General features: G+C 36.3%; 1 protein-coding gene across 1 annotated transcript; it reads right to left on the bottom strand.

The window, feature by feature from the left end:
* Window positions 1–50,427: 50,427 nt before the first annotated feature.
* LOC115921496 lies at window positions 50,428–53,524 on the bottom strand. The gene is made up of 4 exons (XM_030978991.1): window positions 53,425–53,524; window positions 52,473–52,763; window positions 51,407–51,667; window positions 50,428–50,817 (listed from the first exon to the last, which is right to left on the bottom strand). Exons 1-4 carry the CDS (start codon window positions 53,510–53,512, stop codon window positions 50,498–50,500), a joined length of 960 nt encoding a protein of 319 aa, XP_030834851.1. The 5' UTR covers window positions 53,513–53,524; the 3' UTR covers window positions 50,428–50,497.
* Between the last annotated feature and the right edge of the window lie 18,565 nt (window positions 53,525–72,089).

The raw sequence follows: 72,089 nt of genomic DNA, 5'->3' as shown, positions 1-72,089 counted from the left end.
AGAGACCGTGCTTAGAGACTGGAAGACCATGGTTCATCCGCCATCGTACAACCAAAGAACATGTCTGGCAGATGCCGTCTTTCCCGTCCTTGGGGCAAAAGTGGCTGATGATATCCTCTCAGGTATAGCCATACCCTCAACTTATTTGCATGAATATTCACAGTTTGATGATTGTTTTACCAGACCGCTAAAAAAACATGGGTATGTTTCTTACTACGAAAATAGGTGACCGACGGCTGTAATCCCTCTCCAGGAAACTTATTATTGAGGAATAATAATTTGATTTAAAACCTAGAACCACGAGATCACTACTCTACCACTAAACTTTCGAGCCTTCTCTAGTTCATGAGATAGACTATGATGTAGAGGGGGAGGGGGTATTTATTTTGTTACGTCTTGTCTTATAATCATCGTAAATATTACATTATAAGCATCTCCGTCAGTATGTATCATCTGCAGGTTAAAAAGACCAATACAGCATGCGTCCAACGTTATTAATAAAAAGTGAGTTACAGAAGCTTGTTTAATCATTAACATTCATTTTTGATCAAATTCCCCGTGTTTCCAGGGCAATACCGTAAAGATGGTAGTGGGAGCTCAGCGGTCATTCATACAATAATTACTGCTATCGAGTCTTTCGAGCTATCTCTGGTCAAGATTATCCTCGGTAGGAAAGACCCAAAGAAGTTGCAAGATGAGCAGGATATCACTCAATCTCAGGGAGCATGTCCTCAAGATGCTGAAGATGAGAGACAACCTGCATATATGACCGACGAGCTACTCGCTGATGGTTCAAACGATTCCACATCTGCAAGTTTCAAACGTGATCATGGTATAAATGTTCGTTGTTTACATGTACATGGTACCGAACGTGTTAGAAAATGAAGAGGAACAGGTCCGAGATAAAGAAATAACATCCTTTACAAATAAAAAAACATGTGCATTATTTTTCGATCCCCTCAGAACTACTCACAATGTGGAAACATTATGTGAAGTTTCTTATTTTTCAAATCTAAAGTGCAAACAAACGTTAAACCAACATATGAATAGTACGGCTAAGATCAATAAAACCAATGGGAATCTTATGAGTTTTTTTCAGTAATTCAGTTAGAATAATCACCCGGAAAGCCTGATCAAATGGCCTATACCGACATGTATGTTCTTAGAATAAACACACGACTTAGCGACTGTATTGATCTTTCAAGATATTTGAAGTTTTTTCTTTAGATTTGGTAGCCAGTTAAACCTATTTTCTAAGGGAGTCGTGCGCAAATGAAATACTCATTGTAATCATCATAATATTACTTAAATCGAAGAGAATCTAGGAACAATTTTCAATCCTTTGAAGTTAGATCTTTCTCTTGAATAGGAACTATTTGTTGACATTTGAAAAAAAAATCTAATGGCAAAGGCTTTAACTAATTATGTTCGATAAGAACTCGGCCATTGCGTGACTCACGTGTACATGTATGTATCTACATGAGATACAAATACACAACGGTAAAGGCCCGGTCACACAGGGAGGACGCATGGGGAACGCACGGCCAGCGCATGGGAAATTTGCAATTTTGGCCAGTGCGTTGTCGTGCGCCCAACTTTTGACACCAAATGCATAGCGTGTTGCTAGCGCGCTAAGCGCATACAGGGCGCATACAGTACGCATACAGAGCGTATCCAGAGCGCACATGATAACAACTTCCACGAATGCACAGCGTGTTGCTAGCGCGCTGGACGAATGGTCCACGCATGCACCGCGTTCTACGACGCACGGCCAGCGCATTGGAAATCGGAAAAGGTCGTGTGCCTAACTTTTGTCATGATTTTGGAAAAGCTAGCGAGCCGACACAAAATGCACAGCGTGTAGCTAGCGCGCTGTGCGTATACAGGGCGTGTGCCCCGCGTATGTCTGGCGCTGGTGTAGCGCGCTCAACGCACGTCTGGCGTGCCTTTGGCGTGTACATTCATGCGTCGAGCTCCGCGCACACTTTTGAGCATGCTCAAAAATTCCCGACGCACACAGCGAATCACGACGAATGCATAGCGCTGGTCCAGCGTTGGTCCAGCGCGCTCGACGAACGAGTAACGAGTGATGACGCACGCCTAGCGAACGACAACGCACTGGCCAAAATTGGAAATTTTTCATGCGCCGGCCGTGCGTCCCGCATGTGTCCCCTCTGTGTGACCGGGCCTTAATAGTGACGGATTTCCAACCTTTTTGAAATTCGTATTAAGTTTCATTGGGAAATATGATTTTGTATGGCAGGATTTGTTATTTACTTGTAGGTGAGAGCGGAAAGACTGAAGCGGATATTGTTAGAGCGTATAAATCGGCGATTCCCCCTATGATAACACAGATTCTTGGAGTTACGGTAGCTAAGAGTTGCTCTGCACAAGAGAGCTACATTAAAACAGTCCTTGAAACCTGGGAAGAAAAGATCAGGAAGAAACCGTTAAGCAAGGATGAGAGGAGAGAGCTGAGTGATTACCTCCTTAGGGCTGGCTTCAACCAATTTGCGTTTGAAATAATGACAGGTAAGAATTTTTTTTTATTGACAAAATGAGGATTCGGAAAAAACAAACGTTTTTGTTCTTCAAATAAGCCTCTTTTTTTCCTCTCCATTTTATAACAGGGCAGCTTTTCCGAAAAACATAATTAATTACAAGTTCGCCAAAAAGTCTTCACTTTAAATACAATGTTAGTGAAACTAAAATGTTGTCGATTTTATGAAACAGTGCATCGGTCTCTTTTTTGTTTGTCATTGAATGTCTGTTGGTCTTTTTTCTCGGTTTTATTTTTAATTTTTGCATGAAAATGTGTGGGAACATAAAGAGTTTACAAAAAAGGAATAAAACAGGACCATGATTAAACCGGCCCCTGTGGAAATCGTAGAATTACCGATGCCAGTTCACCCTCAAATGAAACTATCCCATAGTGTAGAAAAAGGTGTCAACATTTAAGTTAAATGCACTCGACACATGACCACGTTGATGAAGTTATTTACAGAACACAGAATACGGAACATAGCTATTTGAAGACCATTTCAAAGTTTTCTATGGAACGCCAGCATATTTTGAAAGAGCACAGGATAATCTTGTGCTCACTTCTTTTAAGGTCATACCCGTCACTTATCTTGTGTTATCCGAATTCTAAGTGGCCAACATAGCATTACAACATTTATCTGTGTTTGTATGTTAACTGATAGGGTTTAACAATATCTACAAAAGTGTTTAAAATATGAAAGATGAAACACATTCCTCTTGTCTTTTTCAAACCTAATGATAGAATATATTATATATTAGGTCTCAGAATAGATAGATCAGTGCCTTCGAATTTATATATGAGTTTAAAGCGTATTTTCATCAAGGCTGCGCATTTCTTTCAAACTACATGTAATGTAAAAAAAAAATAAAAAAAAACATTTATATTGCATGGGAATCTGATTGCTGTTATTACAGGAAAATTCCCTATTTCAAATACCTATATCTAATACCTCAGTATTTTATTTCCTACATACAATTCCCCATTTACTCTCAATTGAAAGGTTTTATACCAAGCCCGCGAAACAAGTCAAAGAAGGAGAAGACGCATGCCAAGAATGACAAGCCTGCCAACCAAGACAATCAGGACAGAAAGGACGATCCTGAGAAACATGAAAGACGAGATAAGCCAAAGAAGGAGAAGAAGCATGACAAGAAAGACAATAACAATGGTAAACTAGAAATTTAATTCGTCACGAAGACGAATAAGGTAGTCTGTCTAAGTCTGTAAAAACACGACAACGGTTGAATATCTAAAACACGACAATGAAGTTCCAGTCGAAGAGGAAAAATTAAATAAAGCTCTTGGCGACAAAGGGCGAGCTAGTAAAAATAACGAGGACAGAGGGACCGAAGAAGAAACCGACCAACTCATCGAAAAATAATCCAAGCAAGACGCGTAAGTTTGTAACGGTAATTAAAGTTAATCACAAAGATTTGGCTCAGGAGAGTCAACCTCTACAGAAATTTATATTTATACAAACGTTTTGAAAATATGAAAGGCGTAAACTGCTAGTCAATCATTTAAAAACCCAAGAACATAAACCAAAATATGGTTACAATTTTTTTTAAATAACATTAGGAATATTAACCTTAAACTAAAAAGTTAAACAACTGTATTTTGTTTCGCAATATTCTCTACTTACATTACGGTTTATCTCTCTTTCTCTCCTTTTCACTCCATCCTTTACTAAAATATGTTTATTTTCGAAAATAATGTAGCTCTAACAGTTGTATTTTTCTTCCATTTATATGATTATACATGGTGCTGTTGTAGAAACACTATTACATAATTGTTTGATATCGTATTTTAGAATTACATGATGAAGCAAAACGTCATTTTTTCAACAATAAGATAATAAGGCTTGACTTTATATATTTTTTTTGTTTGTATATATTTTTTAGAGTTTTACGTTCGATATGCGCTTGTTTTCGTTATACAGATTAACTAGACGATTATAACGAATTCACTTCCATTGTTAACACCAGTTGTTTTGACAAGTTTCGGAACTTCGAACAAAATGTTATTGCGAACGTTTCGGATTAAAGCTGTATTTTTGTTGGTCACATCAATATAGTAGTATTGGAGAACATTAACGGGCGTGACATGTATATATCGTAAACAGGTACCATGCACATACTAGAATGAGATTCAGTTCTGCATTGTTTTGACGTGTCACGCAAATAAGTAGGCCGTCATGTACACACCAGCTCGATATAATGATTGTCTTCTCTATCTTTCTTTCTGTCTTTCTCTCTCATTCTCTATCTCAGTCGGGCGCTTTAGTAACGAGACGGTACGCACAGGAGACGGTAACGCGAGCGAAAAAAAACAAACTGCGCATGCGCGATTCTGAATTCTCTCCGTCCCGTCGATTTTCGGAACGGTACTCGGCCACATAGCGTTCTTTCCCTAAACACGACGTAAGAGAGAGAGCTGACAAACAATTTGTATCTAGATCTAACAATGCAGGGCCCTACTGAAGATAAAAACAGGAAATCTACTAGTGTTTCCAATGTCTGTTCTGTATATATACCTCAATCTACAATAAATTGATGGTTTGGCCGTTTAGGCCTACTTTGGGGGCCCTTTTTCATCGTTATGCATGACGTGCCTGCACGCTATGCACTACAGCCCACCGCTGGGTCTATTGCCCCGGCGCTCCGGCCAAGCCTCGAGGCCCAAGAGCACTCGCACCAAAAGGTAGCAGGTGTGCAGTTCAGCCCGGCTTTGCGTCCCCGTCGCCTTTAGCAGACAGCGAAAGCGCTTAAATATCACGACGGTAACAAGAGTGCGAGACCCGTCACAGTTGGTTAAACACTCCGTCTCCTGTGCGTACCGTCTCGTTACTAAAGCGCCCTATTATCTACGTCAGGAAGCCGCATAAGAAACGAACGAATAATTTGGTCTGATTTTTGATCTTCCATATTCACAATTATCAGTTTCACAATATTGTCTGTTTCATCTAATGCCATCTAGAATACGACATTGTAATTTCACTTTCCCAAATTGTATCGCTAAAGAGATATTCAATCTGAAAGGATACGGCTCGACACAAACTTATGGGTGGTTACTAACCAGTTCACTGACATGTAATTGCTGATACGACATCCATTATTTCCCTTTTCTTCGATCATCAGTCGTAAACGAAGAAAATAGTAGATATAAAACATATAAAGAACAGCAAGTACCACTAAACACAATATTTGTTGTTCATCATGGTAATCAATTTGTCAAAATGCATGTTTTAAAGTTTTAATAATACATTGCATGTAATCTATTTCGATTTATTGTTTGAAAAAGATATGTCAGTTTAACCACGATTTGGGTAATGTATTAGATGCATACGGAATTTGTTTTATAGCGACAACAGCAGCAGCTGCAGTCCTAAAACAATTTCTAGTTGTCTGCCATAAGGCCTGTGATTAATACATGTACACTGTTTGTAATAAAGGTGGCCATGCCTTGAACCAGAATGCATGGCCGTGCAGAGGAATGTTTTCCGTAGGGGACCGGTGGAAAATGCAATGAATTATTGATAATTGATTGCATTTTTTTTGCTATGTGAGGGGCTGCCCCCTACCCTATCCCCCGCTGCGTGCAGCCATGGTTCAGTGGCAAAGCAATGGCCTCTTAACTGCGAGGCCCCATGATCTAAACTGTGTCGATCAGCCATATTAATGCCCTTTTGTGTGGCATTAATCGTCATTACTGTCAGCTATGTCTTAAATACGTAGGTCCTTAGTTTGTAAACATAGTATCATACACATGCTTTAGCGGTCACGCAAAACAAACACTCGCCAATTATTATTCAATAAAATCTGAGAATGTTTACCTTTATCTAGGTCTATTAGAAATAAATCATTGTCAAAATCATTCCATAAATTAGAATTGATTTTTTTTCTCCACCTTTATGACCAACAGTGAATGTGTCTTGCACGGTGGATACGGTCCTTTCTGCCTGATTCTATACGAGTAAACTTATGTCATAATTCTTCATAAGGGTGGCATTATCGCAGAGCCGCTGCATCCAATCGTTTTGAGAAGTTTTGGTTATATCAAAATGTTTGTATGGTACATTCTAGCAATTTGGTGGAAATTTTTTCTTAAGGCGTACATATGTATTCTGCGTGGGAAGCCCTATAATGATATTGCAGTTGGAAAAATGTCGGGAATAATATTGAGCACTGAGTTGTGTATGGACATGTTCGTGTGTAGATATATGTATGCCCATACTTGTTTGTGCTTTTTAAAAATGGTTTCGAAGCACACATTGAAAAAGTATTGATAATTACTTAACTTAATTTCATCAAAAATCTCTTTACATAAAAAAATTAAGTGCAATTGAGGTTTGCTTTGATATTTTGTATTATAGCAATTGAGATGCAATATATTTTGTAATCAATCGAATTGATGTGGCAATATGTGTACAAGAATGTGTGAGCGTGTGTGTATGTATGTTGTGTGTGAGCTGTGCTCGCGTGTAAATAGTTACATACTGTGTTGTTGTTATATATAACCATGATAAATACAATGTTACCGTCAGATCATACAGATTTCCATAGAATATTCGTTTAATAAAAAATATCCATACAGCGTCTCCGTCAATGAACAGTATGACAGTTTGGGCATTTTAATTTATGGTGGAGTAATGGTATTAATTGTATTGGCCTTTAGTGTAGTTACACAAATAGGAAGAGTAGTAGTTGTAGTAGTAGTAGTAGTACTAGTATTAGCAGTAATAGTAGTAAAAGTAATAATAGTAGTAGTAGTAGTTGTTGTTATTGTTTTAGTCATACATGTAGTAGTGCTGTTTTAGTCATACATGTAATAGTAGTATTGGTTATTGTTGTTGTTAGTGTTTTACTAAAGTATCCATGATAATTTTCAGGAGACCAACATTACCAATATTCATGAAATAGTATTGCAGGCGGAACATATCTGAAGAGTAGGAGTATACAGAAGTTATATAAATAACAATGGCAGTGTATGTTAAGAAAAGTTGCATTTTACGAATTGAAGCTTAGGAGAATGTATGAAAGCTAAGTATTTCAATTACAGTGATTACCCAACTGGGGTTAGTCTCTGTGACCAATTTTCAATACGAGATGAAAACTGAGATACAAATGTATTACTTGCATATCATGTCACAGAGCGTGCGCGGAACAGTTATTTTTGTTGTTCTGAGCTTATAGTAATTAAGGGGCAAATTCATCATTTGTTTTGTATAAATAAAAATAGGATGGTATAATTATATGGAGAAGACCTACCCTTATCCCAACGTTTCCCTTGCTTTGGAAATGATTTATCAGAAATATCGTCGTTTGCACACATTTCATATTGGAAGAGGCATCACATTTTGTGAGAGCCCCTCTATCTCGAAATGCTTTCACATTACCCGCGCTTAAGATAGCCATCAAACTACATTCGCATTTTATGAAAAAATACTTTGTAGAGTTCGTCGAGTTGGTAGAGATGCGTTATTGTGAATGTCGTTGCTGTTGTTATTGTGTGAATGTCTTCATAGCATTTTAATTTTTCGTTTTACTCAATCTTATTTTTGGGGGGTAAGAGTATATCTGTCATAATATCAATGCTATTGAAATATGAATGTGATTGCCATTATAGATGCGTATCAGTGTGAATTTGTGCAAGCTAAATAGAAATACAATTTGACCAACTATATGTGTAATTTGTGATCATGATTAATCATTGGTAAATTGTGTTGATATTAAATAACGTTGAAAAACCAGAGCCAGTACACAGATAATTACAAGGTCTTGCCCTCCAACTATAAATATACCTGATTAATATCAAATATTGAAGTATTTCTGTCAGTCAGCATGGTCAGTTCAATACAACAATAATAATAATACTAGATACATGTACATACCGCATAAATTCATCCTAGGGGATGCTCAAGGCCCCAATACAATTTAGTAGTATTGCCCTGAATTTAACCCTAAGGTTAAAAGCATTTATGAAATAAATTCCTACTAGGTACCCATTATTAAAGTAAATAAGGTGTGGAATGGCTATTGTCGATTAATGTCTTACAAAAAGCAATTAGTGCTGCGGCGAGACTCGAAACGCGAACCCTATGATCTACAGCCCGATGATGAATCCATTGGACCACGACACCTCTATCATCGTGTATTATATGAATACCTTAATTCGAGGAAAGTCTACTATAACCCCCAAATGTTATATCAGTATAATTTGTATTCACATTTCTTACTGGAAGCGAGTCTACAATGTATTAAGTATACGTGACAAGGATAATTCAACAGTGGAGGAGTTAATTTAATGTATTTCTTACGCCCTGACGAACCCCTAATAATAGGATAGTGCTTAACATGGCAAATGATTTCGTACCTTGCACGTAGCCTCAAATGATGTAAGAGGCCCCGAAACAAACATTGACAATGTTATTATAAGACGTCTTCAAAGTTCACATCTCGATAAATCTAAACGGGTTTTTTCTCTTAAAATTATTTCCTAAAGTTCACTTTATCTTTGAAATATTGTCAGGTGATTAGTTAATAATTGACATTTATGAACCACTATCGCGTGGGTTTAAGTTCTGTGTGCAATTCTGTTTGATATTCATACATGACAAAGAAAATACTGTGATTTACACTATGATACATATATCATTCAGTCTTCCCGGTCACACAGGGAGGGCGCATGGGGAACGCACGGCCAGCGCATGGAAAATTTGCAATTTTGGCCAGTGCGTTGTCGTTCGTTAGGCGTGCGTCATCACTCGTTACTCGTTCGTCGAGCGCGCTGGACCCACGCTATGCATTCGTCGTCATACGCTGTGTGCGTCGGGATTTTTTGAGCATGCTCAAAAACGTGCGCCGAGCTCGACGCATGAATGTACACGCCAAAGGCACGCCAGACATGCGTGGAGCGCGCTAGACAAGCGCCAGACATGCGCGGAGCACACGCCCTGTATACGCACAGCGCGCTAGCTACACGCTGTGCATTTTGTGTCAGCTCAGTAGCTTTTCCAAAATTATGACAAAAGTTAGGCACACGGCCTTTTCCAATTTCCAATGCGCTGGCCGTGCGTCGTAGAACGCCGTTCATGCGTGGACCATTCGTCCAGCGCGCTAGCAACACGCTGTGCATTCGTGGAAGTTGTTATCATGTGCGCTCTGTGTGCGCCCTGTGTGCGCCCTGTGTGCGCCCTGTGTGCGCCCTGTATGCGTCCAGCGCGCTAGCAACACGCTATGCATTTGGTGTCGGCTAGCTGTATCTTCGACAAAAGTTGGGCGCACGACAACGCACTGGCCAAAATAGGAATTTTCCAATGCGCTGGCCGTGCGTTCCCCATGCGTCCCCTCTGTGTGACCGGGCCTTTACAAAGATTATAATACAAAGGTTGTAAATTGTCTATTTATACAGGAGGCATATAGCTCTTCCGAAATCAATTCTTCAGTAAAACATTTACACTATTTTTGATATCCTTTGTCAACACATGCAATTATATTTATCATCTGATAAAATTTAATGATTTAAATCTATGAGCTGCGAACACGCGGTTCAAAAGCGTTCGTTCTACATACAGCTGAAATATATTAGTAACTATGATTTTAAAAACCAAATCAATAAAGAAAGCACTTGGTCGTATTTTATAACGAAAAAAAGAGGTAGGGAGATAAAGACAGCAAATATATTGAGGTATGCTGTGGTGTTCCATTTTCAATTCACCCTTTTTGAAGAGCTAAGCATAACTATACATTTGCTCTAGGGACATATTTTATCATTACAACTCTTTTCATGAAATGTTTGAATTTGTGAATTGTATGGTCGTGGCAAACAGGCAACCAACTACAGACTGTATGTTTTAAAGGTACAATGTCCCATTAGCAGCCAACATTACATTCTGTAGAACTTAAAGGAATTATGGACATGTCACGTATGTCCTATCGGTGAAATGTAAACGTTACCAGCGTCCTAATATTCTAAGTATGCAAGGAAATCCGTTTACTTTCTAGACGCTATTGAGTGAATGGATGACTCCTTTTTTCTTCTTTGGTAATAACATACAGAAAATGAGCTGAAAAGGACACATGATCATTTGTCTACATCGATAACCCACTTCTGGCCAAAAATCAACAGATGGAATCTTTGCGCAGCACAAAACCTACGACCAATCGGTACAAGGATCTGAAAATCAGACTATTACTTAGTGGATTGCATTTACTGAATTCGATTCGACAAATAATGGTCGTTATAATTCCACTATTAAAAAGACATTTTCAAGCCCTTTCGTTTTTGAAAAACAGTTCTAAATTAGTATTATCTTTCAAATGCCGTTGGAATTTTAACTTTTACTTTTTTGGGACCTGCAAATTGGACATAGTACCTTAAAGGCTACACATATATAATACAAGTATGAGATGACACCATCAACACAAATTACGTGACCCCCTAAGCCCCTCCTCCACCCCCTGTTCACATACGTGTGAGCGCACGCACAAACTGCACTTAACGTAAATACATGTAACAAAGAGAAGCAATCGATTGAAGTGACGTGGTAAACAACGTCGCGCCAAAAAAAGGCAAGATCATCATTGCATTGATGGTGACAGTAGAGATATAGATTTATAAAGCGCAGCTACTATTTAAATATACTCTACTTCGCTAAGGTGAAGAAAAAAATCCTTAGAATGATGTATTACTGACACACAACCATATTCTACTTGATATAGGCATAACCCCGATTATCTTTGATTTATATCTCTCAGTTCCAAGTTCATATTATGAAGTAAAGGCTTATCGGATTCAATACCCGCTGATTATTAATCATTCATTTACTGAAACTTATACCCGTGTGTCCCAAGTTCAATTATTGTTGATTATAGTGGACCTTTCTATTTTACATGCTGTATGATCAACATACATAGATAATCGTTTAATACTGACGTCTGAAATATCTTATCAATCTTCTAAGATACTCAATCTTTGCCGTCAATACAAATAAGACGACGCCCCCTAAGCCCTCAACCAGCAAAACAAAGAAAAACACATATATATAAATATATATATACTTAACCATTTTAGAGAGGTAGGAAACTGGCGGCCCCTCGTTCGAAAAAAGACATGCCGAATTATCTATGCCTTAATGACACTAATTGCATAATGTATGCGAGTGTGTAAAGTGTGCGTAAGTGAATGTGTGTGAGGGGATATGTTTTGTTATACACTGTCGCTCATAAAGTTGGAATATTTTGTTTTACCCCAATTTACGGAATTATTTTAAAAATAATTTAAAAAATAATAGATCTAGATAATAGTATACATTCTCAGATTTAATTGAATAATAATATGCCAATGTGTGTTTTGTGTGACTGCTGAACCATGTGTATGCTACTATGCTTATCAACTAGGGGACCTACTCCCTTAAGTCATAAATGACAGTAATAAGGATTAATGCCCCACAAAAGGGCACTAATATAGCACATCAACACGGTTTTGATCCTGGGGCCTCTCAGTTACGAGGCCATTGCTTTGTCACTGAACCATGATTGTACGCAGCGGGGGCTAAGGTAGGGGGCAGTTTCCATAAATTTCAAAAAACGCAGAAAATGCAATAAATTTTCATTAATTTATTGCATTTTACCCTGGTCCCCAATATAAAAAAATCCTCCGGACGGCCATGCATTATAGCCCAAGGCATGGGCACACAGAGGATTTTTTATGTTGGGAACCGGGGTAAAATGCAATAAATTATTGAATATTTATTGCATTTTCTGGGGTTTGTTTTTATTTATAAAAACTGCCCCCTATACTAGCCCCCGCTGCGTACAGTCATGGTTCAGTGACAAAGCAATGGCCTCGTAACTGAGAGGCCCCATGATCAAAACCGTGTCGATGTGCTATATTAGTGCCCTTTTGTGGGGCATTAATCCTTATTACTGTCATTAATGACTTAAGGGAGTAGGTCCCCTAGTTAATAAAGATAGTAGCATACACATGCTTTATCAGTCACGGAAAACACACATTGGCATATCATTATTCAATTAAATCTGAGAATGTATACTATTATCTAGATCTATTATTTTGAAATTATTTTTAAAATAATTCCGTAAATTGGGGTGAAACAAAAATATTCCAACTTTATGAGCGACAGTGTAGTATTAAGGACTGCTTTGAGAGAAATAGTTGTTTTTATACGCTCAAGGGAAGGTTAGAATTGTGCTATTCCCCGAGGCGTGCCGAGGGGAATAGTTCAATTGTAACCTTCCCGAGAGCGTATAAAAACAACTATTTCTCGAATATTAAAGCAGTCATTAATACTTTTATATGCCGAAAAAAAATAGACTAAAAAAAAAAAAAAAAAAGATACTTTTTTTTTGGTCGAAGATGAGATTCGAACTCTTTCGTACATTAAGTGATGCATCTAAAACCAACGCCTTATACCACTCGACCATCGCGCGCTGTTACCGTGCTTGGCAGTTTTGTACAATAAATACATTAAAATGGATTGAAACCGGCTTCGCGTGATGAATGCTTCGCAAAAGCTCCATTAAACGGACCCTTCTTTTACTTTTGCAATGCATATTGGCACGAACTTAGATCAAGATCTATCAGCAGATGTTGTTTTTTGTTTTTGGAAGTTTATTTTCGTCTTTATGTCAACAATGCAAGATAAAATTGTCGGTAAGATCGATCGAGATTCAATTGTATTGAAATTACCGACCAATTCTTCGCACACATACGGTATCCTTGATCGCTCAAACCATTTTTTAACATGTAAACCTATGAGGTAACCATGGAGACTGAATTTTTTTCCCAATAATCATGGTTATTGGAAAAATAGGTCTGTTTTTACAGGAACAGTTAAAGTTTATGAATGCAATTTCGACCAATTAGATTGCTGGGTTACTTAAGTGAGGTATATAATATATGTTATAACTGATTTCATTTTTTTTTTAATCGATCACAATTTATTAATTTTACATGAGTGAAAATAAATGAATTATGTTATTAAGATGATAAAGAATTATTTTTTTTAAGAATCGTTGCCATCATTTTGATAATGAATGAAATCAATATTTAGAAAAAGATACGGAAAATAACAAGTTAGGGTGTATGTCAGCAGTAGTTGTAGTAGAAGTAATAAACGAAGTATTATGAGCAGTAGAACAAATATAGAGGGTGCTGCTATTGTAGCAGAATTGTACCTTGATTCTTTAGTTTATAACAGTAGCGACATAAATAGACGTAGTAGTAGTAATAGTACTATTATTTTTTACTATTATTATTAGTAGTAGTAGTAGTAGTATAAATATGATTAGTTGAATATTGTTAATATGTCTACTCCACATTAGATAATGTCATCACTTCGATAGCTAGATCATAGGTCGACAACTTCCAATTTTCAAAGCTTTAGATTTCGAGTTTTCAGGGAATTATTACTTATAACATAGAAGTTATATTATTGCAATTTATGGGTATAAGCTTTCCGTTGATAAATGATTTATCTATGTCATTCTTCACTACAGATATGGCCTTTATTTGATGGTGGTAGAGTATCGATCTTTCCTTCTATATTGTATATTCGTTTAATATAAAAGTTTGAACAATAGTGAGTGTAAACTTCATTTGTCTGATGCTGAGTGTATTGATATAGCAATATATAGCAATATATAGCAATTGAGTGTATAGCAAATAGCTCTGCCCTAATCACTTCTTTGGCAAATATATACACTTTGAAATTATATTTCATATCTGATTAAGTTAATAATTTATGAACGGCAACCGCGTGGGTCCCATGTTCATGTTCTCGACAGGGAACAAGTATAACCGTTTGAAAATGTTTCATTTGCTTAACGATAGTATATCAGTAATTTTTTCCGAAGCAAACATAAAATACATATAACGCTCACAGATATCTGCAACCGAAGATGGCGGCTCGTAGAAAAGGGCTGCTCCTTTCAGGAGTGGTATTTTCTGCTCTGGTTTCATGTTTCTTAAGAGGTGGGTTTTATTTCATAACAGTGTCCGGCATTGTTAATATTTTGACTTTTGACTTTTTTCATATTGGTTATTAACCAAGACTTATTATTAAATAACAGTTTATTGAATTCTTAGAGGAATGGGAACTTACATACAGTTGTTTATCAATTATATACGTGTAATAGTCGAGTAGTTTAAACATTTGACTGGGAATAAACGAATTTATGTTTGATAACCAGCGCGGCGCTAGTTTTCTTTGCTAAGCATGTGTACCATCCCTACCCGTGTGTTTAATGAATACTGGTAAGAAGGAATTCCTCAAATGGTGACTGTACACAATCGAAACTATTTTCTAAAAACTAATTCATTCGATACCCTATGGTAAATCCCATACAAATTATGTCCATATTACGTTATATATCATTGTCATGTTCGTACATTTTTGGATGATATTGTAAGCCTAGCTTGAGCTAGGGAAATATCTTAAACACCTTGCATGGTTGATATGAGGCCTAATAACATATCCAATGCAGGCGGGTGTCTTGGCAAATGATCGAAGATGAATCTGTTTTCCTAAACATTAATTAATTTAGGTGTTACTGGCGAAGTACCAGAAGATGTAGTATACACCGATTTACACAAAACTGTAAGCATTGGAGACAGCGTTATCCTGACATGTCAGTTTCGTGGGAGACCTTTAGCTGTCTACTGGAAGAAAGGATATGACCCACGAAGAGCACAAACCCTTGTTTCGTGGATTCCAACTGATGATGTCACAGGATTATGTGAAGGTGAACGGCCATGTCAGATCATGGAGATGAATGAAAATCGTTCTTTGGTCATCAAAGAAGTCAGCGTTGCAGAACAAGGTCGATACATCTGCCGAGTTACTAGCTACAAGGGGATACTGATACACAACTTTACAGACATCAGGTTATTTTGTGAGTATATTTCCCAAACCCGACACAGTCCATGACCTTTATGGAGCACATTTATTTTTGGTGGTCCTCGAAAATTTGAAAAAATGGCAACCGCCTCCCCCCCCCCCCCTTGAGCGCCAGGGGGGGGGGGGGGCTGTTACACCCACAAATTTAATAACACCCACAAATGTAATGACACTTTAACCACAAATGTAATAATTTCTCCCACAAATGTAATAACCACTTTACCCACAAATGTAATAATTTTGAATCACCCACAAATGTATTAATGACTTAACCCACAAATGTAATAAATTTGAAGGGATATTTTGTCGAATTTGTTCATAACTAAAACCCTGTAATGAAGCATGGGTTTAGAGCGTAGTTTTTCATCCAGACCCGGTTATTTCAAAACTTTTTACAAATCTTCAAAACTAAGACCCCATCATCTTATTCCTGTGGAAGAACATGAGTATTGAGCGTAGTCCTTCCTCCAGACCAGGTAATTGAAAAGTTAAAAAAAAAAAAAAACCTCTTAACCTAAGACCCCTCCATCTTCCAAATTAAGACCCGGTAATAAAGCATGGGATTAGAGCCTAGTCTTTACTTCAGACTCGGTAATTTAAAAAAACAAACAAACTTCAAACTAAGACCTCACCATCTCATTCCTGTGGAATAACATGGGTATAAAGCGTAGTCTTTCCTCCAGACCCAGTTATTTCAAAAGAAATAGAAATTTAAACAATTCTTCGAAACTAAGACCCACCATCTTATTCCTCTTTTTTCATTTAAAAATAAATTACATTATTACATATGTGGATACAACACGTCACAAATATACCTTTTTATAATAGTTATTTTGGTTCTGTTACCGTCTGTATATTAATGAAATAACCTCTTCATTCGTTTGGAATACAATACTTTCTTTCTTACAAAATCTATGTATCCATCATTGTATCATTATAAAACCATAACCTCTGCAAATTACTTACTTTGATTGAGAGAGTATATAGATATGTTATCAGTCAAAGGGTTCTGCAATCGTTCATTCAAAACATGCAAATATGTTTCGCGTGATCTCGTTATACAGCTATTTATGATTTGTTATATGAAAGTATGCGTTGTTTTTTGCTTGTTCAGACTTGTTCTTGTTTATATAGCTGCTTGAGTGTTTCAGAAGTATAGGGAAAACTGTACTATAAATGTGTTTTGTTTGTATTTGCCTTTGAATAAATTTCGTTCTCATGAATTCACGGCTCGATGTAAAAATGTCAGTGGAAAAAAATGTCAGAGGTAAAAATGTCAGAGGTAAAAATGTCAGAGGTAAAAATGTCAGAGGTAAAAATGTCAGAGGTAAAAATGTCAGAGGAAAAAATGTCAGAGGAAAAAATGTCAGAGGTAAAAATGTCAGAGGTAAAAATGTCAGAGGTAAAAATGTCAGAGGTAAAAATGTCAGAGGTAAAAATGTCAGAGGAAAAAATGTCAGAGGTAAAAATGTCAGAGGTAAAAATGTCAGAGGTAAAAATGTCAGAGGTAAAATGTCAGAGGTAAAAATGTCAGAGGTAAAAATGTCAGAGGAAAAAATGTCAGAGGTAAAAATGTCAGAGGTAAAAATGTCAGAGGTAAAAATGTCAGAGTTTAAAATGTCAGAGGTAAAAATGTCAGAGGAAAAAATGTCAGAGGTAAAAATGTCAGAGTTTAAAATAAAAACAAAAGCATGTGACAAGATTGTTATGTTTACACCCGGGCTATATATCAGGCTTATCGAAAAAGAACAGCGAGGGATATTCTGCAGTCGTTATTTCACCGCTGTCTTATTGTATTGTATTAGTTAAGTCTTATTTTGAGCGTATACCAAGGTTGTAACTTGTAGAGGAATCATGTACTTTGAAGAATGCTATCAGTTGTCTGATGACCGCTTGCAAGGCGTGAAACTCGGAGTACACCATCCATGTCCCATTAGTCTGCCTTATTAAATATTTATATACCGGTATATTATGTTTTTGTATAAGCAAATGGTACTGGTACACTAAGCAAACTTCTAGGGAAAAAGATTTCTAAAATCGATAAGTTTGGCCATGTTTTATAGGCTGAGTTGTCGCTCCATGGTGTAATCATTAAAAAAAAAAAAAAAACAAGGTTATTTAATAAAAGGATCATGCGACAAATAATCATTGTGATTCAAATTGATGCAAGGATTTTTTTGAATAAGCAATGCTTTTCACCAGAATCTTCTTTGTAAAAACGACTTTTACAAATCTCAGCCATGCAAATCTGCCACTGTGTTGTAAGATCACTTTCAGATTAGGAGAAGTGTATTCTGTAATGAGTATTTTACATTGAATGGAACGTCTCAACTCAGTAAGCATGGCTGAGAATTGTAAAAGTTGTTTTTACAAAGAAGATTCGGGTGAATAGCAGTGCTTATTCAACCAAATATTCGCATCAATTTGAATCACAATCATTATTTGTCGCTTAATCCCTTTTAATGACCTTGTTTTCTTTCTCGTTTGCAAGGGGAGAAGAAGATATGTCACGTTAAAGACATCATAAAGATCAGTGTTGTATGCGTATATATTATATACACAGGCCAGTAACAGCTATGTAGCTTGTAAATTTGTAAGAGGGAAAATGCTGATTGAAATGATAATGATGAAATAGCAAATAATTGAGGAGTATCATAGGTACCAATTCAATGGATATTTGTATAACAGAGAGCCCCCGTCAGTACTAAAAGAGCCCCCGTGAGAAGGCTCACGGGGGCTCTTTTTTGGGGGGAAGAGCCCCCGTGGACAAAAAATTAATTTGAGCCCCAAAAAATTAATTTGAGCCCTGGTTGTAGAGGAATCATGTACTTTGAAGAATGCTATCAGTTGTCTGATGACCGCTTGCAAGGCTTGAAACTCGGAGTACACCATCCACGTCCCATTAGTCTGCCTTATTCAATATTTATATACCAGTATATTATGTTTTTGTATAAGCAAATGGTACTGGTACACTGAGCAAACTTCTGGGGAAAAAGATTTCTAAAATCGAGAAGTTTGGCCATGTTTTATAGGCTGAGTTGTCGCTCCATGGTGTAATCATTAAATAAAAAGAAAAGTCAGTACAGCCCCCAAAATAGGATCAGATATCTATGAACCTTCCCCCTCCTACTTCTCCTTCGTATTTGAAGATTGTTGGACATTTTAACTGCGTGGCAATGTCTACTATTATATGTAATTTCCAATAAATGCATATTTCCGACAATTCCACTTTCTTGAGGGCTTGGTATTTTGATACTCTGAAACAAGCAGAAAGCCATGTTATCAATGCTAACCGCACCATCACATTCCCGAAGTGCGCGCGTTGCAATAAAATATTGTCGATTACTATTGCGGTATAAAATAGTCTGGGAGAAAATCAATAAGCAGCTTTGTTACTCCGATACAAAGCAGAAAGCCGCCCATGTTACATCAATTAAAGAGAAGGTTGAGTTCTGGGGAAAGGTAAAAAAAAAATTATTTGTGAGCGTTCAATGCAAGTGTAATAGAACATCAAAGAAAAAAGTTATTCCCTGAAAATCTATTTCAAATGACTTCATATCCCAGATATAACAAGTAACATCTTTGTATGCCTGCCCGATTTGTATGCCATATGTTTGTGTAGTCCCATATCAATATCTTTCTGTTTACAGTGCTTGTTACTTTACCAAGACTGGGCCAAATTTTTTATCATTTTGATGACTCCAAAACCTTGCACTACACACCAATACTTACATGTTTATGCTAGATGATTAACCTTCTCTGATTGCTTCCCCCCCAAAAAAAAAAATTCAAAATCTATTTTCCACATTATATTATCTTCAGGACATGTACGATATACAACACATCCATTTAGAAAGGAATATAATAGACTAGCCCATGCAGTAGCCGTACGTCTTGACATTCTGAGTGATAAAGTGCTGAGATATTATGACGGCACTCATTTGTTTTGCTTGTACCTCTGCCATTTTTACCTCTGACATTTTTTCCTCTGACATTTTTACCTCTGACATTTTTACCTCTGACATTTTTACCTCTGACATTTTTTCCTCTGACATTTTTTCCTCTGACATTTTTACCTCTGACATTTTTTCCTCTGACATTTTCACCTCTGACATTTTTACCTCTGACATTTTTACCTCTGACATTTTTACCTCTGACATTTTTACCTCTGACATTTTTTCCTCTGACATTTTTTCCTCTGACATTTTTACCTGGCACCGAATTCACACCGTGTACCGCGTACTAATTGGTAGTCTTCAGTATAAGTAATTGATACGTTCATCACAAGAAGAAAGGTAATGCAAATTTCATGCAATTTTTATGTAAATAGCAATTTGGAGAGAAGCTTGCGTTATACGTCACAGTGTTATAAATTCCTCGGGGTTGATTGTCATTTGGGGTTATTGTCCTCGGAGGGGGGGGGGGGGTTGACCTCGAAGGGGAGGGGTAGTTGTCCTCGGGGGGGGGGGGTCATTGTCCTCGGGGTAGTTTTCCTGGGGGATAGTTGACCTCGAGGGTAATAATAATAATAATGTTTTATTTACCCAGAGTAGCCACTTCAGTCATGAAACTGCTCTTCCAGCGGGCCCTGCATAACATAATATGTTATAATTACCCTTCTCCAATCTAATATGCCGAGCGCCTAGCTAGAAGGCAGAAGGTCCCATTGTTATAAGTCTTTGGTATGACTCGGCCGGGGTTCGAACTCACGACCTCCTGTTCATGAGGCGGGCGCTGTAACCACTGAGCCACCATGCCCAGTAGTGTCCATGGGGAGTAATTGTCCTCGGGGGTAGTTGTCCTCCGGGGGTAATTGTCCTCGGGGGGTAATTGTCCTCGGGGGGAGTTGTCCTCGGGGGGTTATTGTCCGCGGGGGTAGTTGTCCTCGGGGGGGGGGGGGTAATTTTCCGGGGGGTAATTGTCCTTGGGGGGGGGGGGGTAATTGTCCTCGGGGTAATTTTCCAGGGGGTAATCGTCCTACGGGGGTAGTTTTCCCGGGGTTATTTCCGGGGGGGGGGGGGGGTGATTGCCAAGGGGGTAATTGTCCTGATACGGGTTCGTTGACCGTCGACGATTTTTTAATCATGTAAATATTCTAACGCCCACAAATATCCTCGAATTCAATGTTCGTAGAAAAAAGTCATCGAATAAGTGACCTTAAATGTATTTAAATATTGACGCTGATTGTTTTATGCATGTGATTATGAAATATGTTCACGATATGTAACATATATATATGTATGTACGCTATTTATAGTGACATTGAAACGTTGGATTGCGATGTTATATTTTCATGAGTGCGTGAATGAATTACCTTTCTTCATGTGATGAACGTATCAATTACGTATACTGAAGACTACCAATTGGTACGCGGTACACGGTGTGAATTCATGAGAACGAAATTTATTCAAAGGCAAATACAAACAAAACACATTTATAGTACAGTTTTCCCTACTTCTGAAATACTCAAGCAGCTATATAAACAAGAACAAGTCTGAACAAGCAAAAAACAACGCATACTTTCATATAACAAATCATAAATAGCTGTATAACGAGATCACGCGAAACATATTTGCATGTTTTGAATGAACGATTGCAAAACCCTTTGACTGATAACATATCTATATACTGTCTCAATCAATGTGAGTAAATTGCAGAGGTTATGGTTTTATAGTGATGCAATGATGGATACATATATATTGTAAGATAGAAAGTATTGTATTCCAAACGAATGAAGAGGTTCTTTCATTAATATACAGACGGTAACAGAACCAAAATATTTATTACGTATAAAAGGGTATATTTGTGACGTGTTGTATCCACATATGTAATAATGTAATTTATTTTTAAATGAAAAAAAGAGGAATAAGATGGTGGGTCTTAGTTTCGAAGATTTGTTTAAATTTCTATTTCTTTTGAAATAACTGGGTCTGGAGGAAAGACTACCCTCTATACCCATGTTTTCGCATAACTACCCCCATGTCGTAAATATTCACTTCTGAATGAAAAACGCCTATAAAATAAAACAACAACAACAACAACAAAGTTATTCCACAGGAATGAGATGGTGAGGTCTTAGTTTGAAGTTTTTTTTTTAAATAACCGAGTCTGAAGTAAAGACTAGGCTATAATCCCATGCTTTATTACGGGGTCTTAATTTGTAGGATGGAGGGGTCTTAGTTCAAAGTTTTTTTTTTTTTAAATATTTTTGAATAACCTGGTCTGGAGGAAAGACTACGCTCAATACTCATGTTCTTCCACAGGAATAAGATGATGGGGTCTTAGTTTTGAAGATTTTTAAAAAGTTTTGAAATAACCGGGTCTGGAAGAAAAACTACACTCTAAACCCATGCTTTATTACCGGGTCTTAGTTTGGAAGATGGTGGGGTCTTAGTTTTAAAAAAAAAATTATTCATTTTTTTAACTTTTGAATTACCGAGTCTGGAGGAAAGACTACGCTCGATTCTCATGTTATTTCACAGGAAAAGGATTATGGGGTCTTAGTTTTTAATATTTTAAAGATTTTTTAAATTTTTGAAATAACCGGGTCTGGAGTAAAGACTGCGCGCTATACCCATGCTTTATTACAGGGTTTTAGTTTTGAACAAATTCGACAAAATATCCCTTCAAATTTATTACATTTGTGGGTGATTCAAAATTATTACATTTGTGGGTAAAGTGGTTATTACATTTGTGGGTGAAATTATTACATTTGTGGGTAAAGTGTTATTACATTTGTGGGTGTTATTACATTTGTGGGTAAAGTGTTATAACATTTGTGGGTGTAACAGGGGCATCTCCAAAAAAGGTAAAATTATCGTGTTTTTACACGTCCCCCCTCCCCTGGATCCGCCGCTGTTTTAGGCTCAATATCAATCCTAAGAGCAATATCCCTTTTAGGAACTGACTCCCTATGCCATTTGGGATTAATACTAGCATTGCAATCTTTATTAAGGCTAAACGTGATCCGGATCGCTACTAAAGCATTGTTTTTTTAATATTACCATTCAGGTTATGTTGATAATTTTTTTTTTTTTTTTAAATAGTTTTACAATGACTTGAATTATATAAAACAATTATCATTACATTTATTTGTAATAATATAAATACTATTATTACAATAACTATTTATCGTTAACATTGTTAATATTAGTAGTAGTAGTATTATTATTATCATTATTATTATGAAGACATTATCATCATTATTACTATCATCATTTTTTTTCAAAAACATGACATATTCTCAATTGTGAGCCAGTTAAAACTATCTTTGAATTTCTCCTATAGTTGATTACTTAGAAAGGACAAAATCCCTCGAAAGTGTGTACTTTCCTTGCCTGTCATTCTCTTGTGGGAGGTGCCATTTAGATAAAACTGTGACCATATCCATTGACTGGCATAACATCTTACCTATTCTAGGTTACTCTTCGATCGGACGGCCGGCCGGTGTGAACGCGCCGTTTGTCCTACTAGTACCGTTTGACGGTCAGACATAACATGCGGATTTTCTGCAGGTTTGCTTTCAGCACAGTCTGTCCTCGTATTGTTGTACGCGTATATTTGATAAAAGGAAGCAACTCGGCAAATCAATGTATTTAGATTGATTGTAAATCATGTGCTTGCAATGTTTTCTAGAGATGAAATATTATAGTATTAATGACTGCTTTGAGAGAAGTAGTTATTTTGATACGGTCAAGAGAGCGTATAAAAACAATTATTTCTCTCAAAGCAGTCATTAATACTATACTATCTACAATTTTTTATAACAAATAGACCAGTACTTTTGAAATGAGAAGTACATATTTTAAACCAACTCGATTTCTAATTTCCGGCAATGTAATTTTATGAGCAAAATTTCGCGCGCCAATCCCCATTATCCTCCTTCACAAACTATTTATTGCCGTCAAATTATTTTTAGGCATGGGGCTTGCATTCGTCTGATTAGTTGATTGATTGCGCACTTAAATATTCATACATCGGAACTGAAAATTGATCTCAGCCTAATAGCATTCTAGTTAAGCAGTGAGTTGGGATTAATATTTATCCGGGGCTATTATCAATCACCGATATTGGTCTAAGGAGGAATATTGATCCCAGTTAATGAATCACCCCTGGTATGATTTTTTTCCCCTCGAATGCTTTCAGTCACTAACGGCAACTTGGTTACAGCCATTTCATGGGATGGTTTTATATGCGCAGTATAAAAGTAGTTATCATTAGTTACTTCTATTAGTTATGGCCCGCACAAAAGATCCTTTTGTCAAATAGAGAAAAATTGAAGTAGTGAAAATAGCGTATAATGTATGTCTTAACTGTACTGGTTTAACTGTATATGCGCCATAAAAATTTGTACGAAATGGATATCGCGCTTTACGAATAATCATTACTATTATGGGTAGTAGCAGAAATCGTAATAATAATAGTAGTAGTAGTAGCTGTAGTAGTATAGTAGTCGTAGTAGTAGTATAGTAGTCGTAGTAGTAGTAGCAGTATTAAGTAGTATTAATATTAGTGTAAGCAGTATCCGTAGTAGTATACGTAAAACAAACGTAATAAAACTAAATCAATTTCCACAGTAAAACAACATTTGCAAACGCCAATGACATATCATTATTTTGAATATAAAAAGTGACGGAATCATAAATTAGAAATGACCACTTAACAAAACAGAAAAATAAAGTATCGATAAATTATCAATACACAGTCGTTTAAATTGTTTTGCTGTGTTATTATTCTTAAAGTTACATGTGGTGGTTATCCTGATAATCGGTACATACGTGCCATTTGAAGGTAGGTGGTTATTGCGGGAAATAGAGTATTAGTTGGGTGATCACACTGCCTGTGCAAACAGTCTGCCCCGCGAACACACACACACAACAGCAGTCAGTTGGTAGAAATAGCAATTTTTGTAAATGTATTTAAAAAAAAACTAAACAATATTTTTTAATTTTTATTTCACATATATTTTAAGCATACCTTTAACTACAATTCAATGTAGTTTCATTGTTATAGGCATGTGGGAAATATGTTAATTATTGAATTAGAATATTGTCTTTTCAGCCATGTGTGACATGGCCCGCTGATCGCCCATTGACTCGCGCTGCTATTCTGCGTGGTGAAAAAAATGCACCTCAATGTATAAAACTCCCCTACAAAAATGTAATATCCTCATGTCTTTCACTCATTAAATTAATTTGTTATTTACACTCAAGGTAGCCACAACTGTACTGGGGTCACTAAAGTTTCTTTTACTCTGAAATTTTATCCCTGAGGAATGTTATGGCCAAGAGGGTTTATCCATCATGCCCAAAGATTGAATGGTATCTCGGAAAATCGTCATAAATCCTCAAATCTGACATCTTTGAAAAAAAATATACTGTAGTGTAGCTTAAAGTCTACAAATTCTTATCATATGATCGATTTTTCTCAATTATTTTTGAAACATATGAGGAAATAGCTGTGACGGTGATCCAAGTAATTTCCATCGCCATATTGTATTGGCATTGCAAAAATATTAGGAATTTAAGGTCAATTTTTGGTGTAAATATGATCTATGAATATATGATTTTAAAAATGCCCCCAAAATGAACAGTTTGACTTTCCTCATTTGCATAATGAGTGCGCGAATATATAATTAGCTGAAATGACCTAATTTGCATATTTGATGAATATTCATGATTTTATTTTATTATAAATGAAATATATTTCCATACCTGTCTGATATACATAGGTTGCACTGATGTATCATGTTCGGTTTTGATTTGATTACATATGCGCATATTAATTAGGCGGACTTAGTTATTTTCACAACTTGTTTATATCTGCAGATTCGCAAAAATGGCAAAAATGACTTATTTTTTTGGCTTCTGTTTTGAAAACGGTAATAGATATATGAATTTTCGTTTTTTGTATTTGTTACCACAAAGATGATATTTTAGTGTCTGATAATTTAATTTATTATTTGTGTCCAAGAAAGTGATGCGTTAAGTTGTCAATTTTGTCGAATTATGCCATTTTTGACAATTAGACCATTTCTGGCAGGTTTTTCTGTAATTTTGCGATATAAAAAAAAAAGGTTCTAGGACAATTACCCCCTGGGCATTCACCCCCCGGAGAATTACCCCCCGGAAAACTACCCCCAAAGGACAAATATCTCCTGGAATATTAACCCCGGAGAATCACCCCCCGAGGACAACTACCCCTCCCCCCCCCCAAGGACAATTACCCCCCGGAAAATTACCCCCCGGAGAATTACCCCCGAGGAAAATTACCCCCGAGGAAAATTACCCCCCGAGGACAACTACCCCCCGAGGACAATTACCCCCTGAGGATGTAAGTTTTACGTAATTGTCCAGCGCTTTTCAAAATGCAAAGAAATACATTTCTTTGGAGTAGCGTTTTTTAAACTTTTTTTTAGTCACGATACCCTCTTAAGAAATGAAAAATTACTCCCAAATCCCAAAGTCTTTGCAGACTACTAATTTTGCATGGCTCTGGCTTTCGTCAAGTGCTATGCACACACGTATGGGCACATTTAAGAATAAAAAGGAGAAGACATTTTCAAACTGGTAACAAATTAGTATATAATCCACACATTAGAAACTATTTAAAATACTGTATGCGGGCACCTTGCCGCCGAATGTACATAAATAAAAAGTGATATATTCGGTCATGACCTTGATACACGAATATGAGGATATTCGGGCCTCTCGTTGCCCTTATTTGCCTTGCTGTCAAAATATGGTCAGCGAGCGAGAAAGGAAGACACTTAAGCATCTTTAAATTTTAATTTTCTCATGTAATTACATATTTTAACCGTTTCTGGTATTTGATTTTTTTACAAAATCAACGTTTTCCAAACATTCTCTTGCGACACCCCGGTTGAAAAACGCTGTGCTGGAGTTAAACAATCAAATGAGATGAATTACCAGAGAGCGGATATTTATTTTCTTTTGACATGGCACCTTACATATAACTTGAAGACAATTTCTATTTCAAAATAATTTAACGTACAGGAAAACATATCATACTTCAGCATGACAACATAAATAAATAGATAACGTGAAGAAAACCTTAATTATGGATCATGACATGGATGAGGGCCCATTATACATACAAAGACAAATACACGGTCAGCTGATTAAAAAAGTTACAGAGGATGCATAAATGAAATCTTACATCCTAATTTCTTTGTTGTGCCATTGATGGTGAGAGAGACTGTAACGCGTACTCATCTGCGCGCAATGTATTGTTCAATTTCTAAGAAATGTAATTTCAGTTTTTTACTCGGTAGCACAACTACAGGGGAATTGGGCAACATCCACCCCCTCCCCATATCGAATTAAATAATATGGAAAGACTAAAATGAACTTCATAAATAACAAAGAAAATAAAGGTTTATGCAATTTTCTGTACATACTAATTTGGAGAGAAGCTTGCGTTATTATGTCACAGTGTTATACATTCCTCGGGGGTAGTTGTCCTCCGAGGGTAATTCTCCTCGGAGGGGGGGGGGGGGGAGTTGTCCTCGAAGGGGGAGGGGGTAATTGTCCTCGGGGGTAGTTGTCCTCGGGGGTAATTGTCCTCGGGGGTAGTTGTCCTCGGGGGGTAATTGTCCCCGGGGGTAGTTGTCCGCGGGGGGTAATTCTCTGGGGGGTAATTTACCGGGGGGTAACTGTCCTTGGGGGGTAATTGTCCTCGGGGGGTAATTCTCCGGGGGGTAATTTTCCGGGGGGTAATCGTCCTACGGGGGTAGTTTTTGGGGGGGTGATTGCCCAGGGGGTAATTGTCCTGATACGAAAATAAAATGGTATAAAATCACAACGCACTGACCGATTTCAATTCTGTTTTTTGTTTTTTGAAGCTTTCATAAAGCTTGATCATTTGCAACCATCAAATAACATGTTTTTGTTGTAATTATTTTTGGTGTGCTATACCTAGTATTAGTGTTGTAATCATTAATAAAGCAATTTAAAGTGAAATAAATTAGCTTCAGTTTGGACAAATGTCACAATTAAGCCGATACGTGATATGTTAAACGACATTGTCTTTTTGTTGTAGCTACCCCAGCAGAACCTTACCCAATCATCAAGCAATGTGCCAACGATTCTACACAGGTGTGCAGTATTTCAACAAATGATTCAATCAAAATCACCTGCTCGGCTACAAGTTTCTATCCGGACCTAGACTTGTTTTTTCTACATGGCTCTCAAAAGAAGACGAACATTGAAAGTACAGAATTGACAAATCGTGATGGAACGAAAAACAAATCAATATCCATCAAAGTTACAGCTAGTACAATGCCATACATCTGTGTTGCGTCACATATTCCTGGATTAAAAGACCAGAGAGCTGCGACGATATTCGTAAACTCACCCTTGATTTCCACGACTGCGGTAACCCGGAAAATAACTAATAGTAACATAACTTCCAAAATCGGTAATGCTAAAACAAACATTTTCACTTATAATAAAATGCATCTTCTATTACATTTGGATACTGTATGGGGGTCATTACAAAATAAAAGTATGTACTATTAGATGTTAAATGTTTGTGAATATTCGTACGCAAAAAATGAAACATTTATGTCGAGTACATTCTAAAGTTCGTTCATTATATATCATAGAAATAACAAAATCATTTCAGTTACAACTGCATACTTATATACATTAAAGAAATTGGGTAAATTTGTCTCAGATTTTGATACAAAATCCTGGATTCAGCTCAATGCTGCAATCTATGCTGCAATGATAATTATAAACCTTTAGGTCAGTCAAGAACCCCATGACTTTTTCAAGTCGATGGCCTGTCTGATTATCAAGATAAATATGGTTGGATATCGAAATCAAATTTTGCACTATAGTCTATTGGGGAAAATGAGTATGGTAAAAACCGATCACTCAAAGGTTTTTACTCTTTTGACGCATTTCAGGATTATTTTGAAGCGCAATTCTTTTAGGTCTTCATTATTACATCATATAAAATACACTGATAACACGTGGGGCAATGCATCTCAGATTTAATATTGTTAAACGATGTCTTTAACAGTTGTGTGTGATTAACAATAAGTTATACATGGATAATAATTTTCCTTCTTATTTTTTCCGATTTCTAAGATCTTCGAAATACTACGAGTAAACCATTGAATAAAAACTCATTGTGTTCTTCTAACAGCAATTCCATTGAGGTTTCAAAAATAAATTGCATTTTATGTACCATATTGATTCATACTTTGAACACAACTTCTGTTTACATGTTCTGTCACAAGAAAATGGAAAACGTTATGAAATCGAATTCACACTAACTGTATTTTTTACCGTGTATTATTCTCAGTTGTGCCGATAATCCTCGTCCTTGTAATTGGAGCTGTGGGTTTATTTGCTTTCTTCTGTTGGAAACATCCCCATCCTTTTCGCAGGATCAACACTGGTAACGAGAAAATAGGTAATAACACTTGAAGTGAAAATAAAACTGTGAAAGTGAGTTATCGTGTTTGTGAAAACGGACAAATTATCTGGAGAATGTTTAATCCTCCAGTAATTTTGAACTTGAATAACACCGTAAATAGCAAATATAGACTACATATATTAAATACACGTTTAGCTCGCATTGCCCAATTATAGATGTATCATTGAAATCAGACAAGGTGCAGTGTTGGAATAGATGGCTCCCAACAAATCAGTTTACATTTATCGACGATTGTGTTCCTGAGTGGTTGCTATTGAGCTTGCAAAAAGTGATATACCATGTCAAATGATACTAAGGAACTATTTACGTCATATATTTTGTTGGACTTATAGTTTGACACAATAATTAATTTTGTCTTTTTATGGGAAGGCAGTTGAAAAATGTATTATGATAAAGTGAATGAGTTAAAGATACTCACCTAAAGATCAAGTTGAATGCTCTCGTAGCCACCTACATAAGTATTAATTTGTAATATTTGTTCTTTCAATAGATAAACTTCTCCAGATTAAAGTCCATTTTAGGGCGGTTTCATTAACGACCAATACTCTCAGATTGAATTTTAGAAGAACTTGAAAGTCCTTGTCACAACTAAGGAGAGGGAGGGATGGCGTGTTGGTCCAGTGACAACTGATTCAATACAGAACTCAGACAAAATAACAAGCGACGCATTATTTTAAGGGAATTAAGTTTAATTCCAGTACAGAAATATCAATGTTAGCGTTCACTACGGAACATAAAATTCAATAGCGGACCAAGCATACAAATCATATACAAGTTATACTTTGCTTGCATAACAATCCATTAAAGCAAACTACCGAGCTTCCTACCCTGGTACATCCCAATAGAATCTTTCATACATGCATTTAAATTAACAGTTCACTGCTTTAGTTCAAGTTTAAGTCCAAAAATTCTTTCAGTTCAATTCCTGAACTCTGCTTAAACATGGAACCTGGTCTGAAGAACTTGAAGTGGTGATAAACACTGAAGTCAACTCGTTGACTGTCTAATGTGGTCGAGGTCTTCGACGTTCGGCGGACTACTGTTCACTCGAGTGACTCGACACCTCGGGTATTGGAGTGCTCAAATGAATGACGTGGACGTTACGTCGTAGTTTACTCCATATATTAGGGACTTTTAGATTTGCACGTCGACAGCTTTGACTGCAAAGTGTGACGTCATTTTAAGGCACTGTGCATGCGTTACGTCGTCTCAGTCGGCGATCGAGAATGCGTTAACCTTGATTTTCCTAAATCTAGATCTAGTACATACATACATATCTCTCTAAAAATAAATCGAGTGATCACGGACGTCACTCTGGAGTGTGAAAATGTAGTGAAAATATAGTGAACATTCACTCTTTTCTTCTTAATAGAGAGCACTCGAAAATCAATCGATATTCACTCCTAAACAAGTGATCACGGACGCCACTCCCAAGAAAGTGAAAATAGAGTGAAAATTAACTTTTATTTTTTAGAGAGAGTTACATATTGATATTTATATAGCGCCTTTGCATGCTCAAGGTACTAGTATAACGCGTGCGCATAAAATATACAGTTCCTCAGGTAGACAAAGGAACATCCCTTCCCTGCTATTATGTAAAAATGTGTAGAACAGGTGTCACATGCATATTCACCTGTTCTACACCTTTTTTTCATAATAGCATTGAAGGGATGTTCTTTTGTTGAGGGTAGAATGAGGAACTGTATATTTTGTCCTCTTTCTTTGTCCGTGATGTTCATAGTGTTACTTCCTGCATGCATGTATATCGTCGAGTGCAATCTAAACGATTTATAATTGTAGTCAATAAGGGCAGTTAAGTACGTTGACACGCATGATCAGTCGGCGTTCGTCGTGTTCTCGTCCACTCAATCTAAGAGTCCCTATTACGCCGTGGTTTACATCCTGGTTAACATTGAAGTTTATGCCAGGGTTAAAGCCAAAATTAACGCCATCTACGTCTCCTTGACAATATACAATCTTCATCTTTAGGCTGTTATAATAACCCTAATTATTCCAAGAATAATCACAATGAAAATTTGAACTTTATATTCTAGTTTCATAAAATACTTTCATGTTTCTGGTATTATATAACACACAACAATTAGATAATACTGAACAGCATCGATATTGAAATAAGAACATCCCTCTTCTCTGTCAAGGACAGTATTATATATGCAAGACTATAATCATAACATGATTTATAAGTGAAGACTTCAGGTCAAAAGAGCATTCAAATGATTTTCTTCCAGCTTTATCTTATCTCCATTAATTACTGTCTCTGACAACATGCTAAATAAATTAAGGCAAAAGAGAAATAACTAGATTTCACTTACAGTTTGACTGGTGACAGGAAAGCTTGGAAGACAGGAGCAGCCCTTGTCCAGTACAGACCATTATGGGGCTAGCTAAAAATACAAGAAACTGCCACGCCTAGTTTCAAAAGGTGCAGCCCAAACATGCTGCCGTCGCCCGACTCTGTTGGCCTAGCTGAATCCACCAAACCCCTAGCAGGCTAGCTGCTGCGGCTGCTCTAAGACATTAGCACTAAGAGGTCTTGCCTCTCCAGATCCTTAGCTTCAAGGGCCCAATATTAATTCTAGCTAGAGTTCCTCCCGTATAAGGAATTTCAATCAACGTCCAAGCTACTAAAATATTGCCTTCACTTGTTTAACAACGAACCTTTGCAAGAAAGCTATCTGAATCACCCTAATATTAATAGCGATTAGAATTCTAAACTTGCAGGAAGCCCTAGACTGTGCTGGACAAAAGGAAGGAAGCACATGTATAGGAATATGCTAATAAGATAACTGCACCAGGCGCCCCGGAAGCAGTTTGGGATTGGGGGGGGGGGGGGGGGGGGGGGGGGGTGTTACACCCACGAATGTAATAACGCCCACAAATGTAATAACGCCCACAAATGTAATAACGCCCACAAATGTAATAACGCCCACAAATGTAATAACGCCCACAAATGTAATAACACCCACAAATGTAATAACACTTTACCCACAAATGTAATAATTTCACCCACAAATGTAAAATTTTTGAATCGCCCACAAATGTAATAATGACTTTACCCACAAATGTAATAAATTTGAAGAGATATTTTGTCGAATTTGTTCAAAACTAAAACCCTGTAATAAAGCATGGGTATAGCACAGTCTTTACTCCAGACCCGGTTATTTAAAAAAATCTAAAAATCTTTATAACTAAGACCCCATAATCCTTTTCCTGTGGAATAACATGATAATCGAGTCTAGTCTTTCCTCCAGACACGGTTATTCAAAAGTAAAAAAAAAAAAAAAAACTTTTAAACTAAGACCCCACCATCTTCCAAACTAAAGACCCGGTAATAAACATGCGTTTAGAGCGTAGTTTTTCTTCCAGACCCGGTTATTTCAAAACTTTTTAAAAATCTTCAAAACTAAGACCCCATCATCTTATTCCAGTGGAAAAACTTGTTGTTGTTGTTTTAGTTTTAAGGGCGTGTGTCATTCAATTATGAATATTTACGCCGAATTCAAGTGTTTTAGTAATTTTAAATGGAAGCAAAAAAAAGGAGGGAAAAAAAAAATCGACGCTGTTCAATTTTTTGCATTTTGCGGAGATTCCAGACAGGCTGTCAACATAAAATCATTTAGCCGTGAGTATTGAGCGTAGTCTTTTCTCCGGACCCGGTTATTCAAAAGTTAAAAAAAAAAAAAAACTTTTAAACTAAGACCCCTCCATCTTCCAAATGAAGACCCTGTAATCATTTCAGACTTGTTCTTGTTTATATAGCTGCTTGAGTGGTTCAGAAGTAGGGAAAACTGTAATATAAATGTGTTTTGTTTGTATTTGCCATTGAATAAATTTCGTTCTCATGAATTCACACCGTGTACCGCGTACCGATTTGTAGTCTTCAGTATAAGTAATTGATACGTTCATCACATGAAGAAAGGTAATTCATTCACGCACTCATGAAAATATAACATCGCAATCCAACGTTTCAATGTCACTTATAGTGTACATATATATATATATATATATATATAAATATAATATGTTACATATCGTGAACATATTTCATAATCACATGCATAAAACAATCAGCGTCAATATTTAAATACATTTAAGGTCACTCATTCGATTACTTTTTTTTCTACGAACATTGAATTCCAGGATATCTGTGGGCGTTAGAATATTTACATGATTAAAAAATCGTCGATGGTCAACGAACCATCGAATCGGTCCCTCCTCTGTGTGTTATATATATATGGACCATGTTGACTGATTCGTCAGTTCGTGTGACCGCCGACCAATCATTTATTTGTGACGTGTTGTATCCACATATGTAATAATGTAATTTATTTTTAAATGAAAAAAAAAAAGGAATAAGATGGTTGGTCTTAGTTTCAAAGATTTGTTTACATTTCTATTTCTTTTGAAATAACCGGGTCTGGAGGAAAGACTACGCTCTATACCCATGTTACATACCGGCGTAAATATTCATAATTGAATGATACACGCCCTTAAAACTAAAACAACAACAACAAGTTATTCGACAGGAATGAGATGGTGAGGTCTTAGTTTGAAGGTTTTTTTTTTAATAACCGAGTCTGAAGTAAAGACTACGCTATAATCCCATGCTTTATTACCGGGTCTTAATTTGGAAGATGGAGGGGTCTTAGTTTAAAGGTTTTTTTTCTTTGTTTTGTTTTGTTTTGTTTTGATTTTTTGTTTTGTTTTACTTTTGAATAACCGGGTCTGGATGAAAGACTACGCTCAATACTCATGTTCTTCCACAGGAATAAGATGATGGGGTCTTATTTTTGAAGATTTTTTAAAAGTTTTGAAATAACCGGGTCTGGAAGAAAAACTACGCTCTAACCCCATGCTTTATTACCGGGTCTTAGTTTGGAAGATGGTGGGGTCTTAGTTTAAAAGTTTTTTTTAATTTTTTTTTTATACTTTTGAATAACCGTTTCTGGAGGAAAGACTACGCTCGATTCTTATGTTATTCCACAGGAAAAGGATTATGGGGTCTTAGATTTGAAGATTTTTTAATTTTTTTAACCGGGTGTGGAGTAAAGACTGCGCGCTATACCAATGCTTTATTACAGGGTTTTAGTTTTGAACAAATTCGACAAAATATCACTTCAAATTTATTACATTTGTGGGTGATTCGAAATTATTACATTTGTGGGTAAAGTGGTTATTACATTTGTGGGTGAAATTATTACATTTGTGGGTGAAATTATTACATTTGTGGGTAAAGTGTTATTAAATTTGTGGGCGTTATTACATTTGTGGGCGTTTTTACATTTTTGGGTGTAACACCCCCATTTGTGGTTGATTCAAAATTATTACATTTGTAGGTAAGGTGGTTATTACATTTGTGGGTAAAGTGTTATTACATTTGTGGGTGTTATTACATTTGTGGGTAAAGTGTTATTACATTTGTGGGCGTTATTACATTTGTGGGTGTAACAGGGGGGGGGGGGGACAAACGTTCCAGGGGGCTCACCTTCAAGGGGGCAGTGGCGTAATTGGCAAACACGTTTGAAAGCCCCGGCAGGCAGTCAAGAAGCTAAGCCCCCGGAAGCTTGGGGGTTTAAGGCATTAAATTACGGTCAGATAAGCATCTTTAGATACCTTATTTGTGACACTGTTAGGTTACTAATTGGTGGAAAGTCCAGGGGGCAGAGCCCCCGAGAGATCAGAGGTTTTAGGTATCAATTACGGTTAGATGAGCATCCAGGGGCCATATTTAAGGCAATTTAAGTGATCCGGAAGCTAAGGGGTTTTAGGTATTTAATTACGGTCAGATGAGCATCGAGGGGCCCGCCTTAGGGCCCTTGGTGGGGGTCTAGGGGGCAGAGCCCCCGTAGCCTCAGGGGTTCTAGGTATTTAATTACGGTCAGATGAGCATCCAGGGGACCGTCATAGGGCCCTTGGCGGGGTCCTGGGTGGAGCCCCCGTAAGCTCAGGGGTTTTAGGTATTTAATTACGGTCAGATGAGCATCCAGGGGCCCTATTTAAGGCATTTGATGTGGTCCGGAAGCTAGGGGGTTTTAGGTGTTTAATTACGGTCATATGAGCATCCAGGGGGTCAGTCTTAGGGCCCTTGGTGGGGGTCCAGGGGGCAGAGCCCCTGGAAGCTCAGGGGTTTTAGGTATTTAATTACGGTCAGATGAGCATCCAGGGGATCGTCTCAGGGCCCTTGGTGGGGTCCGGGAACGGAGCCCTCGTAAGCTCTGTGGTTTTAGGCATTTAATTGCGGTAAGACGAGCCCCCGGGGGACCGTATTAGGACCCTTGGTGAGGTCCGGAGGCAGAGCCCCCGTTAGCTCTGTGGTCTTAGGCATTTAATTACGGTCGGATGATTATATTGATACCTCGTTTGCGACATTGGCAGGCCATTTATTTTTTCTCTCTTTCTTACTTTTTCTCTGTGACACACTTTTTCCAAAAAGTGAGGAAGGCTCGAGCCCCCTAGCCCAGCCGTTTCTGCAGGCCCTGACATGAAGGCTGTAAATTTGGGGATATTAAAAAAGGTAATGACTTACACAAAAATTGAGAAAAAATGCCGGGAAATCATGTTATTTCAGCAACATTTGTAAACCACTGGTATCGAATAAGAAATAACCCCACCCCCATCAGTTACGCGAGCGTTCAAGTCTTGTCACCACTATACAACAAAAAAATAGACACGCTTTCCCATCCTCTCACGATATTTCCACGATATGCGCGTATCGCTTTTGTAAAAACCTCTATATAGGTGACATGCGGAATGTTTAAGAAAATTGAATTCCTGTTAACTTTCCTTTTCTTTGAATGGAATTTTATATGTGATTTAATTCTGGTTGTTATCTAATACTTTCATGTTCTTTTGGGTTGAAATACAAACCATCTTTACTCCTTTACTGCATTTCTCTTTTTTTGTGGAGGGGTGGGGGGGGGGTGGGGGTGGGGGGGGGGGGGTTGGGGGCAAAATGCATTTTGCCCCCCCCCCCCAATTTTTTTGGTAGGGGGGGGGGGGGCAAGTGCCATCCCCTGCCCCCCCCCCCCCACACACACACACACTTCAGGCGCCTATGAAATGTACTACGTATCTTTGGACAATAGCAAAGATATGACTAGACTTACTAATTGGGTCAATGTTGTAAACAAAGTCTGAAATACACTGTTAGAACAAAATTAAACAAGTTGTTTAAAATTTTAAACAACCACAAGTTAACCAGTGAATCGCTCAACTGTTGTTTAAAAATTAAACAACTTGAGGTTGTTTACGTTTTGAACACTTAGTTGTTTAAAAATTAAAAAAACTTTTAAACAACAGTTGTTTAGTAATAAAATCGCACAACTCGGTTGTTTAAAGCGAGTTGTGTAAATGTTAAACAATAATGTTTAAATTACTAAGCAACTGTTGTTTATTCAATATTACTGCACAACTGGGTTGTTTAAAAGGAGTTGCTTAAATTTTAAACAGAACTGTTTATGGTTATTATCTGGTTGTTTGAATTTGTGAAATGACCTACTGGAACCACTCCTGCAATAATCACAACGATTACACTGTAACATGTAGATCTTGTTGCCAATTTACTTCAACATTTTGTTCATCATATTCTTTTAACAGTGACAGACAACATTATTTTTATTTGTCTCTATAACTCCACCTAAACCCCATCGGCGAAGCCGAGAAGAACCAAGTAGTCGCCTTGCCCTTGTTCCGCCATTTTCGTCTGCACACTAGCACTGCATGCTTGCAAGCATGTACTATGTACGTACTTTGTGCATATCGCATGTGTGCACGCAAATTTCAATCGCGTATCGAGAAAATATTTTAACGACGCGAAATCATGATTGGTTAAATCTATCACGTGATTTTTCCCCCGGGACTTTTTAAACAACTCTGTTTAATTAAATCTTTTTGTTTTTTAATAGATAGTTGTTTAAGCCAATTGAGCACTGATTTTTCGATTTTGAACAACGTTGTTTACGTTTTTAAACAACATTCTTTTAAACCTTGATATTTTAAACACCGTTCTAACTGTGTAGGGATGACTTGTAACAGTCCTATCATAATGAAAAAGTTAATGGATTAGCAAGGTAGGAGAGAATCATCACCCTGGGAAAAGTACAGGGTTCTCAATTTGATAAGAAAATATCTCCGAGTTGATAGTGATTTACAGAATATAGTGATTTTCTTTCCGTCCTACTTTTCTTTTGCATTTGATAAGTGTTCATTCTGCTATGATTATCGAAAATAGAATGTCCCTTTAATTAGCTAAAGTCACAACTCAGAGCAGCGACCGACCGATTTGTACCCTGCTCGGTCGTCGCTGAAATTCAGGCATCGCCAAACGATTTTTGGAAAAGTCGAGCAGGCTGTAGAGCCCAAGTGACGCCTGGGCGATGCCCTGTCGATTTCCCGTCTGTCACCGGTCGACTTAAAGGTCAAAACTGGGCGAAATCGGGGAGCTTCGCTGGTCGGCGTCCCGGCAGTGACCGACTGATGACCCACCGATTCCCGAGCGGTCTCCCACCGGCCACCGGCGAATTTTAAAGAAATTGCCCGGCGGCCGGCCGGTGATCGGCGTGGCACAAAAATATTCTAGGTGCCTGGACGATCACCGCCCGGGCACCGACCTAATCGAGCGTTCCTCGTCGAGCGGTGGAAAATCGAAGCCGCTACGTCAAAGGCTTTGACCGATTTCGAATTCGCCGCCCAGTGACCGATTGATCTCCTAGCGGCGACCGGGCGAAATTAGCTAAAAATTCGTCGCCAAGCAGGCTACTCTTTGGGGTTGTGAGTGACCATAGCTTAAAGTTAACAGTAGTGCAACGACAGGGCATCCTCAGGAAAGAATTCTAATGGTGAACAAAGCAACGATTGCTGTTAAGGAGGTCTTTAAATCCAGCTTCGTTTTAACATATTGCTCCGATTGTCTCATTTTCGCTCGCTCGATTACTGCAGCACAAACATAGCTCGTTCGACGTCACTACCAAACTAGCCAATCAGCTGTCAATGACGTCATATTGAATGCGGCGGCAAATATATTTTGTGAAATTATCGAGAAATTGACTATTTCTAATTGCAAACTAGTTTTATTTTTGGATGGAAAAGCAGCCATTGTTATCTTGACATTCATTGAAGTAATCAGAATAGGGTAAGTTACGTCTCAGATGATTCAAGAGGTCCATTTTGTAGATATTTGTTTAATTTCTTAGAATGTTCCACTGTGTTGCATGGTACCGGGTGTATGCCATTGGGTGTGATGTGTTCGCGCGGTATAAGTACAGGCCACCGCGCCGTCGGGTGTATTCTCGTACTGATGTAGGTGCAAAGCTAGAATGGCTACCACGCCCACTTCCCTCTCTATGCCTTTCTGAACATTCCTTTCCTTCTCAATACAATAAATTTCACCTGCCTAAGTTATTCAAACCATACCGCCTCGCCACTTCCATTACGTAATCATTAAAAGGATCCGCATATACAACATTTTCCTGCTATACGCTGTACTGCAGGAAAATACAAATCTCCCTGGTATACCTTACAGTCCAAACAATAAATATGTGCTTTTAACGAAGCAGGCGACAATCGGCGTAGCAGACGACACTTGATAGTAATTTTGTACGTGAGATTGCTTTGCTAAATATAAATTACTTTGTTAATAAATATCAACTAAATTTTCTTTTACATTTCTTTAAACCATCACTGATATGTAATAATTCATGAGTGAGTAAAAGCAACATACCTAGCTATATAATTATATGAAATACTTGGTGGCAATTAGGGGAGTTTGACGTGATGACCGATTGCACCCCTCTGTTAATAACCGAATAGTCCATGGTGTGTCATGAATATTCATGATTTTCCTTACCTCGGCTAAATGTTTGCTTTTACTAAATTGAAAAATTACGGTGGGGGTTGGCTGAAATGGACATAATGAAATAGGCAGAAGTGATCTTTGATAAGTCATGCTTTTTATGTTTGGTGTGCTCGACCTATAATCTTGAAATCGCTTGGTAAACTAAGTCCAAAGTTAGACTTGTTTCACATGTGTATTATAGGCAATGACGAGCTTGCAACCTATTTTGAAAAATTACGGTCGGTGAACTTTCAAAAGTCAATGAGACATGAGGGCTCTAATGAAAGAGCTAGTGATAACGTACGTCGGGGTGGATGTGCTTTTAGTTTAAACAAAAAATGAATCTGTAACGATTTTTAAAAAAAAAGTCCTTAGGCTAACATGTTAGGCTGCTGACTCTGACCATGCTCTGACGATAGGGGGCGTTGTGAAATGAGACTAAACGGAGCAATATGAGTATTCACTGCAGCACGTTTAAGTTATTACACAACGTGTGTACCTTTCGAACATTCATGATACTTATTCTTTCATCCAATACCAAAATGCATTTATTTCCATAGTATTGATTAGCTAACATCGACCTAAAAATTAAGCCGACTGCTCACTTAGTAATCTTCAAGTATTATTGTGTTATACTCTTTCATTCTGTTATAGATAAAATTCTTAAGATTAGTGTTAACCTCTGCCCAGTTTCTTTAACGACCAATTTCTCAGATTGATTTTAGAAGATATTAAAAATCTTTATTCTAATGATCAAAATTGTATAGGTCAGCAAGGAGGGCGAGTCTCACCAGCCCGGAAAAATAAAGAGTTCGCAATAATACCTCTACGCTGATAGTAGATTACAGTAATTGTTTTGACATTATTATTATTATTATTATTATTTTCCTGCTATTTGTTTGCGTATGATTAGTGTTGATCCTGCTATGGCTATCTAAAATATCATTTTACCTAGATATTAATAGTGCAACAACAGGTTATCACGAAGAAAGAAATCCAATGGTGGAAACAACAACGATTGCTGGTAAGTTTTCTTCAAATCCAGTTTCCGTTCATATGTTTACTGTAACGCTTTTAAAATATTACACATCACTTGTACCTTTCGGAATGTTCTTCCATTAAATGTCTGAGTGTATGTGAATGTGGGGTGGTATACCGCTTTCGATAAATAATATCCTACGCTTGAGTAAATCGAAAGACGAATCAAAAAAAGGGATTTTTGTTTGTTTTTGTAATCTGATTAATAAATAAAAGTTAAGATTATTTAAACATATTTGTGGCTTACACCCAGTAAATAAGATCGATTGATCGATCTGTATTGAAAATAAGTCAGAACAAATCTTGGAACCAGCGGGACTTGAACCTGCATCTACTGCTTGCCGGGCAGCGACTCTACCACCAGGCCATTACTGGTCCATGGCACAGTCACGATGAACTAGAACAAATACCTAAAGCTTTTATGATTCATTCTGACTCATTAATATTCATTAGTCCGACATATGACAATAACTTTTATAAATGTAATGCCTCCTGGGAGAAATTTCAATTATTAAAACATATTTGTGGCTTACACCCAGTAAATAAGATCGATTGATCGATCTGTATTGAAAAACAAGTCAGAAAAAATCTTGAAATCAGCGGGACTTGAACCTGCATCTACTGCTTGCCGGGCAGCGATGCTACCACCAGGCCATCACTGGTCCATGGCACAATCATGATGAACTAGAACAAATACCTAAACCTTTCCTGATTCATTCTGAAAATAACTTTTATAAATGTAATGCTTCCTGGGAGAAGTTTCTGACTTGTTTTTCAATACAGATCGATCAATCGACAAATGTTGACGATAATATATTTGTAGGATTTGAAACCTGAGCTTCGGGTTGCGGGACAACCACATTACGACAAAATACCCATTATTTGTTCTCATATACTTGTTTGTATAAATTAAGGATATAATTGCTCATCATCTCCGTGGTCGTCTTCGTTTTGTGTTATCATCATCAACAACAACTTTTTCTTGTTCTATGTTTTCTGTTTCTATTTAGTCTTCTTCTCCTCTTCCTACTTATTCTTCTTCTCAGCATTCTCCTTCCTCTCAGCATTTCCCTCTTGTTCTTCTTCCCTTTCTTCTTCTTATACACTTGTGGTAATTGTTCTTCCTCTTCATTTTCACTTCTTCTTCTTCTCCTTCTTCTTCTTCTTTTATTTCTTTAAGTAATATTCAACGGGCTGCTGCACCACCTATCACTGAGATAAAAAATAAAATGCTATACAAATTCTATAAATTAATTAGGTTTGTATGGTTTCTTGTTCAATAATACGTGTGTACCTCTACTGTGATATAATATCATGGTATATTTGCGTTGTTATAGGGTCATCGGTATACTGCATTAAGTGCACGTTACTTATAGAAATTCATTTAAAAGTAAATATTGCGTCGTCTTGAACCTAAATCTCTAGTCAGAGAACGAAACATATTCGTTGGTGTATACCTTTGCTGTTTCATGCAATTTAAACGTAAATCCAACTACTCCACAGATTAATATAAACTCTTTCTATATGCCCTTTTCATGTTACAGCACCTCCGAAGACGGTTACTCTCGAGGCGGTGAAGAAGTATGATGCATGTTCTCTGTACCGGCCCCACGACGTGATACTGCATGCCGGCAAATATGTTATTACCGACACATACAACGGACGCATCGTGTGCATCTCCGCTACATACGAGTATTCAGTGCTTTATGAGGACAAGCGTCCTGAGTTGCCATTTCGACCATTCAGTATTGCTGCTTTGTCAGAAACGGAAAATAGCTTTTTGATCACCGATACAAAAAATGGAAATGTTTTTAAGCTCAAATCTGAGAAGCTGAGTCCTTTTTCATCTACCTACAATGATTTCCACACTCCTTCTGGCATAACCTTGAATAGGAAGAGAGATAGGGTTTACATTGCAGATATTTTTCAACATTGCATTCTTGTGGTTGATATGGATGGTAACTATCTCAGCCGGCGGGCCGACGGCTTTCTTATTTGCCCATGGTCTATTGCTTGCAATTCACAAGACAACAAGTACGTAACAGATACAGATGGAATAAAAGTATTTGACCCCGAATGGAGATACCTTACCACCGTAACAATCGAAATAAAGGGAAAGACATGGTTTTACCGCGGTATTGCGTTAGACAGGTATGATAACATATTTATCACTGCTCGCAGTCGAGATTCCAGACCATTGCTAGAAACGGTTGCAGCAATAGATGCAAACCACTTGCTAGTAAAAGAATACACTGGTGGCATTTTCTATCATAATTACCTTCGGGGTGTTTGTATCGATTATGAGAGGAACCGAGTCGTAGTTGTTAATGGAGAGAAACATATAATCACAACCTACACACTTTATTGAACAGCATCTTGATTAAAATAGATTAGACACATACAAAAACAAAGGTGTAAAGCCTACCTCTCTGTATGTTCGTCTTTTTCTAAACTGGCATAAATGTTAATTACTAAAACCATTGTGATTCTAGCTTGGGGCAACTGTGCAGCATCGTCATTCAGGCTTCTGAGCACACACAAGTATATTATTTTACTCGAAATGTGTTCAAAGATACGTGATCTGTTCTCATAATTTGGGGATGTTTATGTTTTCACTCAGTAGGAATGAGTCACTGGAATTGTTTCTGAAAAACAATGTTTAGAAGAAATACCGAATTACAAAGCTACTCCACAAGGTGAGCGGGCGCCTATCTCCTTCTAAAATTGAGAACCCTACTTGCTAGTAATGATTTTATTTTTACAGGACCCAAATTTCGAAATGTCCTTCCCAATGATTTGACAGAATAACCCACTGTATATTGTTTCCGTAATACATTCAAACGCCATTTTCTCCAACTGTATGAACCCATAGACAGCTCGTTGTAATTATTTTGTTATCAATGCATATATTGTCGTTCGCTTCTTCATTGAGCATCCATGCCAGTCATGTTTAGATAATTTATTAGTTCCATCTTACTCTATGCTATTCTCTCTCTCTCTCTCTCTCTCTCACTCAATTTACTTCTAGTTTCATCTCCCCCCCCCCCTCTCTCTCTATCTCTCTATCTCTCTCCATCAACCCATCTGTCTATATATCTACCTATGTATCCTTATATATATTCTCCCTCTCTATGTCTATACCACTTTCATGGTGTATTTTTTAAATTTTGTTTTTGTCTAAATCTAGGTTATGTATATTTTCTGTTTTCTCTGTACATGCAGTAGTAGTTTAATTCAGAGAACCTATACGCAACACGCCTAGATTGGAGTATGTTTACTTTTCAATTCCGTATTTCATGATTTTTGTCAGAACTGTTACATTCTTTGATGTTATTAAAGGGATAGTTGAGTTTTGCTGCAGAGGGCGCTACACACAACAATTTTGTTGTGAGATAATGAAAGACTGAGTGTCAAATTTTGTAATAACATTTAATTTAAATCATGACAAAATCATCTTTGTGTGATCAACTGCAGTTCAGAGACGGCTGACATATCCATAAATATAACCATTTCTTTTATTTGTGGTACCCGACAAAATTAATATTCGATAATGTTGAACCAGACGTAGAAAAATGAGATAGCACCTTATACGTTTTATTCCAGCAAATGCCTATATTGGCTTTTTGTTGGCTTTTCCGTGTTAGTTATAATACGTACAACCAGTCTTGCCCGTGTATTGTTATTTTTCATTAATTAATCAATTAACGGTCACCGTATTATTTGGGAAAGTGGAGCTTAATTATCATGATCGTTATCAATCTAAATTCACACATTTCGGGGGTCTAAATTATCTTTATATTAATTTTAGGTTATAAAAGGGCACTAGAAATGTCATAAACAAGAATAAGGGCAATACATATGCACTTTGAATTACTATCCCTTTAATTACTTTAATTCAGGATTATTTACTTTCATACAAGTCACGTATATTCTTAAGACATGTCAATGTTTTGTCAAATGTATTAAGCTTTTTTGTTGTTGTATGAAATATGAATACAAGCAACAAGTCAAATAAAAACCCAATCTTATGAGTTGATTCTACAAATTTAGTTGAACATAGGTAAACAGTTTCATGGACAAAAGATGGATCATGGCTTACCTTGATAAATATAGGTTCTCCAACCCACCTTCACACCCTTGACAGTTCATGTGATAAAATGTTTAACAGAACACTCGTTTACTGCTCTATGTCATTCAAACTTAAATGTTAGTCATTCAGTTTAACGTTCAATCAAGGGACCTTGATTTAGACCTTATGAACAAATTTAAGTGTAAATCTAACCACAATCGCTTTTGTAATATTTTTGTACCCAGGAAGACGTTAACTCATATACCTTTAATGCATAGATAACGCCCTCCTGGCTCTGAACAAGATTGGAAATGTTACTTGGTTCCTTTTTAATTAATTCATGTAGGAATTATTTTCACATGCATTACATAATGTCATATCCTATATAATATTGGGAGGATTTATTTGAGTTCGGGAACACCACCTTGTTTAACCAATATTGAAACTTAGCTGTGATGTATTATCTGTTATATGTACTTTACCTTTATAAACATCAACATTTTAGTTCATCTGTATATACACTTGTTTGCTCTATTTATTTTTCTTTTATATTTGTTCTAAGACATGAACCTTCATATCTTAAAACCCAATTTGTATCATTTTTTCGTGGTCTACCTACTCAATAATTGTTGTAATGTTTCTGTAATTCTAATTACTAACAATCTATTTTACCCCCCAAAAATGACAATTTAATATTATCAATGGAACTTGGAAATCATATTTAAATATACACGCTGCTTGTTAAGTTCTCTATAATGTGTTATCAATGTACTTGCATTACTTATACTCTGTAAATTGAATTTTGTAAGCTATTACCTGCATGTTCGATGATTTTTATCGCAATAATTCAATACAACACAACACAATTGTGTAATTCTATCTTGTAGGCAAGAATCATTTAAATTGATCATTGGCGTCAGCCGCAAAGGACACTTTAGGATATGTTTCGCGAATGGGCAGGCAAATTCGGAATATGTTCATTCAAATTAGAAAGTACGTCGTTTATCATTATGATTTGAGTGACTTTGTGCAATTTGAATGCATAGATCATGAATCTGAGCTATCGAATATAAAGGCAGTGCTAAATTGTGCTAAATTGAATGTACGCCAAAAAGTCGATTAGAAAAGTTGCGAAAGAGGCTGAGTAAACTATTAAAGGAGTTCAAACATATCATGCGTCATTTATGAGGAAATTTGTAGAAATAAGTGCACATTATGCTAAATTGTATGCTTTAAACAAAAAGTGAATGCGCGGACGGTAGTCATATGCAATACCGTGATTATATTAAATCGAATGGACGATCTGAAATAATTGCTAAATCAAAGTACATATTGTAACAACAATTCATACAAAGTTATTCATATATTTGAATATGTTTTGTTATAGTGTTTGTCGTAGTTTTATTTTATATTGTTAAGAATATTTTCTTTCTTCAAAACTTTAGCTTAACAATTTAATGTATTAATTCAAAATATATAATTAAGATCATTTCAATACAATATGATAGCTATTTCTACACATTCATATTAGCGTCCATTTAGTTCTTTTAAGTTTTGCTCTATGGAATTTTTTAAAACTCAGATGTCGCCGTTTTTACGTTCTTCAAACGGAAATTATATGTCATGTTCATAGTGTAATATTCTTGACTTATTGTGTCAATATATACAATGAAGAATCCGGCTGGAAGACAATAACAATCTAGGAAACAGCACTTTGTTTATTTGCAAAACTATTATTTACATGTATCGAATAGCAAATATGCTGTGACACTTCAAACACTGAAAAGAGAAACACGACGTAAATGAACAATTACTTAAGGGCTTTCAGTTTTCCTTACAATAGAAGTTGACTCCCTAAATAGTTTACAATATTTGCATAATATCAATTTTTCAGCTGTAAACAAATAATTTATCCATAAATTTAAACAAAAAGAATGATTTATCAGTTTTATAAGTGTTTTGGCACCTGGCGTCTTACAAAGACGGGTTTTTATAAGGCCTTTAGACGGAATGAGAATGAACAATGTTTTCCTAATTTACGTCGCCAAATTTGATGGTGAGAAAAAGAAAGATCTTAGTTTTAGTGAAAGGCATTTTGCAGTATCAAACTCTACCGATATAATCACTGCTCATTCGTTTGAAGAGTTACTGTCAATGTTATAGATTTTCTTTACCTAAACTGGAAGAATATGTGTACATCGTTTCGTTACGTGTTGGCTATCGAAAATGTTGCATTTTTAATCTGTGTAAAGGTTTCATATTCGCGACTCATTGTATTGTACGGCTTTGAATAAAAATATTGCATTAAAAAAATATCATGTAGGTCATTTTACTTTTTTTGTTATCAATTTATTGTTACTGTTGTTTAAACATCTTTTTTTTCTCATACCTTTTTCCCTTTAGAAGGATTTTATTGATTTTCACTTGCAAAAAATAAGCAAAAATATATTCAAGGTAATTTACATTTATAATATGAATAAAATTGACTACTCAAAATACAAATATTTGTTAAACCGTCGAATTCAAGTTCAGTTTATTTTACAACCAATACAAATTTTACAACAGTATACCAATGAAACAGAGTCATTTGGAGACAGCATGCTGAGGCCTTCATCCTGCAGTGGATCGATAATGGCTGAAAAAGTAAAACGTAACAATGAAATACAATAATATAAAAGGCAATATATGTATATAACATGTGATAAGATAAAAACAATTCCAACAACAACAGTAACACTAAATATATATATGTATGTGTGTAATTAATGGGTAGATAACGGATGTGATGGACCAGAAAAAGCCATTGACCTATCTAGGCCAGTCCTTTTTTTAATACAAACCTATTAGTATAATCTTCAATAAAGCAAATATTGACAATAAAAACATTACACTAGCTGAGACAAACATACATTATGTACATAGGACAAGCAGCATTGAAGGTACTATGTCCCATTTGCAGGCCCCAAAAAATGAAAAAGATGAATTCCAACTGCATTTGAAAGATAATACTAATTTAGAACTTCCCTAAAAAAAGGTGGGGCTTGAAAAAGTTTTCAAGTGGGAAAATAACGACTATTAGTTGTCAGATCGACTTTAGGGCTTTAGAGCCCAAAAGTAATAGTCTTGATTTTCAGACAATTGTACCGAATGGTCATACGTTTTATGCTGCGCAAAGATTCAATCAGTTTAATCTTGGCCATCACAAGAAGTGGGTTATTGATGTAGAAAAAATATCATGTACCCTTTACAACTCATTTCATGTATGTTATTACCAAAGAAGAAAAAAGCCAGTCAGTCACTCTGTAGTGTATGATAGTAAAGTCTAGCAAGTAAACGTGTTTCCTTGCATAATTTAAATATGAGGACACTGCTAAAGTTTAAATTTCACAGATAGGACATACATGACATATTCATAATTCCGGCAAAGTTCTACAGAATTTGAGGTTGGCTGCAAAAGGGACATAGTACCTTTGAATAAAGTTTTACAAATATATTATAACTCGATATTTGTTTTTGTTTAAATTTACGCTTAAAAGCGGATAATGTTAGACATCCCTTGATATAATCTCGTTGTTCAAATTAACGGATCCCTTATATCTAATAATAGTTCTTGACAAATTATAGCAAAATTAAGGAATATAGAGTTTGTTTGAATTTCTAGTACTATATTGATTTATATCTGTTTTGAAAATAAAATAATCATTACAACAATCAGGCAAAGTAGTTATATTGTAGTTATATTGTACATGTAAGAGAACATTAAAGCTCCAAAACGTATATCATTTAGATTATAACGTTTTACAAACTTCAAGTTAAACAATAATGTACCTTTATGAGCTCTATAATATGAGTTTGTTGTAACCCTGACGGTTCTTTTTGGGCAATAGAAATAACTTTTGAAGCAAATACGAGGCACAATTGCCCCTTACAATTATACAATAATTGAAATATGGCAAAATCATAGCGTCATACAAATTTACAAGTATGCACAATGGTCAAATATCTTTAAGTCTATTTAAAACCTTTATTAGAAATGTAATTGATGTTGTCCTTTCAAGTTAAGTTTTCATCAATAATGAAACCTCAAAAGGTTACTTGGTGTACTTGCCTAATTTAGGCCTATATACTATTTATGCAAATCTTACTAGCAACTTCATTTACATATTAATTTCTCGTTTTGAAAATTACTTAGTTTGTTTTCTTCTAAATAAATCAATAATTTATTGCCAAGGAACCACTTATGTATTTTGAGCAATGAGGGAAATGAAATAAAGTATTTACTTCTACGAGGTCTTTACCAGATATAAACAAAGTGGTGTCATCAGCAAATGAAATAGAAGATAAAAATGTAACTTGATAGTAATAATAATATCTAAGATTTATAAAGCGCTGGTAAACAGAAACAGTTTCTTAACGCTTTACAAAACAAATTAAATTGAAATTACGGTTAAACTGAATATGTAATTAGGATAAAAAAGAAACGTGAAATGAACATTCCGCTTTATTGTACGAATTACTTAACTAACAATGTATAACAATAACATGCTAATGAAAAATGAAAATGAAAATACAGTAATGAAGTAACATTTATGAAACTGCAATACTTATGTACATTGTATAATAATGAATTAATTACAAGGAGACAGGACATGTGGTTATAAAAAACGGTATGATAATGGGGAATCATTTTGTGTTGAATAGATAGGTCTTACGTCTACGTTTAAAAGCGTGAAGAGTTGGGGATTCACGGACATAGACGGGGAGATTATTCTTAGAAGTTGCTGGACTTAAAAAAATTGAGCTCAGTCAGGACTGCTGAGTGATCGGAAGGAAGTCCTGATACGATGTCCATGGCCACAATATGATGATCAACCTCTCTGGAAATCAAGAGATCTAAGGTATGACCGGCTTGATGAGTTGCTCCTTTTACATGCTGCCGAAGATCAAACGTGTCTAAGATATCAAGGAACTTCCTAGCATCTCTGTCAGTTTCGTCAACATGGATGTGAAATCTCCCATGAGCACAAGGTGATGCTGATCAACGGTTACGAATTCTAACAGTGTCAGAAAATCTGCCACACAGCTGTCATACATCAGTTTGTTTGTAGACGATGGGGGCGGCCTATACATTGCAAATGTCTTAAAAACCACAGAAGGAGAGACGGGGACCAGAACGTCCATGTGCTCAAAAGATGAGAATTGTTTAGAGCAGTCTCTAGAAATTTTCAAAGAAGAGCGATATATAATGCATATACCACCACCCCGACTCTGGCGGTGTTCATGTACCACATGTTATTAAGTAAACATATTATGATCAACATAATCAAAAGCTTGTGATAAGTCTAAAAATACACCAATTAAAAATTCATTAAGTTTATAAACGTTCTCTACTTTATCAATGAAATAAAGGAGACCATGGTAAGTACTATAACATTTTCTAAAAGTCAATTGATCACATAAAATATGATCAAATATTTTACTAAAAGGGATAACACGCTTAAAAACTGGAAATACCTTCAACATATACCTTGTTCTAAATCATTTAAAAAATGATTTATTGCCACTTTTAAAAACGGAAATTACCATTGCAATTTCCATAGTATCGGGGAAATCACCTTGTGTAATGGACAAATTTAAATACCAGGACTTTGATTTCATTACAATTTAAAACCACATCAATGATAACAGGCCGTAAAAACAATGAATTATAAAAGTTACCCTTCAAGTGCTCGTCATATTTCGTTGAATCAATATTGCAGGTGATCAAATTATCAGAAGTGTGCTATCGTTTTGCCCGATTGTACACGAATAAGAGTTTAAAACAATTACAATTCTTCGTTTATCAATAATCTGTTCACCATCAACTTCAATATAATTGACCCCATGCTTTAATGTTTTCTGTACGTATTAACAATCTTTTTGAATGACAAGAACCTCCATCACTTTAGTAGGCATATCCCTCGTGTAATACTGAAGATGCTCAGGTTATTTGTGTCATAGGTTTACTTCGAAGTGGTGTATCAATAACTTCAATCTGTATTAATAATCCTTTTAAAGAAAGTTGATTGATAATGTTATCATACGTACATGATGTAAAGAAATATTGTGACGTCAAACTCAAATATATTGTTTGATAACTGTTAAGTGGTTGATAATTAGACATGTTGTTTTCTTTATTAGTGAACAAACAACAATATGTATTGGGTCAATCAATACTGATCAACTTTCATTTTCATTTTTTCAACATCCCTGCGTTTGTCTTAATCATGTTTCCATTATATTGGTTTATGTTAATTTTGTAATCAACATGTATCATGTCCATGCATATGTTGAAACGTGAAAAATCCAAACAAATTCGATATACTATTTACTTACTGTGCGTGTTAATGTTTCATCTTTTCCAAATTTCATAAGGCAGTGAATTTTTTTGACCAACATCTGGTAATATGATTTAATGACAACAATACTTAATTGGTCGATGCAATTGAAGCATTATCCATGGAGTTAAATCAAATATGTTATTCTAGGCAAAGTTGGCTATCAAATACGAGAGGTGTATCTACACACACCAAGCTTGAATATGGTCTTTACTTCCTGAAAGGACAATGGAAGTTATTCGGACAGTATCCCGTTTTCTAAATGCATGATCTCTTCCGCGAGTTCATGACACCCAAGAGAAAACATATTGTTGTTTATCTTTTTGCGGTGTTTTAGTTTGTGCTGTGTTACTGCTAGCTTCGACTTCCAGGAAGATGGATCAAAGTCGTTGATCCACTTGTTGATCCCCTTGATCACGGAAGTGATATTTTCTTCCAGGCTCTTTCCTCTTTTCAGATCTAGTAATTTGCAGAGATTGTTGATCTTGTCAGCTTCCAATCTTCTGCAGATGTTTCTGAGGACATTTTCGTCAGCTTGCATCTTTCCTTTTCTCCCTATGATGGGATATCAATATAATAATATTAAAGATGCCACTGTCTTCCTACCGTTTAATTACTAGGATTATTTATGTTTTAGGTATATGAACATAAGTTTGAAACGTCAAACTTGGAATTGCATAACTGCCACGTGAGAGATTAAAATCGTAGATTCCCTTTTAATAGTTGAGTTGAGAATTTAAAAACAAAAATTAAATGATTTATAACTACGATAACACATGAAAATGGCTTCAGTTCACATTCTAGGCATCAGCCTACATTCGGTGAAAAGAGTTGTAGACGATATATTTGTACAAAAAACCTCGTACTTAGCAGCTTAGCTATCCGCAGTAGCGAAGTTATGAATAAGGAATATCTAGACTGGACATGAAGTGCTCATTTCCATGAAAATAATTTCAAAAGAATCCCTCTAAGTTCGATTTTCTTTTCGATGTGTGTTGTGCAAGCAAATTTAGACAAATAGAAATTAAAACAAATGAAAATTGATGCAAAGATTATTAGTAAACTGGGTCTGGTAATAATGATTGTAAAAAATAATGACATGCTTTTTACTGCCTACGATAATGCATATCAAGGCGTTCTATACCTGCTAAAATCTGATCAGCAACGTCCTGTCTCCCTGCAGCCCGAAGACAAGTTCCTATCTCACGTCGGTAGTGGTATGGTACGGGCCGAATCTGATTTGTCCATCGCCTTACAACCTCGACGAGATTAACCTGCCCCTCAGTCCCGAGGCATGCTGCTTGATCATCTTCACCCAGTTCAAGACGTGTACAGATTTGCAACCTCTCGGCATTCCATAGGACAGAAACTGTAGAGTTCAACTCACTCTGGCTCGGCTCATAATCTGAATATGCGTGGATAGTCAGGGACATAATTATAACGATGATCATATTATTAATACAAATGATTATCATAATCATAATAATATTGACATATATATAATAATACAATGATAACAATTAAAGATACAAATGATGATAACAAAAGTTTCCTATAAATTCAAACATTTCTAAAAACCCGAATCTGCCTTGCATCGTATTGTAATATTGTGATCATTTTATAATACGAAATGATTTATATCGCCAACACACACACACACACACACACACACACACATATATATATATATATATATATAGAAATACATCGCACTACAGAGAGATATTAATGTATCTAAATATACACACGATACAATGGCACCCGTTTATGGTAAATGATATTACATTTGCTACCATTCCCTCACTATGAAAACAGATGTATCGAAAATAATAATTGAAATGTATAACAAAAAGTGTACAGCAGAAAGCACTAGACATTACTATAATGAGGGTATAATGGATTGCAAAGGATTGGTCCCCTCTTTACGTCATTCGAGCATGGAGTGCCATTTCTTCCTTCAAGGGAATTCTAGCCATGATACAATAGTATAATACTATATTACTATATTATTGGATTTACTGTTAGATATTTAATTATGTTTTGGAAAATCACATGATTGGTTAAACAGAATTCTCAAAAAAACTTCCAAAGCTGTAAAAACATTCTTAAAAGATGTTAACATCTGAATCGAAGCAATTACACATACTACTACAATGTACATTTTTCTATTATTATTCGTATTCATAAACCACTGAAAAATATTGTCTAACCTAAATAGACTGATCGCGCTAAACCCTCGTATCCAATATTTCTCAAAGCAAGGCAGAAATCGCGGCGGCGGTGAGTGTCAGATTTGGGGGTTCTTTTCCAGAGTTGTCGCAGAAGGCCAAATGATCCTCTTTCCAGCTCTGGTGATGAAGCTTTATACTTGGTGATTTGTTTTGGGTTCATCCCGAGGGCGTCGATGAATGGAAGAACATCTCTCATCAGCAAGTTGAAAGCAATTCGAAGTAGCTCAACTTTATACAGGTATTTTGCAGGCGCCACATTGACGATGCATTCTATCAAGATACAAGACAACAATATTTCCAGCCATATGTACATATGTATTGAGGGTTCTTTCAATAGTTGTTGCAGAAGGTCTAAACTTTCATTTTCAATTTCCTGATATATTTATATAAATATAGATTTTTAAAAATATATCCAGACGCACGCAAACACAATTTACGCACACGCATACGTAATTATCGGTTAAACAGAAAATGCAAACGAAAGGTTAACAAATGTAGTTTAATTTTTATTTTTTTTAAATTGATATTATGGAGGAAATGATTAATGTTAATGTTTGGGAATTGAGGCCATACTAAGTTGATATTTGACGAAATTGCAGAGAATAATTCATATTTCATTGCAATGGTACCTTAAACTTCAATATATTATCGACATGAAATGCATCATCAAAGCGAATTCGATCCATTCAATGAAATATAAGGAACGTTTTTAATGAGGCCTGCAATCATGGGATAATGAGACAATAATGAATGACTGACACACCGAGAAAGAGAGTACTCAGGATTATGTACTGGCATCTAGCTCGATCCTCGACAGCATTGGTTTGTTTTGGAAAGAAAGACAGATTATATGCATTATAAGAAGCATGAAATGCTTTTTTTTTAAAGTTTTGTTTTACTATCTGAATACTAGTGTTTTAATGTAAAATACCTTTTAATCCAAGTGTTTCCAGAGACTTTCGCAGTTCACTGTGGCATGTTTCCTTCTGTCGATAAAAACTTTTCCATCTTTTCAACATGAACGAGACCGAACGTGGTGTATTTGATGGCAAATCACCAACTATTTGCTTTAAATTTTCTTCGTTTTCATCATTAATATGGATCTCTTCTGAAAAATAACACATGTTTATCATAGTTAAACGACAATTTTTTTGGGGGGTAGTATTTTTCACTCCTATTTCTGTATATTTTTGTTCTCACCGTTCTTCTTGATGGCTATTATATTTTCCTTAATTACGTTGTAGATCTTTTTTTGTAATATAGATATTTCTGTACATCAAAATATTATTTGAAAGTCAATATACTGAAGTATATCGTTCTACTGAAGTGTTTTCAAAACGGAAATAGATGAAGAAATAAACGTTATAAAACCTGAAGTGAACAATAAACATCGATTGCTTAAAATGTAAAAGGAAATTTAATCTTAGTACCTAATTGGGCCAACTTAAAGGGAGAAGTAAGAAAAGCTGATTAGAGCACCAAATCGAAAACAAATTAGTAAGAACGTTATGAGAGTATTTGTAATTAATATTCTTTGTAATTTACACATTGGTTGAATCAGTATTACCACTGTGATATAGTGCCACATAACTCTCTTATTTGTTATAAACATATAAAGTGACAAGAACGTAAATTTTTCCCCGAAATATTTTATACAACAAAATATACAACACAATTGTTTCAATCTATCAAGAATCAAGTTCAGGCCGAGTTATGTTTTCCTTGTGTCACTATTTTGATTTATATTTACGGCTGAAATTACACATATTGTACTTTTCCTAAAGAGAATTTCTGTCAATTTAGAATTAAAAAAAACTATATCACACTAAATAACTAAAATAATTATGGCAAATCAAAATTTACCTGATACTTTTTCCGGATGTGATACTTCACTTGATGCAGCAAGATGCGTGTTATTGCCTTCAACATCTGTTTTACTGGAATGTTCATTATGGTCGGCATGCCAAGTCCCATCCACTGTGGTAACTAAAAAAAATAAATAAAAAAAAAACAGTAAAGTTTGGTTATCCAGAAATGTATGTTTACAATACGTGATGCCTATAGAATAATATCTAGAGACTAATTACTTTATACAAATTGAACTGGAATAACATGTATATGTACATAATTAGTATAAACGTATACCAAAAAGAAACGATTTGAAAAAAGGCCGTTGATAACAATTTTAATAGAATGAAGGATGTCACTGACGTATCACCTTGAATACCATATACATGTCTGTTGATCTTAGCTGATTTATTTCGTTCTACTTTCAGCGGATATAACGCCCGCCCCCTGCCCCACAAACCCAGCTTTGAAATTCAACATTATTAATATAGTTTTTCAATTTCACACGCGGTACACACATTTCGATTCTGAATATAAGATAGGGCGTCAATAACAAATCACTAACATGTATATTTCATGTTTTGATGTCAATCTGCTAAATATGAGCTCCTTCAAAAACTTGTCGAAATATGTTTAACAATTCTGAATGCTTTTTCTTTGGCGCGTTCAACATTCACCACATTAAAAAGTGGTCTATTTTTACACTAATAATAATGTTTGCCAATGAGGAAAGTATAATGTATTGTGGGACGTTTCAGTGTTTTGGGGCTATTCGTAATTTGTCCATGATAGAAGTAAATGAATGATTACCTTGTTTATCCTTGGGAGCTTCGAGCTTTTGGCTTGCCTTCTTATCCCCATTGTCGTTTCCACTTCCGGTAGCTGTTTTGTGAGGAGTTCCGCTGTACGCTGTAGAGATATGATTACCCCATATGATACTTTTAATGAGTTCGTATTTAAAGTTGCTTTCGTCAAATCCGTGCAAGGGCGGTCTTTAAAACTTCAGTCTAGTTAATTTTGAAAATTATGAATATCATATCCGTATGAAATTTCATGTATATCTTCGAGGCTTACTCAAGTGTTGTGTAGTAGTCTAATCGGAAAAGCAATTAACACTTAATGGCCCGAATTTACAAAGGAGGTTTAAACTTAACCGTTGGTTTAAATCTTCATTTACATAACCGATAGTCTAAAAATTAACGCAAAATAAGCGCGACGCGATCCAATATTAGATGGGTGCAAGGTAAGGTAGGCTTATTTCTTGTAATTTTTAAACCATGGGTTATGTAAATATGGGTTTAATGTGGGTTAAGTTAAACTTCTTTTGTGAATTCGAACCAATAACACAATATCGAATGTGCACGGTTGTTTTTTGCAGGATAATTTTAAAGATCACTGAAGGGTAAAAGTTTGCAATGCAATATGTTTTGGTTTACCCCTTAAAATGCACTCTTGTGACTAAACTATAATTCATGTCCAATTTAATTTATGTCATCAACAAACACTGTCAAATGTGGATTCATGTGGCAAAGGACTTTAGCGCCGGGCTGGGCTTTGGACCTTTAGCCCTTGCATTAAGAGTCAAGTCAATGAACTACTGACTTGGCCAGATATCTCAAAGTATATATGTACATACATACTGAAATTATTTGATACAATTTTCGGCTAAACAAAACCAAGAAACCAACAAGATACATACAGCCTCATTATTAACCATACTGCTCAATGTCTCTTATGTGGTGGTGTGTGTGTGTGTTTGTGTGTGTGTGTGGGTTGGGAGTATTTATTCTTGCCTATATCGATGTTTGCTTCAATCCGTGTTGCATGTTGATGCTGACTTGGCTGCAATTTCGTGTTTGCTGCATTGATGAATTCGGCTGCTATTTCCAATTCTTCATCCGTTACCTCAAACCCTACAGAGAAAGTTTTCAAAAATGGTTCATTTCAAAGAAACAATATATCGTAATTTGTTTAGATCCACTTTTTTAGTAAAAATCTTAACTTTGGATGATGTTTGAAGGTTTGCATGGTGGTATGAACAATCGCGGAAGAGGTTTACGTTAAACCATGTGTAAAGTCCTAGAAGGACTAAGGAAAGTGGATATAAATAGAAGTGAAATGGAAAGGCGAGAAAGTGGAGGTTGGAAGGAAGAGTATCTTTCGGAAGTGAGTATAGTCCTGAAAAGGACTGTAAACCAGAAAGTTGTAGACAGGATGAGAGGTTTGAGTAGAATACTGGATTGAGTTGGAGAGTTGAGTAGATGAGAGAAGCTGGCTTGAGTCGGCGAGTAGAGTTGCAGAGCAGGAGTAGGAGAGTAGGCTCGACGTTTGTTTCTCGCCTTTCCATTTCACTTCTATTTCTATCTACTTTCCTTAGTCCTTCTAGGACTTTACACATGGTGTACCGTAAACCTCTTCCGCGATTAATCTTAACTTTATTAGCAATCTTTTACCTTTGTCTATTCAGACCTTCTACATCTACCATAGATTATTAAATCATGCATACAATCTTTTCAACCAAAGCGGCGACATGGTAACTGTTTAACAATGGAAAAGAAGGAAAACAAAATAATAAAGTGCAACAATCACCAAGACAAATTGACCCTTGATGTATGGGGTTCCTTTTCCCTCTATGAACTGTATTTAAAGGATGTACATATTCAGTACCATCAAAACACACAATCACACCCACACACTCAAATCCGCATAATCATTACATTGAATGAGTAAAGAATATCTTATCGTTTTGGATGTATAATAGGAACATTTGTTTTAATAGTTGTTCCTCAATTTCAAAATAAATGATGTAAGAGAACACATGTTTATCTTACCGCGACAATTAGCCTTTGTTAAGGTTAGTTGGAAGCGTGTAGCAAGCTTTTCCAGTGGCTCGTATGAAGTGTTTGTTGCCGAGATCTTGTTTTCCCAATCTTGTGGTTCAAGATGTTTTTCGTCTTTTCCGTCTACGTTTAGGGAGATCAGCATTGGTTTGCAGAAATATGCCCTTCTCTCTTTCGGAAGGAATGACACAATTTCTCTTATGTCATCAATGTAGGCACTCTCATGACCTGAAGAAAAACACAGATTAGACGAATGTTTCGTGTGCTATGGAAGAGGTCAATCGCTCTTCTTGCCACGACCGCCCCCCCCCCGACTTCAAAAGTTCAACCAGCTCTCCGGGATCCCATACTCACAAGGTTGTACGACACGTGCTATTGAGACACAGAGTGCTCCGTGGTAATTCCCTACACTAACCACTTAACGTTAACCCTAGCCCTAACACTTTACATAACTGTATACCGAATCCAAACCTACCCTAAAATCTACTTCAACTATAAAGCTCACGGTGTACTTGACAAAATGAAGCCTTGAGCAAAATGTGCCGGAACTTAGCTCTCTCCCCATAAATTTCAATTTTTGTCAGTTTGGCCTATATTTTCGAAATTCGGAAACATACGGAGATTCTTTCTTTGACCAGGATGAAACACTTTAAGGGACCTTCATTCATCAATTTCCGAGGTATGAATACATATAAATACTACCCTACAACTTACTGAACTGATGGGGATAAGGGTGTAATCCTCCAGGGTCTTTTCCGATTGAACGGTTATGGTCCTTTACTCCAAAACAATCTGTACGATGAGGCAAAATAATGGAATTAAAATACAAATAATTTATATTCATATCTGTTTTCAAAGAGGTATGAAATCACATTCATATAATATGATGATTACATGGATAAACGAATGACTCATTTCGAGACACATACTGTAAAGATAATGGACCATCTACGCTTTATTTACAAATGATCGCTAGTATTAATACCGTATTAATCTTTCCAAAACTTGTATGTCTCCAATTGATTCTAATTGACTTCTATAACAAATATTTTTTAAATCGTGTCAAGGTAAAACGCTTCTCACTAATCAAATCATGACGACCAATCTCGATAACTGCTTGAGTGAGTCTACATCTCTTGTCATAGTGGCTGCATTGCTGGCGATCGATCCAGTCACGAATCATTGACTGGGTGTCAAACAACGATTCCGTGTTTTCATTTATGGTTGCGGAAATCTTCTGATCATCGGAGACTCCTGCAGCCTTTGCCAATCGTCTGCAATGTCTACCAGTCAGACTATGGACACACGCCTCCACTTCATGTGTAGATATAGGCTTTATGAGATGATCAGGAACTGGTTGAGAGAATAATAAAAATGAAAGCGATATATGATAACTCTCACTTTAAAGTGAACACCTTAATCTTTTATAATTCTGAACTTTTTTTTCTTCAAAGTTCGTCTCGAAGTTCGTCGTGCGAAAATTAGACCCGTTCAGATTATGAGGAGAATCAGGGATAGTCCCGACCCTTCTTTACAACGGACGCTTGCGGAATTCCTGAAAAGGATCAAACGAGACCCAATCTTCTCTATGTATTAATGGATTTAAAACAATACTTCAAGTGTTAAGGCAAACATTACAAATATTTTCTACAGTCAAGTATACGTGTTTACCTGTAAAGAATTCTCTATCCAAAGGGATGCATCCTGCTGTCTCAAGGGCTAGGCTAAGCAGGACGAGAGGATTTTGCTGAAATGGACCAGCCCTCCATTTCCTCATCACCTGTGTTGCTACTCCGATTGATTCTTTGGTCACTACTTGGCTGATTTGCTGATTCTTTCTGCCAGGAATCAATTCGCTTAGAAAGTCTTCTACCTTCCTGGGATTTTGAATATGCCACAGGATGTGACTCAGTGTGTCATCAGTCACATTAGCTTCCCTCTTCTCTCGAAGGCCTTGAAGAAAAACACACTTGTAATTCAGTGATAGTCCTATTCACATATTCTTATTCAAATAGTTATCACAAGATCACTGTCACAAGAATAACAATGTGATAACAATGTATTACAAGCAGAAACGGGATTGGAAGGGGGTCAGGAGGACATTTGTCTTTCTATTTAAATCAGTCGTCTGAGGAAAATTTTGTCAAATATGACCCAAGAATTCTTACATGACAAATACATTATAATAAATTGGAATATCGATGATAGCGTGGAATATATGCGCATTTATTCCCTTTGCACATCGTTAAAAATGAAACTTACAAGAGTGAATTTTTAATATTTTGTATTTAATATTTAAATATAGATAAGAGGGGTATGGCTATTTACGTGTACAATGCTCAGCAAAACAATTACGTTGTGAAAATCTAAGTGTTTTTGTTGGGGGAAAAAGTATGTCTGTTTCGGATTTGTATGTTTACTGTTATCTATATTTTTTCCCACAAACATTTACTTTTTTCACAATGGCAAATCTGAGATGCATGGTCATACGTGTTACCAGCGTGTGTGATATGGTGACGTAATAATAATAATAATAACAATAATTATTAATTTAGAGACGGCAGAAACTATACAACATTAAGTATATTCTACTATGCTACAAGAGCGCCTGATATGCTTAATTGCACAGTTAATTGAAAATATGTGTTTTCAATTTTGATTTAAAGGTATTTAGAGATGGGGATTTCCTGCCTTCAAATGGTAAGTTATTCCAGAGTTGCCTCAAAAAAGTAAACATCTTTAAGTGACCGTTTTTACCATACTCATTTTTTCCCATTATATTGTAGTGTTATAAAAACCGTTGGGAAAATGGCTTTTGACATTTCGAATTCCTGTCATAAACATTTTTATAATCATAAGGGCGATCGGCTCGTAAACGTCATGGGATTCCTGACTGACTTAAATGTTTATACTTGTGATTGCAGCATGAGCTTAATAAATGGTGATGTTTAGAATCAGAGACAATATTTTTGTTTTCAAATTTTAGTCTGTTGGATCGCTCAGTTACGATAAAGTATATATTTATACAGGGGACATCCTTACCATAAATGTGCTCCCATACGTCTGTCAAATTGGCTGCGCATAATTCATCTCTCAGAAGGTTCATCTGGTCGTCATGTTCCTTGTTCCTCCATTCACAAAGGCCTTTATAAATCCCATATTTGGTAGGGTTCACATCGTTGATACCCATGGTGTTAAGTAACCTTTGCAGCTTTATTATGTTGTCCTGTGAACCGTCGTAAGCCACTGACCAGAGCTCAAAAAAGGATACCTTCATCCCTGCAACACAGTGAAAATATTTTGTATATATTACTGAATGGCATGAAGCTGGGAAATGGCTGTACCAATAATATCCATGACCTAAAAAATCACACAAGCTTCGAAAGATTGTCCAGAGTACATACAGTATTCAGGTTTCCCTACATATCTGCTTAAACTCCTGGAAGCGACTTTGGTTGTTTCATGACTAATAGGGTAATTTAAAATAAAAATTACAACCCGCCGCTCCTAGCAATGGATTTCAGACACATCTACAAGGGCACACTATGTATTGGAGCTCTCCATAAATGTTATCCTAACAAAATACCCACATGAAATATATTTAGGGCTTGAAGGTACTATGTCCCATTTGCAGGCAAAACAAAATAAAAAGGTTAAATTCCAACGGCATTTGAAAGATAATACTAATTTTCTCTTTCAAAATGGGGGGCTTGAAAATGTCTTTAACTGGGAAAATAACGACTATTAGTTGTCGAATCGACATAAGTGCTACCAAGTCAGTAAGTAGTAGTCTAATTTTCAGACTGTTTTACCGAATAGTCGTACGTTTTGTGCTGCGCAAAAATTCAAGCAGTTTAATTCTTGTCATGGGACATGGCATCTTTAAGGCCTTATTGGGTAATGATTTACCTGTAAAGAAAGTCCTATCGCTTGGACAGCATCCTGCGTCCTCCAACGCAATGCTCAATAAGACTATCTGGTTCGCATTGTCTGCTGTGGAGCTCCACTCCTTCAGTTCCTTCACCATGTCCTGCGGGCTGAGGCTTTTCACACTTCCTGGCGTTTCTGGGTTGTGTGTTGCTCGCCCTGGAATAAGCCTATTAAGGAACTTATTCTTGAGTTGTTGATCATCAATGCTCCGCGTGATCTTTTCACATATGTATTCAGATACCTTTGAATACATGTTTGCTCTTTGTTCTGGTAAAAAGGGAAAGAATGCAATAATAATCAGTGATTATGATAAGGATAATAATATCAGGTTCTTGTATAGCGCTCAGGTATGTCAGATTTGAAACTCCTAGCGCTCCATATACAGTGCGTCTCTTAAATAAATACGTAACTCTGAAAGCAAACGGTGATTGCGAAAAAAAGTATGAGTTGTAGAAAAACAATTTTTTTTCTTCATGAAAACAGACAGACTTTGCTTCCAAGTGAAAATATTGCTTATCCTGAAAGGATAAGTACATTTGCGAATGGTTTATTTTCTGCCTTATGTGCCCATTGGACAATACTTATGCCCCATTATGAGATGTGAGGTTCTCCTTATTTTGATTATTGTGGACATATCACGGGGCTCTTATCTTTGCTCTTTCAAGCAGTAGCAGTTTTAAGAAATAAAATCCCTGTTCCTGACTATTGCAGACCCTGTTGCGTACAATACACCCTCTTTATCTTCATCATCGACAATATCTCCGTTATCCTTTGCTGTATGACCATGGCAATGATCTTATCATCCTTAGTAAATGAAACACATGTAAAAAAAATTGTATTCATTCATTCGGTCTTAAAGATAATGTTTCCTACATTTTATGCTTGGTCATGTTCGGTGAAAAGCACCTCGTGAAACATTAATGCATACGCGCCCATTTCGGCTGCTTCGATTAAAAGACCAGTTCACAGAAAATCATTAATATTTCATGAAAACTCCAATAGGATATTTACCACTCATATCCCAAACTCTCTCAAGCTTGGCATTCTCTAATGAATCCTTAAGTATCATAGTTTGATGTTCCTTGGCAGTATTGTCCTTCCAGCTGCAGAACAATGTATATGCCCGCTGTTTGCTGAGGTCTCCTTCGACATCGATGCCTAGTTCCTGGAACATACGACGAATCCCCGCCATATCTAAACATGTACTCTCCATGTTATACACCAGGCACCAGATCTCGTGGAATGACAAAGTACCTGCACGACAAAGATGATAAAGATTTCTTTGTCAACTATCCAATTTCTAAACAAATAATTCTTTTAACGACAAAATAAATGTTCCATTCCTCAATATTTCCATAAAAAACATAGCTAAATTTCTTAACAAAGTACATTTCGTATTATTATACATTAACAAGAGACGATGTATATTTTGTAACCTAAAAGATGTTATCATTTTTGATGATATACAATATATTGCTTTGTTATAAATGCTTTTGATGTCAAGTATTTTACATCATAAAATCATATTTTTACATTCGATAAATTCTTACGTGTGAAAAATGTCCTATCGACTGGACAACATCCTGCGGCCTCCAACGCAATGCTTAATAAGACTATCTGGTTCGCATTGTCTGCTGTGGAGCTCCACTCCTTCAGTTCCTTCACCATGTCCTGCTGGCTGAGGCTTTTCACACTTCCTGGCGTTTCTGGGTTGTGTGTTGCTCGCCCTGGAATAAGCCTATTAAGGAACTTATTCTTGAGTTGTTGATCATCAATGCTCCGCATGATCTTTTCACATATGTATTCAGAGACCTTTGAAGACATGTTTGCTCTTTGTTCTGGTAAAAAGGGAAAGAATGCAATAATAATCGGTGATTTTGATAAGGATAATAATACCAGGTTCTTGTATAGCGCTCAGGTATGACAGATTTGAAACTCCTAGCGCTTCATATACAGTGCGTCTCTTAAACAAATACGTAACTCTGAAAGCAAACGGTGATTGCGAAAAAAAGTATGAGTTGTAGAAAAACAATTTGTTTTTCTTCATGAAAACAGACAGACTATGCTTCCAAGTGAAAATATTGCTTATCCTGAAAGGATAAGTACATTCTCGAATGGTTTATTTTCTGCCTTATGTGCCCATTGGACAATACTAATATGCCCCATTATGAGATGTGAGGTTCTCCTTGTTTTGATTAGTGTGGACATATCACGGGGCTCTTATCTTTGCTCTTTCAAGCAGTAGCAGTTTTAAGAAATAAAATCCCTGTTCCTGACTATTGCAGACCCTGTTGCGTACACTCTTAATGTCAGCGAGTAAATTGTGCCGAGTAAAACAAGCTGAGTAACAAAATGAGCAATTCAGTACTCAAGCTGGAGTAAGAAGTCAATTTTAGTGGTACTCGTCATCCGAATAATTTTTTACCTTCGATAAAGAGTAAATCAATGACTCAACATTGAGTAAGAACTTCGTTTGTGTCAATTTTGAGTAAACTACGGTTAGGTATTACGCGGCTGCAGGTGATAAATAACTCAACATTGATCTCTTACCCGAATTTACTTCGGGTGCGAATGAAAGTTGGATCGATGGAAAGTGCAACTAGCTGTCAATATGCATGTGACACCGGTTTTACACATTTTTACATAATTGCAGCTGTATGTTCCTTTGTCTACCTAAGGAACTGTATAATTTGTCCTCTTTCATTGTCCGTCATGTGCATGTCTCGTGCATGCATGTTCGCGTGCAGAAAGATGCGAAAGAACTGAGATAGATGTGACACATTGGGAAGAAATTCTGAGCTCATGGATCGAGCTTGGAAGAGCTCCAACCGACATCTAGGTAAGAAATCCTCATGATAATATTAAAAGAGCTACCGTGTGATATTTAGTCAAGTCTCAAGGACACTGTGTTGATCAAGATTGTGAAATCATTGTTGTCGCTGTCGATGTCATTAATGTGATTTTGAACTTGGGCGATTCTCTAAGGGCGAGCGTGCATGCATCAATTTAGTGACCGGTAATATCTAGCCTACTTTATTGTATTTATATTAAACACGTATTGGCCTGGGGTAGGCCTATTGATGCAGATGGTTCTAGGACAATTACCCCTGGGCAATCGGCCAATTACCAGCGGGACAATTACCCCCCCCCCCCCACCCTCCCCCCAGAAAATAACCCCCTGAAGACAACCACCCCAGATGACAATTACCCCTAGAAAATTACCCCCTAGGACTCAGAGTAGGACAACTTCCCCCCGAAAAAGACAATCTTCTTTTTATCAAAACCAATTAGTTGTTATCATCCTATCGAAACTTAATGCACATATTAATCTCTACCTTGTTAATTCCTACCATGTTAACTACATATCCAAATGTTATCATTTTAGGAAGGAACTGGCTTGGACCTTTTTTCTGGCCTCCTTCAGTGGAAGGAGCCCACTGTTTTTGTTGGTGCTTTGAGGAGCACCGAGGAAGCCAGGACAGTGTTATGTAGTCCTCGAGAGAAGCGCCTATCCATGATCTTCATTGACATCATCAGTTGACTACTGCTACAAGATGTTTCAAGTACTACAGTTGGATTACCCTGCCCAGGCAGTTGTCATATGGGACTTCTTTGATCGTCTCATTCATGGAATTCGTACCAATGATCTTATTAAACAATGGACCCTAGTACAGATGGACTAATAATGAGAGTTTTTCTTTGATGAGAGAACTCTGAGTTTTCACTGTGATTCAAATTGATTTTGGAAACTAAAGTCCACAAATTATGTTACTGAATTTAAAATGTCGTTGACTTTATGTTATTTGCATAGTGTGTGAGTGAAGAACTTCAAATCAATGCTAAATTTAGAAATCAGGCACAATTATGGTTTATATTCTCTATTGACAAAATAATAATGGTTACTAAACAGCTGTTAAACATAAACAATATTAATCAGCGGTTTAAACAGTTACAACCCTACTTGAATGCACCTTTGTTTTAATCAGTATTGAGTAAAAAATGTACTTAATAGCTTGGTACATGTTTTTACTCAATATTGATTGAGCAACTAAGCGTTACCCAGAAAACATCATACTCAATATTTGAGCAAAAAATTGCTCAAACACTTTGAGTCAAAACAGGTACTCGTTAATTGAGTAAAATTTGGCTCAACTCATGAGCAGTTTCTTACTCGACATGAGTTGATTACGTTTCTACCCAGATGCTGAGTAAAAAAGGGAACCGCTCAACAAAGGAGTAAATATTGAGTAAAGGTAGACTCATTCAAACTGAGTAGAGATTTAGTCTTTTATTGAGTAATATTTTTACTCACCAGATAAGTAGATTTGTTACTCAACACATGATGAGTAAAGTTTACTCTTAAGTCGGGTGGTTCCCTTTTGACTACTTCAAAGAGTTACATTTTTACTCAAATTGAGCAGTTTTTTTTTTAGAGTGTACAATACACCCTCTTTATCTTCATCATCGAAAATATCTCCGTTATCCTTTGCTGTATGACCATGGCAATAATCTTATCATCCTTAGTAAATGAAACACATGTAAAAGAAATTGTATTCATTCATTCGGTCTTAAAGATAATGTTTCCTACATTTTATGCTTGGTCATGTTCGGTGAAAAGCACCTCGTGAAACATTAATGCATACGCGCCCATTTCGGCTGCTTTGATTAAAAGACCAGTTCACAGAAAATCATTAATATTTCATGAAAACTCCAATAGGATATTTACCACTCATATCCCAAACTCTCTCAAGCTTGGCATTCTCTAATGAATCCTTAAGTATCATAGTTTGATGTTCCTTGGCAGTATTGTCCTTCCAGCTGCAGAACAATGTATATGCCCGCTGTTTGCTGAGGTCTCCTTCGACATCGATGCCTAGTTCCTGGAACATACGACGAATCCCCGCCATATCTAAACATGTACTCTCCATGTTATACACCAGGCACCAGATCTCGTGGAATGACAAAGTACCTGCACGACAAAGATGATAAAGATTTCTTTGTCAACTATCCAATTTCTAAACAAATAATTCTTTTAACGACAAAATAAATGTTCCATTCCTCAATATTTCCATAAAAAACATAGCTTTATTTCTTAGCAAAGTACATTTCGTATTATAATACATTAACAAGAGACGATGTATATTGTGTGACCTAAAAGACGTTATCATTTTTGATGATATACAATAAATTGCTTTGTTATAAATGCTTTTCATGTCAAGTATTTAACATCATAAAATCATATTTTTACATTCGATACATTCTTACGTGTGAAAAATGTCCTATCGACTGGACAACATCCTGCGGCCTCCAACGCAATGCTTAATAAGACTATCTGGTTCTCATTGTTTGTTATGTCGCTCCATTTCTTCAGTTCTGTCACCATGTCGTGCTGGCTGATGCTCTCTACCCTTGTTTCTGGTTCGGGATTATTTGCTGCTCGTCCTTGAATCAGCTTGTTCATGAACGTATTCTTTAGTTCTTGGTCACCTATACTTCTCACTATCTTCTGCAGGGTGCCTTCAGATGCTTTTGCAAGCACCTTTGAGCTTCGTTCTGAAAGTAAATAATTCAGAACATATGCACTTAACACAAATTAGTCGTGCTTCGATTGTTAAACATATGCCCAGTTAATAGCTTGATAGAATGTCATATTATTCTGGTTTAACTCTGGAAACATTTGGCCACAGTGCTATATTACCCGAAGCAAAAATATCGTATGTTATATAATAATATAAAGATACAAAATAATCATTGATAAGTAAAACGAAATATGGAATTACAAACATTATTTTGATTAACTTTATTTTACACGTTTTCGATAAGTGAAACTATGATTACAAGAAAAATATTGATCACGGCGTTTTGTACATGTTCGTGAAAAATACAAAAACTAAGAATACTAACCTATATTTTTCCAGGCCTCTTCATATCTTGCTTCATAAAAAGCATCTCTGATGAGCTTAACTTGATCGCCTAAGGTAGTCTGGTCTTTCCATTTACAGAGAGCGCTGTAAGCCTGCCATTTGGTTAAATTCTCCTCGACGTCTTCTATTCCCAATTCAGTTAGCGTATGGCGTATTCCGACCATATCAATACCCTTGGTGTTATAAAGCAGTAGCCAAATCTCGTAAAAGGACACATTCCCTGTAAGTTTGGCAATAGAACAAAGCAATGCAATGAAATCACTTGAATTTGACAAGTGTTCTCTCCCTCTTTCTCTCTTTGAAACAATGCAACCATTAAATTAATATCCCTTCCACAACAAATTCCGTAATACTGCGTTGCAATACTTGGATGAATATTATGCTACCAACAAAAATTTCATCGTAATTTTACAAACATTGAACGTTGTATATGAAAATATAAATTATAAGCTTACTACAGTTTATGGAATAGCTGTAAATTTTGTACATTACCCTTTTCCGGCTCTTTTTTCACCATAGGAATCGACTCAGGGTCTGTTTCTGCAGTTTCAACTAATCATGGAATGCAATAGTAAATAAACCAACTGGTATTAATACAAGAATGACAAAGATGAAACTGAATGTATGAAATAATACATTGCGTATGTGTACCTTGTAGATATTCATTTTCAGGTCACAAAACAAGGATCTATTGAGGTCCCCCCCCCCTCGAGGATTATTGTCTTGCCATATTTTGTTCTCATTAAGATTAGTGAATTTTTAAGGATAACTGACATAGTGCAGTACCATTTTCTCAAGGATAAAGAGTGTGCATATTCATAATCACTGTCGAAAATATTTTAAATTGTGACACCTTCTCTTCTGACAGATGATGATTAACATGTGTCCTGCAGTAACTTGTAGACATATATTTTACCCGTTTTTTATTCATTTATTCCCGTTTGTCCAACATCCCTTCATCTGGTTAAAGTTGAGAAAAAGCAATCCCTAACAACCTACTCAATTTGTAGGTTGGGGAATTGTACTTTTGGATGGTACACTTGGAGTAGCTACTGAGGTGCTCTCCCGATGGAATATCAAGTTAGAAATACTAAGAAATATGAGGAAAAGAAATTAAGGTTGAACAGGGGAACGTGACAGGATGGTCAGCCCCGTAAACATTACTATTTCTCTGGTTATAGCATGTTCATGATTTCTTAACACTCCCTCAACCCAGCCGCCCTTCGGTTACTCCCTTCCTGACATCTCATGATGTGTAGGAATTAAATAACTACAACCTAGATCCACGATTCCCCACTACGAGAGTAGTTTAAAGTAAGTGTATTTACCTTTGGTATGCCGGCGTGTTTTCCAAAACACTAAAGCAAGAAGAAAGCAAATCAGTAATATCACCACAATAGGCACAACTGTTAAAGATATAGAATGAAAGTTGTTACTATCTGACGAAGATGTTCTGCTTTGTTGCAAAAACATACCTAGACAACCTGCACAAGACTCTTTAAAATATTTGAAGGAAAAAAATTGCAACACATAATATCATAATATCATGTACTTGCATATCCTCTGATTATCTGAAGTGCTAATATTGGATAAATGGGTTATCTAGTTCCCACTGTTACAAAAATTGTCAAAGCAGTGGCATTGCGGATAAGTACAACACGAAAATATTTAGTGAACACTTATGACTTACTGAACTGTGTATGACTAATAAGCATATCACCGTGAAACATATTGTACACTTTTTCGTATTAACAATGTCCTGAGAGAACCAAATTTCGGGTGAAGAGTAAAATTAGATAGCAGTCCTCATTACAAACCATAAACGTGTCAAAGTAGTTTATAGTTTGAAATAAGATCAGGTCAATTGAACATTACACCTATGTATTACGACCAGTCTTCCCCATAAGATGATAGAAGTTATGGTCGGTCTGTTATAGATAATTCAATGTTATTTAATAATTATCACCTCGGTGAATATCTAATGATATTTGAATTACAACTGGGAAATTCAAATCAATTTTTTAAACCTCATTAAAGAATCTTACCAATATGGGAAACATGTTTTTCAATGTCCACATTATTCGTCGTATTCAGCGGTGTTGTTTGGTCTTGAAAGGATGAATTATGGGGAGGTGTCTCGGATGCGTTGGTATCGTTGGAAACAATAGGAGCTACTAAAGCCGTAACAGTTCTTTGGTTTGTGGTTCCAGGAATGTCTGACGCTACACAAACATATTGTGTTTCACTGACTGTAGCTCTGGTGGAGATTGATTTGCTCTTCGTTCCATCATCATTTACTGCTTCCTCGATATTCAAGATATCAAGTCTGTTCGCGCCGTGTAACATGAAAAGATCTACGTCTGGATAGTAACCATAAACAGAGCAGGTGATGTTGACTGGGTGTATAGTGTGTATAACACAAGATTGTCTCGAGCTGTTACATCCCTCTATCACCGGGTACGGTTCCTTCGGGGTGGCTGTGGTATCAGAAATAATAAACAAATAATGAAAGCGTTTATTGGTAAGCGATACAGTAGGCACGTAGCCTTAACAATTTATGTATACGTTTTATTCATTTTTTATTGTGGTTGGGTGGTAGTGTATGAAGAATGTCGTTGAAAAAGGTTATGTTTTATTTTTCACAAAACGGTAAGCCTGACAACTAGGTTTCTTGTTTCAATTCTTGTTGGTAAGAAATTACGATTTGAATGAGGAATAAAATATGGTAACCTGTTTGACGAGTGAGATAATACGGTACAGTATTTAGAAACATGTTTAAAAGTTTAATTTATACAAGGTCACTAATTCTGTAATATTGTTAAACTCTGGAGAAAGATGTGTATATTTTGTTTTGTACGACGCCTTAAATATTTTATTGAATAGATGTGCTGTATAAGTATCTATTATTATCATTATTATTATTATCATCAATAGTATTATTATTATTTTATTATTATAGGGATAAATGCATGTTTGAAAGTGACAACATGATCTCACCAAATACGTTAAGGTCTGTAAAATTGTGGATGAGGATTCCCAAATAGTTTGATACTCTGCAGATGTATCGACCTTGATCTGATATCTTGACTTCGTTTATGATCAAGGAAAAGTCATCATGCATCTCACACGCCTTGTCCCGAACACATGACCCTAATGGCGCCTCTCCTTCAACCCACGTGATCACGTTTGGAGCTTGAGTAGGATCATATCCTTTTTTCCAGTAAACGGCTATCGGCGTTCCGTAAAAGTGGCATTTCAGCACAGCTCTATCTCCTTGATGTACAGTCTTCTTTAAGTCGGTTAAAACGACACCGTTTGGCACATCATCAGCTGAAACTGTATTGAGAAGTCAAATCGAGTTTACTCGACCACTCTTTTCATCAAAATGAAAATGTTAAAAAACACTATTTGGTACAGTACACATATATAAATAATGTTGTAATCGGGGTGCAGATTTGCATCGTAGTTAACAGAAGGTGCTGCGCAGGGTGCTGCAGAGGACATTGGATGTATTGATTTACCTAGTCTGTTTTGTTTCAGGGGGGGGGGGGAGTGATATGTTAATTTGTTTGAGTGGCTCAAACATGTTCAGTAATGTGTGAAGCGCTTAGTGACTGCGAAGAAAAGAATACATTTTTTAAAACTAATTTTAGAATGTAGCTTACCAAATATTTGATAAGTTTATTTTTATTTGCAGTTTTTTGTTCAGGATTATTTACTTTAATAGTAAAAAAAGAAAATGTTAATGTTTTCAAAAATTTAATTTGTGAAATCAACCAAAGCAATCATTCAATTAATCAATCGAATTTCCGACCGCTACTCGATCACATAATCTCTAAGAGAACCAAATATATACTGCCAATGTAGCCAAAGAACATATTATGAAGGAATTAAATTGGAAGCCCTAGAGAGGACATTATATCTAATTTGAATAAAATAAATGTTATAATGGGTGGTTTATAAAAGAAAAAAGAGGCACTATACATATAGAAATACTGATCAGTATGATATATAATCTTAATCTGTTTAGTGTTTGCCAAGCATCTCTTGCTTCCATAAAATCAGTCACTAATTTATTAGCAAACATACAAAAGCAAAAAACATATTAGAGTACACACTGTATAGAGGACCGTAAATGATAACTGTGCAAACACGATTATTAACAAAAACCTTTGTGCTTTACGAGAGGGTGTCGTCAGCAGTTTGATCATAACACAAATATACCGAGATATTAATAACTCTAAGAATATAGCTATACCTTTAGCCTCTGAAGAGGTTCGTATTCGATAATTGTCTTTATATCAAAGTGATAAAGGTTTCCTTTTCAATTCCCATTTATCATGTTTAAAAAATAACGTTATTCGCAGAAGAACAGTAATATTAGCATTTGCTGTCAAGAACAAGGAACATTGCTGAAATTGATTATCCAATCTAATTTCGATAATACATTTCAACCGTAAATATGAGCTCTATAGGGAAGTGGAACATCTTTAACACTTTTAGGGGAGAATAAAGAGGGCAAGGAAACATAACTTGGACAGATAATATCGTAGACTTCTACATTATCATCCTAATGCGATTGGTTGTAATTATGCATGGACGGATAACCATTTACTTGAACATAGATGGCTATAAATAATAACTTTTAATTCAACATTTATAATGTATCATTTATATCAATTTACTTCATAAGTTTTGTGATAAAACCTTGATACATGACATGTTGATGTATCTGTATGTACATGGGGCTCTTTTTTAAAGAAAGCTTGATGGCTGTTTGGGCTTTACATGTACGTACAGTAGAGAGCACTAAATTAGAGGTAACGATTATTTGAAAATAAATGAACAGTCTCAACGCGATTCAGGTATCCGAAGCTAGTTATGATTAACATAAAACAAGTCTTGAGTCTGCAAGAATTGCAAATATATCCCATGTGTCTGGTGGCTAATTTGTATTCCTGTATGTGCGGGTGCGTGCGTGCGTGTTTACGCACGTGTGTGTACTAGGCGCTATACCACCCACACTGCCTCTACTAAGATTATGATAAAAATAG

Source organism: Strongylocentrotus purpuratus, unplaced genomic scaffold, assembly GCF_000002235.5.
Source record: "Strongylocentrotus purpuratus isolate Spur 01 unplaced genomic scaffold, Spur_5.0 spur5_scaffold_1, whole genome shotgun sequence".
Lineage (NCBI taxonomy): Eukaryota > Metazoa > Echinodermata > Echinoidea > Camarodonta > Strongylocentrotidae > Strongylocentrotus > Strongylocentrotus purpuratus.
Note: the sequence above shows the minus strand (reverse complement) of the source record. Positions and strands in the feature narration are given on the sequence as shown.

Coding starts and splice junctions, on each gene's coding strand:
- LOC115921496 (XM_030978991.1), bottom strand. CDS start 53,512: ATGTTGAAAAGATGGAAAAGTTTTTATCGACAGAAGGAAACATGCCAC. Junction 52,764..53,424: donor GGAAACACTTGGATTAAAAG/GTATTTTACATT, acceptor GTATCTTGATAG/AATGCATCGTCAATGTGGCG. Junction 51,668..52,472: donor AGCGCGATCAGTCTATTTAG/GTTAGACAATAT, acceptor ACGCATATTCAG/ATTATGAGCCGAGCCAGAGT.